This window comes from Syzygium oleosum, unplaced genomic scaffold, assembly GCF_021117445.2.
Source record: "Syzygium oleosum isolate NSW1041296 unplaced genomic scaffold, Sole_v2.1 Sole_v2.01, whole genome shotgun sequence".
NCBI classification, from domain to species: domain Eukaryota; kingdom Viridiplantae; phylum Streptophyta; class Magnoliopsida; order Myrtales; family Myrtaceae; genus Syzygium; species Syzygium oleosum.
The window spans coordinates 3,438,530-3,510,618 of NW_026607485.1; the positions used below are offsets into that span (position 1 = coordinate 3,438,530).

The following is a 72,089-nucleotide window of genomic DNA, read 5'->3' on the forward strand; positions in this document are numbered from 1 at the left end:
TGCCCACAATTCATTTTTTTACGAAATTCGTGGCTAAATCCATGGCAAATTTGCCACGGATTTTGTCACGAATTTTAAAAAAATGCCCACAATTCATTTTTATGAAATCCGTGGCAAATTTGCCATGGATTTTGCCACGAATTTCCTAAAATGCCCACAATTCATTTTTTATGAAATTCGTGGCAAAGTCCGTGGCAAATTTGCCACGAATTTCATAAAAAATGAATTGTGGGCATTCTAGGAAATTCGTGACAAAATCCGTGGCAAATTTGCCACGAATTTCATAAAAATGCACACAATTCATATTTTTATGAAATTTGTGGCAAAATCCGTGGCAAATTTGCCACGAATTTCATAAAAAATGAATTGTGGGCATTTTTTAAAATTTGTGGCAAATTTGCCACGAATTTCATAAAAAAATTACGTAGGCATGTGTATAGGCATTTTTTTAAAATTCGTAGCAAAATCCGTGGCAAATTTGCACGGCTTTTGCCACGAATTTCATAAGAAAATGTGTGTGGGCATTTTTTATGAATTCGTGGCTAAATCCATTGCAAATTTGCCATGGATTTAGCAACGAATTTCATTTCTACTAGCCTACACACGCCTAATTCATTTTTTTTCCCGACAATAACGTTTCATTAACAATAATAGCAATAATAATAATCAACAACAACAATAATAATAATAATAATAACAACAACAACAACAACAACAACAACAACAATACTAATAATTACGACAACAACAACAATAATAAATATGACAACAACAATAAACTCTTGTCATAAGAATAATAATAATAATTACGACATAATTAGTAAAAAGTCTCAAAAATCTAAATCTTCATATTCACCTTCGTCTTCATCTTGATCTTGATCTTCTTCTTGAGCATCATCGTCGTCGTCGTCATCATCATCATCATCATCATCATCATCATCATCCTCATCATCCTCTGTCTCAAAATCAGATTCCGCAACACCTTCTAAATTTGATTCGCGAATTTCAGTTAGATCTACATCTATCATTGCTCCACATGGATCTCGTAGAGTAAGAATGTTATATTCCTCAGTTTGAACCGCGTTACAAACTTCCTCTTGTTAATATGCTGTATCCTTCCAGTGTTCCTCGATTTTTCTTCGTGCTTTGATTTTACATACAGCCCACCAATCAGCTTTGTCACGTTTCAAATTAGGATATGATGCATAATATACTTGAATTGCTTATTGTGCCAACACAAATGGCTCATATTTCATATACCTTTTCTTGTGATTTATTTCAACCAAATTAAACTTCGTATGCACCTTCATTCCTTTGACGGGGTTGAACCACATGCACTTAAATAACACAACCCGCATTAATGGTCCGGGGTACTCTATCTCGATGATTTCATCCAACAAGCCATAAAAATCATCTTTTGAACTACCACAATTGGATGACCGAACACACATACCACTATTCATTGTGGCTTTTCCCATTCCATATTCTTGAGTGTGAAAATTATACCCGTTTATGAAATATGCTGGCCAAGTTCGTATGCTTGACTATGGACCCCATGATAGATAATATAACAATCTTTGCTCTTCAACTTGATCATGATTACTGTGAACCTAAGATCACACATGCAAAGTCAATAATATATATTTAAATGATGTATAAAATATTGATAACTTGGTTTTGGTCTATAGGCAACTTACATATGTTTTGAACCATGCTGCAAATTGTTCATCGCACAAACGGTCAAACTCATTTGGTAGTAGTCCATACATTGAATTTTGAAAAATCCTATTAACAATTTACATTTATATATTAGTAAATATTTGACACGCAATACATATATTTGCAAATATACACTTACTCGAAGTATGGCTCCACTTCTGGACAGTTTAGTAAAATATATGTATAGGCTGTCTGCCGTTCTTCGCCTGTTAAGCAACGAAACTTACATGCGCCGCTTGGTCGACCGAGATAATTGAAAATAGAGAATGATTTGCAATTGGGATCGATGTGACCCTCATCATTTCTTCCTGCTCTCCGCCTCTTGCACTGCACGTGCGGCTCAAAATAGTATGATGCAAATGTTGTCACTTTTTCCACAATATATGCATTACAAATTGAAGCTTCAACACATGCCTTGTTCTTCACTTTTTTCTTCAAATAATATAAGAACCTTGTTGCAATAGAAAGAAGTTTATCAGAACATAATATATAATAAAGTATTTTGAAATTTATTTTGAAAAAATTTTCACCTCTCAAATGGATACATCCATCGAAATTGGACGGGACCTGCAACTTTGGCCTCATAAGGCAAGTGAACTAAGAGATGCTCCATTAAATCAAAAAACGATGGAGGAAATATCATTTCTAAGTTGCAAAGAATAATTGGAATGTCTCTCTCCAGTTTCTCCATGTGTGATGCTTTTAACACTGTTGAGCAAATATCATGAAGGAAATTACTTAACTCTGTAATGGCGCCCCATACAAAGTTTGGTAGAAGTTCCTTGAAAGCTATTGGAATTAGTCTTTCCATAAATATGTGACAATCATGACTCTTTAATCCTGTCAACTTGCATTCGTTCAAATCAACACATCTCCCGATGTTCGAAGCATATCCATCAGGAAACCGTACAGATTTCAACCATTGACAAACGACTCGTCTCTGCTCCTTATCCAATGTATAAACTGCTTTTGGTTTTGATCCCCTGCTTGCTTGCATCCACATCTAATGTTGGCCGATCACAAATATCTCTCATATCTTTTCTTGCATTCAAGTTGTCTTTTGTTTTTCCTGTGACATCCATCACAGTATTTATGACATTGTCGAAAACATTCTTTTCAATGTGCATGACGTCAAGATTATGATGAATAAGATGGGCTTTCCAATATAGTAGATCCCAAAATATACTGCGTTTAGTCCACTTATGTGTACTTCCGTACGCACTAGTTATGCCATAAGGGTTTTCAACAACAGTTGGAAAGTCCTGCACTCGCTCCCATATTTGATCACCGGTCAACTTCAATGGTGGAGGAGTTCTTTCAATCCTATTCCTGATGAACTCTTTTTTATTCCTTCTGAATGTATGATTCATCGGTAAAAATTGTTTGTGACCGTCAAAATAGCTGAGCTTCTTACCATGTCTTAATATGAATGACTTCGATCTCTCCAAACATATCTGACATTCTAAGATCCCAGCTGTACTCCATCTAGATAACATTCCATATGCTGGAAAGTCATTTATCGTCCACAGAAAAGCAGCATTCATTACAAATGTTTGATTAGTAGAAACATCATACCTAACGACACCTTTATTCCATAGCCGTTGTAACTCTTCAATCAATGGTTGCATATAAACATCTATCAACTTTTTCGAATTTTGCGGGCCAGTCACGATCAATGTCAAAAACATATAAGGTGTCTTCATGCACATATCGGGTAGAAGATTGTACGGAGTTAAGATAACTGGCCAACATGAATAACTTTTTCCTGATTTTCCAAATGGGGCAAATCCATCAGCACAGAAATCTAACCTGATGTTTCGAGGCTCTATCGCAAACTCAGGGTATGTTCTATCAAAATGTTTCAATGCCTCTGCATCTGAAGGATGACACATTAGACCCTCTTCTGTTTCATGATTTGCATGCCAAGTCATGTGTTCAGCAGTGGCTTGAGACGCATAAAGCCTTTGCAATATGGGGATTAAGGGCAGATAAAACATTTGCTTGCATGGTCTACGCTTCTGATTGTGACCCTGCCTTCTGTTAATCTTGTACCTAGGTTGGCTATAGAATTTGCAAGATTCTGCATTTTCATCATCTCTCCAATATAACATACAACCTCTACTACATACATCAATCCTTTCAACTGGAAGACCTAAGTTATCCACTAACTTCTTTATATCGTAAAAACCACTTGGCATGATGTTATCACGAGGCATTGTTTCTCGCATTACTTCAACGAAAGAGTTAAAGCAATTCTCAGACACATTATGCTCTGCCTTGATATTTAACAATCTTGTTGTCACTGATAACTGAGTATGGTTATCACAACATGCCCATAAAGGTTCATCTGCTGCTTTCAATACTTCCCAGAACTGATTAGATATAAACGTTTCATTACACACATTCTCATCAAAACCTGTTACTCCTATCTCTTCTAATTGTTCTAGTGTAGGAGTCAAACTAGTACTTGTATGATTCGAATCTGAAATCACATTCTGACCAGCTGCATCAATCATCATCCTCTGGTATGGGTTCAATTGGTCATAATAGCTACATTCTTCCCTAACTGAAAATTGGTCATTTATTCGATATCCTTCATCAGATATAAATGGTTCACCATGACAAGTCCAATTATAGTAGTTCGGAGTAAACCCAAATCTACAAAGATGTTCTCTAACTTTATCACACACATGAAATTTACTATTACTGCACTTGTTACACGGATACCGTAATTTATTTCCATCCATCAACTCATATTTACTACTAGCAAAGTCCAAAAATAGTTCCAACCCAGTACGAAACTCATCGGTCAATCCTCGACGTCCAGGTAAGTTCTTATTATACATCCAAGCCTTGTCTCTTTGCATTGTGTCTATATAAAAATAACAAAATCTCGTAAAATATTAAAACCATAAAATTTTCTTAATTAAAACCATAAAATTCTAAAAATTAAAATTTTATTTTTGACGAAACAATTACTTTGAAATTGAAAAAAATAAAACAATTATCATGTCAAGAAGACTTACCCAAGTATTTGACTGAAATCTTTGTAGTAGAAAGTACTCAATTTGATGAGAATTGCAACGTTCACTTCATCTGCGAGACTTTCAAATGGACACGTACCTACAAAAAAAAAATGACTTCAGATTTTTTTTTAAAAATAATTTTTTTTTCGAATTTTTTTTTCCTACATATTTTCTCTAACGTTCACTTTATTTATTTTTTTAAAAAATAATTCTCGCCGGTCCGGCGACCGGCTGACGCCGACGAGTTGGACCTCGCCGGCTATGGGCGAGGTCACCTCGCCGGCCATGGCCGAGGTCAAGCGGCGGCCTCGCCATGGCCGCTGTTGGACCTCGCGGCGAGGTCCAGCGATGGCCATGGCCGCTTGACCTCGCTGCCCAGATCTAGGCGCCGTTGGACTCGCCCAGATCTGGGCGAGGCCGAGCGGCCATGGCCGCCGCTTGACCTCGCTGCGACGGCGAGGTCCAACGGCGGCCATGGCGAGGCCGCCACTCGACCTCGCCTCCCAGATCTGGGAGCTGTTGGACCTCGCCGCGAGGTCCAACGGCGGCCATGGCGAGGCCACCGCTCGACCTCGCTGCCCAGATCTGGCCACCGTTGGACCTCTGCGTCGAGGTCTAGCGGTGGCGGCCATAGCCAGGTCGCTCGGCCTCGCCCAGATCTGGGCGAGGTCCAGCGGCCTCGCCCATGGCCGGCGAGGTCTCGCTGGTCGCCGGACCGGCGACCGGAGAAGAAGTTAGGAAAAAAAAATCAATAAATTAAAAAAAATTCGAAGCTAGCAATGAATAATTTTGCAACGAACCGTCTTCGTCTCAAATTAGCCACGCCACTTACCGGTAGAAAAGCTTTACCGAGACTGATTTGCGCGCGTGCAGAGAGTTTTATCGAGAGAAATGAAAGAGGGAGAGGAAGGGAGAACAGCGAAGAGGGATATGAGGAATTAGCAGGGAGAGAGAGAAATTGGGTCTACAAGTAGCGAGGGGGACAATTAGCGACGGATCTATTTTTCGTCGCAAATTAGCGACGAATTTCTTTTTCGTTGCAAATTACGTCGCAAAATTAGCGACGAAAAAAAATAAGTCACTAACTCCGTCGCAAATTAGCAACGAATAATTTTTCGTCGCAAATTCCGTTGCAAATTAGCGACGGATTTTTTTCGTGGCAAATTCCGTCGCAAATTAGCGACGACAAATTTTTTCGTCGCTACATCCGTCGCAAATTAGCCACGAATTTTTTTTCGTGGCAAATTCCGTCGCAAATTAGCCACGAATTTTTTTTCGCGGCAAATTCTGTCATAAATTAGCGGCGACCTTTTTTTTCGTCGCAAATTAGTAACGGAAAAATATTCGTCGCTAATTCCGTCGCAAATTAGCCACGAATTTTTTTTCGTGGCAAATTCCGTCGCAAATTAGCCATGGATTTTTTTCCGTCGCAAAATTCGTCGCAAATTAGCGACGAAAAATTATTCGTCGCTAATTTCCGTGGCTAAATCCTTGTTTTTTTGTAGTGTTGGGATTAAGTTAGATTGACCTACTTAATACTTTTGAATTGGTTAGTTGATGTTTATTAACTTAGTTTGAATGTTCAACCTGATTGTGATCAAGTTTTGATGATGGCATGTTGAGATATTGTGTTTGCTTGACTTAAATCAATAAGTACTTTCATTTGTAAATAGTGTTTGATCGACTTCCCAAAAGGTTTGATCATATATTAGATGAGAAAAGTGTATAAATGTGGAATTTAGACTTGGAAATGATATTCACGTGATTCTGATGAAGTGTTGGCTGACTAATAGTTTTACCGTTTTTATCATTTAACTGATTTCTGACCAAATTTCAAGTTTTTGTTAGTCATCGATTTCTATAAAGTTAGCAATTTTTTATCAAACTGTCGATCTTCTTACTAGTTTTGCCAATTCTGACCTTTTTGCTGATTTTAATCATCTAACAAATTTTCTAACTAAATCGATTCCTGACCATCTTACCATTTATTAACCAATTGGCTGATATTCCAAAGTTATCGCTTTCTAAGTACCAATTCCAAGTTATCGATCTTTCTTTAGGTGCCTGTTACGACTAGTGCTATCACCTAGAGGGGGGTGAATAGGTGATTTTACCAAATTGGATGATTTAAACGTGCAAAATGAATATAGTCGAGGTCAACAACTCGTATAATCAATATCAGATGGATGCGTATGACAAACTTATATATAAGTTGTCGCCAGATGATTGCGTCTGATGACTAAGACGATGTTTTGACAAACTCATTTGATAGATATATATGCAGTATAATCTCAGCAATAATAAATGAAAGTTTAGGGATAGAGAATACTGCACACAGATCTTTATAATGGTTCGGCTTTGTTAAGCCTATGTCCACTCTCCATGCTGGTAGCCTGTTGACTGTGTTTCACTATTGAATCACCAAAATATTACGAGAGCAGTGCTTCTCAGATGATAGACTACACTATCACGTACACTCTTCACTCAAGTAATTTTCTTTCTGAAATCACAATGTGGAATACAGTAATCACAAGTGTGTAAGATCGAAGCTTTATGAAGACTTTGGAATTCTCGATTCTAGTTCTTATTCTTGTACGACATTTGCACTCCTTTTATACTCCTCTACTTCCAATCTATCTGTTGGACAGTTTTCAGAGAATTGATCTCCAAATCAACCCGTTGGAGAAACTTCCCAAAAGAAAATACATAACCGTTAGAAGAAGAACCATTATCTCCAAGTGATTTGATCGTCCATATAATCAAATCAAGGTTTCCATAAATGTAGTTCTTCGTGTTTAAGGAACAATCTTGTGATTACCAATTAGGATATCTTGATATATCAATTTGATTGTCCTATATAAACTTGTCAAAAATAACACTTATTGAATCTGACAAGTAATTATGAGTCTGATAACAAAGTCCTTTCATCGACTAAGTCTTATGACTCAGTATTTACCTGCATCAAATAACTTAAGTGTAATTGTGGTCAATAAATGGATTGTTTTGTCTTTCTTCAAAACTAATTGGGGATTTTCCTCAACATTCTCCCCCTTTTGATGATGACAAAACTATCCATATGCTTTAAAAAATATTTTTGTGAACAAAAATAGTCTATTTAGAGGATATGACATTTAAAGCATATAAAACAATGTTAATTTCTGAAACAAGCATAATATTCCAATATATCAGTTCATTCTGCCGCTCACGCCACAATCGTATTCATAATCTTTATAATACTTCTCCCCTTTTTTGACATCAGAAAGGATTAATACCATATAAAAGCATAATCAATAAGAGTTCAATATAAGGGTTCAACAACCAGTTTCGAATCATAGTTCAACATCTAAATGTCAAAGTGCACACCAAGTCACAACACATCAAAAACAAGTATCAAACGCGGAAACTTTTCTCAGATTACCTCAGAGAGATTATCTCCTCTTTTTTAATGGTGACAAAACTTTCCATGCAGATATATAGATTTTGAGATAATTTTGAGAAATATAATTAAATATATAATGTAGCAACTATTCAAGATATTCTATATGAGCAGACATGAGATTTTTAAACTCTGTTCATGAATAAGATAAGGCACAGAATATGATTTGCATTTAAGCGAAGCGCGAAATCTGAACCATAAAAATCTGAATCACTGTCTGTCTCTTTTCCTTTGCATCCAATAGTCTGCATATCAAAACATATCATATCTGCATATTTGAGCATATCAAAGCATATCATATCTGCATATTTCTCCCCCTTTTTATCAACATCACAAAAAGATATAATCACAGCTCAATATTATGCATCAAGTAAATATAATTAACCAATAAGCACGTATGCATATTTACATTCTCTCTTCAAAATATATTTGGCATATATTCATCATCTTTCACATATATTCAATATAGCTCATGTTCTGTAGAATCAAATATCATATATATCAACGAACACGGATCCACATAATAAATTTTACAATCTTTTTGTCATAATAAAACGATAATGTAAATAAGAGATTTGTATATGACAAAAAATAAGGTAAATATAAGAAATACTAACCTTGATTATACAGAACTTAGCAAGTTCTAACATACATTACCTTTTCTTGCATAGTAATCATGAGCGATAGAAATTAAATCAACTTTATCTAGGGTTTTTCCATACTTGATCTATGCTCCCCCTCAATTTGGTGCCATTTTGAGATGATTCCCATTTCTTTTGCATTTTTCACTTTTTGCTCTTCATACCTTTTTGTTTTTCTCCCCCTGTCGTCAAGATAGCTTTTGCGAATAGCTTTCATTGCGGCTTGTGCACGTTGAAGAGAATATTTCCTTTATTTTCTTTGTAGCAGCAACATCTGTCACGCCCCGCACCCTACGAGCGCGCGGTCATCCCTTGGTGGTCGATCATTGAACGCGACGTCCCAGGACGCGTCGCCGACCCAAATGAAACACCCAACAATAAAAGCAAGCGGAAGCGAAACTAATTAACCCAGACAATAAACAACGACAAAGGGATAGTGCGAAACAATAATTGCATACCATCATAAAATAGTCACTATACAAAACGATAACTCAGACTACCAATTTAGAACCACAGTTTTCAAAAGGGGGCGGTGGTTGACAAACTTATCTCCTCTACAAAAGGTACTCAAAAGACAGGGTAAATGATCTATTCTTCAATCCCTGTGGTGCTCTGGCGGCGTCTCCGAATCAATTACGGTCGCGGATCTGAAATGGTTATATAATAACCGTGAGAACGAGTCTCAATAAGCAACCCCCTAAACCCCACGTAGGCCAATGCGTACCCAGACAAGTCATACATGCAATCTACCCCATAACATATAAAATTAGCATAATTGTACTTACCTCGTCATCAAGTCCATGCCAACTCTACACGTTGGTCGTCACGTGATAAGGCAATAATATTAATTAAATAACACATCACAAATCGCTCAAACACCAACCACGCTTTCACTCAATCACTCCAACTAATTCAACCAGTCAATTCAATCACACTCAATTCGCATGCGTGGCCGAGCAACTTTCTCACGACCTCCCGGGTCCTTTCACACGGCCGCGTCAGCACGCCTCGAGGCCGGCCCTCGAGATCAAGCCGGGCTCGAGTCCGCGTAACCACGCCTCGGGACATTTCTCTCGACCCGCGTAACCACGCCTCGAGGTCCTTACTTGCCTTTCTAGCCACACCGCGTAACCACGCCTCGGGTTAGCGGCCACCGAATCAAGCCGGGCTCGGTCCGCGTAACCACGCCTCGGGACATTTCTCTCGACCCGCGTAACCACGCCTCGGGTCCTTACTTGCCTTTCTAGCCACACCGCGTAACCACGCCTCGGGTTGGCAGCCCTCGAATCAAGCCGGGCTTCGTCCCTCACTGGACATTTCACACTTTCCCACGACCCGCGCTACTGCGCCTCAGGTCAGCCCTCAGATCAAGCCGGGCTTTTCTCATGCACATGCACCACAATACAAAATTCACCATGCTCTTAGTCATATAAATCAATTTCAATCACCACCCATTCACCAATGTTAATCTAGCACGCCACATCAGTCAACTCAATTCATGCTCCCGACATCGGTCCACCGACCCGACATTCAAGTCAACACATTCAATAAATTCCAATTCACCCACAAGCGCCACGTCAATTCAGTCATGCTATTTACCTCAGTCAATCACTAAATTAGCCACACAATTATCACCACAATAATTCATCAATTAGGCACACTCAATCTAATTAGCCCATGCCTAAATTAATTCCTAACCCGGTACTAATCACATCCTAAACAAGTCTAAAAATACCCAAAGTACTAGGTAGGATTTAGGAAGTCACTTACTTGGTTTTGGCCCGGAGAAAATCGGCTCGGGCCTAAAATGGCCCGGGTGAACAGTGCCGGACTGGGCGCGGGCACGGGCCAACGGGCGCGGTGGCCGGCCAAGGCGGGCACAATGGCCGATTCGGCGTGCTGGCCAGCGGGCGCGATGGCCGTGCGGCGTGCCAAGGGGGCGCACGGGCGAACGGACGGGCGACGCGCCTAGTCGGACGGGCGGCAGCGCCACAGTCGGGACGGGCGCGGCCCGGGCGAGCTCGGCCACGGCGGCTCGGCCATGGGCACGGCCCTCGGCCACGGGCACGAGGCTCGGCCACGGGCTCGGGAACGGGCACGGCGACGGGCGCGCGGCTTGGTCGCGTGGGCGACGAGCCGGCGCTACGGCACTGGGGCGGGCGGGTTTAGGGGGCGGCGGCCGGGGCGGCGGCCTGACAGCGGCGGCGGCAGGTGAGGTGAAGGGAGAAGAGAGTGGCCGGGGGTGAGGGTGAGGGTGAGGGAGAGAGAGAGGAGGCTGAGGTGAGGGTGTGGGACCGGGCGGCGACCTGTGTGGCGACGGCGACTGCAGCGGAAGGCATTCTGCAAAGGGCGGCGGCGACGTCTGGCCGGACAAGGCGGCGACGGGCGGCAGCGGCGACGACGGGGGCGGCTAAGCGGCAGCGGCGGCTCGCGGCGGCTGAGCGGCACGGCGAGCCGAGCTCACGCGCTCGGGAGGAGGAGAAGGCGAGTCGGTTGGGGCTGCCGGGCGACACGGCGGCTCAACGACGGCGCGGGGAGGACAGCGGCATCGGCGGGCTGGTGGGGCGGCGTTAGGCGGAGGCGGAGCGGCGGTCGAGCGGCGGTCGGCGAGCGGGGCACGGCGGAGCGGAACGGTCCGGGGAAAAGAAGCCAACGAGGAAGAAGAAGCGGAGAAGAGAGAAAGAAAGGAAAAGAAAAGAAAAAGAAAGAGGAGAGAGAGAGTTGCATGGGGAAGGGGGGGGAAACGTGCGCATGGCAGGGGGTGGGACGTGCGCGGAGGGGACGTGCTCGCGGCGGCGAGGGAGGGAGGAGAGAGAGAGAGAGAGAGAGAGAGAGAGAGAGAGAGTGAGACTCAAAGTCAAAGCTCTCACTCGAGTGCGATCCAACGGACACGGTTCAAACCCGAAAACGATCTAACGGTCCCCTATAATCCTAATTAATAATATAGGAAAATGGCCAAAATAAAATATGCCAAAACACACCACGAGGAGGTCTACGGTCGAATTCGCACCCGGTCCAAAAATCCACTTTCTCACTATTCCTAATCGCCTCGACGCTGGCCACAATAATATCGACACCGTCCAATTTATTTCGTCCCGATACTCTCGAAAATCGACTGCCAAGGTCAGGGTCTAAATAACGGCCAAATTCGATCGAATGCGATTCTAGCGAAATCTCAAGGTTTAAAAATAATAACAGGGAGTGATCAGTTCCCGGGCGAGATTTTTACTATAAGCGCACTGACGAAATACCCGTTTTATAAATCCCAAAAATGGGCCAAAATTCGGAATGTCACAACTCTTCCCCCCTTACAAAAATTTCGTCCTCGAAATTTACAATTCAACCCAACTATTCAAACAAATGAGGGTACTGGTGTCGCATCAACTCTTCACTTTCCCACGTCGCACCTTCAGTTCCATGGTGCTCCCAAATCACCTTGACCATCGGAATTTTCTTGTTCCGCAGCACTCTTTCTATTCTGTCTTCGATCCGAACTGGCTTTTCCACATACGACACTTTGTCGTCCATGTCTATCTCTTCGTAGTTCAGCACGTGGGTCGGGTCCGGTTCATACTTTCTTAACATTGACACGTGGAATACGTTGTGCACTTGAGACAAATTTGGTGGTAGCGCGAGACGGTAGGCCAGGATACCAATTCTCTCTAAGACCTCGAATGGGCCCACGTACCTCGGGCTCAACTTCCCTTTCTTACCAAACCGAGATAATCCTCTCATAGGCGATACCTTGAGGAAAACGTGGTCCCCACTCGAAATTCCAAAGGCCTACGTCTCGGTCCGCATAATTCTTTTGGCGGCTACGAGCGGTCTTAAGCCTATCCCGAATTATCTTGATTGTTTCGGCGATTCTTTGGACCAACTCGGGACTGTGATGCTCCTCTCACCAACTTCATCCCAACAAACCGGTGTTACGCAAGCCCCGCCATAAAGTGCCTCGAATGGTGCCATTCGATACTTTCTTTGGTAGCTATTGTTGTAGGCGAATTCCACCAAATGTAGTTTGTTCCTCCCAACCACCCTTAAAATCCAAAACACATGCTCTGACATGTCTTCCAAGTCTGAATCGTCCTTTCGGAGCGGCCATCCGTCCGGGGATGATAGGCCGTGCTAAGCGTAACCGTTCCTAATGCCGCATGAAGACTTTTCCAAAGGCGGCGGTAAACTTAGGATCCCGTGCGAAGTGATTGTCACGCGGCACTCCGTGCGGCACGAACTATTTGTCGCACGTAAATCTCGGCATACCTTTCCAAGGCGAAGTCCTTTCGTACGGGTAGAAAATGTGCGACTTTGTCAATCGGTCGACTACCACCCAAATCGAATCATGACCCCTTTGACTTCTCGGTAATCCCATTACAAAGTCCATCGTGATGTGTTCCCATTTCCACTCGGGAATTTCCAATGGCTGCAACATACCACCCGGCTTACAATGTTGTGCCTTCACTTGCTGACATGTTAAACACTTGGCCACGTGCTTGGCTACGTCCACTTTCATGCCGTTCCACCAATAATTGTGTCGCAAGTTCTGATACATTTTCGTACTACCCGGGTGAATACGTAATTGCTACGGTGTGCTTGGACAAAATCTCTTCCTTGATTACGTATCACTTTGGGTACACATAACCGTCCACGGAACTTTAGAATTCCATCCTCGGATACACGAAAATCCGATTTCCTTTTTGTGGCATCCATACTCAAAATCTTACGAGTCTCGAGGTTAGTCGATTGTAAGGTCTTAATCTTAGTACTGTATTTACGGTTCAATCCTCATTGCGCAAGTAGACTCGAGACATGACTCACTTCAAACTTAAATTTGAATCCCGAACTCCCTCCAACGAGTCCACTCCTTGACCATCATATGCGCGATGCTCGATTTCCGACTCGGTGCATCCGCTACCTTATTAGCTTTTCCAGGGTGATACATAATCTCGCAGTCGTAATCCTTAAGGAGTTCCATCCAATGACGCTGTCTCAGGCTAAGTTCTTTTTGAGAAAACCGATACCTTTAAACTCTGATAATCTGTATAAATCTAAAATTTCTCCCTACACGAGTAATGCCTCCGAATCTTAAGAGCGAAGATAATCGCGGCCAATTCTAAGTCATGCGTCGGATAATTCTGCTCATGAGGTCTCAAATGTCGCGATGCGTATGCCACTACTCTTCCGTGTTGCATTAGCACGCATCCCAATCCTCCTAACGACGCGTCACTGTAATTCTCAAATCCTCCCGGACTTGACGAGATCGCTAACACTGGCGCAGTGGTCAACCTCTGTTTCAATTCTTAGAAGCACCTTTCGCACTCATCCGTCCATTCAAACCTCATCTCCTTCTTTAGTAACCGCGTCAACGGCGTCGCTAATGCCGAAAACTTCTCCACGAAGCGTCTATAATAACACCTGCTAGTCAGGAAGCTCAGAACCTCGGTTCTTGTTGTCGGTCTCGGCCAATTCGTGACGGCTTCAATCTTTGTCGGGTCCACGCAATTCCTTCTCGGATATCACATGTCCTAAGAACGCCACTTGGTGAAGCCGAGTCGCACTTCTTGAACTTAGCGTAGAGTGCGTGTTCCCTTAAGGTCCAGTAGAACCTTTTCCAAATGTACCTCGTGCTCGGCGGAACTCTTTGAATACACGAGAATATCATCTATGAACACGATCACAAAGCGATCTAAAAATTCCTTGAATACCCGATTCATTAAATCCATAAAGGTTGCGGGGCGTTCGTCGGTCAAAGCGGCATTACAGTAAACTCATAGTGTCCATACCTCGTCCTAAATGCCGACTTCGGCACGTCCTCCTTCTTGATCCTCAATTGGTGATAGCCGGTCCTCGGATCGATTTTGAAAACACCGACGCCCCTTGCAGGCGATCAAATAGGTCATCAATCCTTGGCGGCGGATACTTATTCTTAATGGTCACCTGGTTCAATTGTACGTAGTCAATGCACAACCTCAAGGATCCATCCTTTTTCCTCCACGAATAACACTGGCGCTCCCCATGGAGACGCACTAGGGCGAATGAAGCCTTTGTCCAACAACTCTTGCATTTGGACTTTTAATTCCTTCAATTCTGACAGTGACATCCTATAGGGTGCTTTCGAGATCGGTTCCGTCCACAGGGCTAACTCAATCGCGAACTCCACTTCTCGATCGGGTGGCGATCCGGCAATTCTGAGGAAAGACATCGGGAAAGTTGCACACCACGGCTATGTCTTCTAGTCTCGGCTCTCCCGGCCGTCGAATCGATTACATTTGCCGGAAATCCTTGGCACCCTTCATCCAACGGCTTTGTTACCTCGAGCGATGAAATCCGGGGATCGAGGTTCCTCTCGGTTTCCCACAAACTCAAATCTAGGATGTCCGGTCGGATTAAAGCTGGATCACCACTGCTACTACTGATCCATAATGACTCTGCTTGACTAGCGGTCCATACCAATAATCACATCGAAGTCATGCATACATAATACCGCCAAATCTATCCTTCCTTCTCTATCACCAATCACTATTTTACAATCGGGACACCCAAACGTAATCAGCACTTTATCATTCAGCGGAGTAGTCACACACAGCATAACATCAAGCAATTTTGGCTCAATCCCCGAGATAATTCAGCGAGCGCTCGGATATAAATGAATGCGACGCCCCGGATCAAACAAGGCATAAGCAGCATGATCACAGAGAGAGACCGTACCTGTGACCACGCCAGGCGCGTCCTGAGCCTCCCTCCTTGCCATTGCATATACCCGTCCTTGGGCGGCCCGATTCCGAGTGGCGGTGGATAGCTCTAATTTGATTTCCATTCGGCGGCGGCGGCGGAAGTGCGGGTGACCCGGCACGCTTGTTGTTTGGACATTCTCTCATCTTATGGCCCCTTCCACCACATGTAAAACATCTTCCCTATGTTGGGCAAGGTCCATTCCGTGTTTTCCACCACACAACCTACACGGGCGTTAAGTAGCGGTTTGGCTTCAGATATTCCTCGGCGGGTGGAGCAGAGCGACTATTTCCCGTCATGGGTCCTTTCCCCGGTTGACGGTTGTCCTAGCCGGGGCATACCGCGATCCGAAGCGGCGGCTCGATCCGTCGATCTCGCTCAATTGCCTGAGCCCTTTCATATATCTCATTGTAGCCTCTCAAGTTCAACGAGATCATCTGGCTGCGAAGGTCCGGCTTCAGCCCATCCCGGAACCTCCTAGCTTTGTCCATCGGGTCCTCCACCATCCTAGGGGCAAATTTGGATAGTCTTGCGAACTCGGCCTCATACTGATCTACCGATCTCTGACCTTGGCGGAGCCCCGTAAATTCAGCCAATTTACGTTTCTCGAGCACTTTCAGAAATACTTGCCATTGAAGGTCTCGGTAAAAACAATCCAATTCGGGCGGTACGGTGGGGAACACTTGACCCACGGTGGCCCTCCACCAATCACTTGCATTATTACGAGGCGATAAGCGCTAGCGTCACTTTCTCTTCCTCGGTACACCGAGCACCTCAAAGCTTTCTCAGCTCTTCTACCCATCTTGGTGCGGCCTCGGGGTCGCCTCTCCCATCAAACTTCGGGGTTTCAACCTCGGAAATTGCTCAACTAGCTTGGACATCGGCTGTTCGCATTTACTCGCACTATGCCGGATTTCCACTAATCACATTATTCCCCGATTTCCATTATTCCCTATGATCTCCTTTGGGGTGCGCAGCATGATGTGTTCAGCTCCTTTCTCCCGTCTGTCTACCAGATAATAATCCTGCTTCCTCAGTACCCTCCACACTTCATCCAATCGGGATCCCCATGACTCCGGCTTGCGGGGCTATCGACCTCGACCTCGACCTCTACCTCGACCTCTACCTCGACCTCGACCCGCTCATCTTACCGGTCCTCACAAGGCTCACCTGCTTTAAATTCCACGCGGGAATTAGAAACCTAGGCCAACTACACCGGTCTAAGCCCTAGGCGGTGCATCACTAACACATTCCATTAAGCAGGCAGCCAACCACAACAACACCCAATCACAACCAACAGAGTTCATGCACTTACCTCAAGTCCTGACGCACCTGCACCTCACATAATATTGCATAAAAAACCACTCGGCAATCACAATCATACGGTCACAGGGTACGCATGGCACACAAATCTCCTTAGCTGTCTACCCCAAAGTCATCGCTCCTTATCACTCCAGGCTTCGACCACTTGGATCGAGCTAACCTTGCTCTGATACCAAATCAACGGGGATGTCACGCCCCGCACCCTACGAGCGCGCGGTCATCCCTTGGTGGTCGATCATTGAACGCGACGTCCCAGGACGCGTCGCCGACCCAAATGAAACACCCAACAATAAAAGCAAGCGGAAGCGAAACTAATTAACCCAGACAATAAACAACGACAAAGGGATAGTGCGAAACAATAATTGCATACCATCATAAAATAGTCACTATACAAAACGATAGCTCGGACTACCAATTTAGAACCACGGTTTTCAAAAGGGGCGGTGGTTGACAAACTTATCTCCTCTACAAAAGGTACTCAAAAGACGGGGTAAATGATCTATTCTTCAATCCTGTGGTGCTGCAGCGGCGTCTCCGAATCAATTACGGTCGCGGATCGAAATGGTTATATAATAACCGTGAGAACGAGTCTCAATAAGCAACCCCTAAACCCCACGTAGCCAATGCGTACCCGGACAAGTCATACATGCAATCTACCCCATAACATATAAAATTAGCATAATTGTACTTACCTCGTCATCAAGTCCATGCCAACTCTACACGTTGGTCGTCACGTGATAAGGCAATAATATTAATTAAATAACACATCACAAATCGCTCAAACACCAACCACGCTTTCACTCAATCACTCCAACTAATTCAACCAGTCAATTCAATCACACTCAATTCGCATGCGTGGCCGAGCAACTTTCTCACGACCTCCCGGGTCCTTTCACACGGCCCGCGTCAACACGCCTCGAGGCCGGCCCTCGAGATCAAGCGGGCTCGGTCCGCGTAACCACGCCTCGAGGACATTTCTCTCGACCCGCGTAACCACGCCTCGGGTCTTACTTGCCTTTCTAGCCACACCGCGTAACCACGCCTCGGGTTAGCGGCCACCGGATCAAGCCGGGCTCGGTCCGTGTAACCACGCCTCGGGACATTTCTCTCGGCCGCGTAACCACGCCTCGGGTCCTTACTTGCCTTTCTAGCCACACCGCGTAACCACGCCTCGGGTTGGACCACCTCGAATCAGCCGGGCTTCGTCCCTCCTTTGGACATTTCACACTTTCCCACGACCGCTCTGCGCCTCGGGTCGACCCTCGAGATCAATAGGGCTTTTCTCATGCACATGCACCACAATACAAAATTCACCATGCTCTTAGTCATATAAATCAATTTCAATCACCACCCATTCACCAATGTTAATCTAGCACGCCACATCGGTCAACTCAATTCATGCTCCCGACATCGGTCCACCGACCCGACATTCAAGTCAACACATTCAATAAATTCCAATTCACCCACAAGCGCCACGTCAATTCGGTCATGCTATTTACCTCGGTCAATCACTAAATTAGCCACACAATTATCACCACAATAATTCATCAATTAGGCACACTCAATCTAATTAGCCCATGCCTAAATTAATTCCTAACGGTACTAATCACATCCTAAACAAGTCTAAAAATACCCAAAGTACTAGGTAGGATTTAGGAAGTCACTTACTTGGTTTTGGCCGAGAAAAATCGGCTCGGGCCTAAAATGGCCCGGGTGAACGAGTCTCGGGGCCGGGCGCGGGCACGGGCCAGCGGGCGCGGTGGCCGGCCAAGGCGGGCACAATGGCCGATCGGCGTGCACTGGCGCGCGGCGCGATGGCCGTGCGGCGTGCCAAGGGCGCACGGGCGAACGGACGGGCGCCGCGCCTAGTCGGACGGGCGACGCACAGTCGGACGGGGCACGGCACGGCCCGAGCTCGGCCACGGCCCGGCTCGGCCATGGGCACGACCCTCGGCCACGGGCACTGAGGCTCGGCCACGGGCTCGGGAACGGGCACGGCGACGGGCGCGCGGCTTGGTCGCGTGGGCGACGAGCCGGCTACGGCACTGGGCCCATGGCCTGGTCAAATTTGTTTTTGGTGCGGTGAGGCGGCGGCCATGGACGGCAGCGGCGACGGCGGCGGCAGGCTGGAACGAGGGAGAAAGAGAGTGAGCCGGGGGTGAGGGTGAGGGTGAGGGAGAGAGAGGAGGTGGGGAGAGGGGGGGGCGGACCGAGTGTGGAGCCGTACGCTGACAGCAGCGGCCTGGCGGCGGCCATGGCGAGGCTGCGGCAGTAACTGCGGCGGCGTCTGGCCGGACAAGGCTGGCGACGGGCGGCGGCGACGACGCAGGCGGCTAAGCGAGCAGCGGCGGCTGCTCGCGGCAGTGGAACGACAACGAGCCGAGCTCGCGCGCTCGGGAGGAGAGAGAAGCGAGAGTCGGTTGGGGCTCTGCGGGCGACACGGCGGCTCAACGACAGCGCGGGGAGGACGGCGGCATCGGCGGGCAGTGGGGCGGCGTTAGGCGGAGCGGAGGCAGCGGTCGAGCGGCGGTCGGCGAGCGGGGCACGGCGGAGCGGGAGCCCGGTCGGGGGGAAAAGAAGCCAACGAGGAAGAAGAAGCGGAGAAGAGAGAGAAAGAAAGGAAAAGAAAAGAAAAGAAAGAGGAGAGAGAGAGTTGCATGGGGAAGGGGGAAACGTGCGCATGGCGGGGGGTGGGACGTGCGCGGAGGGGCGTGCTCGGCGCGGCGGAGGGAGAGAGAGAGAGAGAGAGAGAGAGAGAGAGAGTGAGAGAGAGAGTGAGACTCAAAGTCAAAGCTCTCACTCGAGTGCGATCCAACGGACACGGTTCAAACCCGAAAACGATCTAACGGTCCCCTATAATCCTAATTAATAATATAGGAAAATGGCCAAAATAAAATATGCCAAAACACACCACGAGGGAGGTCTACCAGTCCGAATTCGCACCCGGTCCAAAAATCCACTTTCTCACTATTCCTAATCGCCTCGACGCTGGCCACAATAATATCGACACCGTCCAATTTATTTCGTCCCGATACTCTCGAAAATCGACTGCCAAGGTCAGGGTCTAAATAACGGCCAAATTCGATCGAATGCGATTCTAGCGAAATCTCAAGGTTTAAAAATAATAACCGGGAGTGATCAGTTCCCGGGCGAGATTTTTACTATAAGCGCACTGACGAAATACCCGTTTTATAAATCCCAAAAATGGGCCAAAATTCGGAATGTCACAACATCCGCAACATAGCTTTTTGAATTTCAAGAAATAAATTTATTTTCTTCAATCAAGCTCGTCTCGAATTCATTCTGCATAAACTCAATAAACGTTTTGCACAATTTTGCCATTAAAGATATAATATCTCACGTAATATATAATGCCCTTTCTTTTGAATAAATAAATTGAATAGCATATATAAGAGTGCCAAATATTTCATTCCGAAGCAACTTATCCTTTCGTACGACGCATGAAGCGTTTGCTCAGAATATTTTGATATGTCTCCAATAATTTGTGAGAATTATGCACAAAGAGGAAATTTTCGATCCTTCGAAAATATTGCAAAATCTCCACGATTTTGGGATCAAGATTTCTGAACTTCACAAGGAAAGATTCCTTTATAATCTGCAAATACTTGTCAGTGAGATAATAATCTTTGTAAAATATAGAAAATGTCACGTACATACCTTCCTCCGATTTGCAGATCAAACTTGCCAATTGTAATAAATCTTCTAAGAATATAGCAAGTGTATCCAAGTACATAAAAGTATGCAATAATATCTTTCAAGATTGTAGGAATTTTCCTTAATCATGAATCTCATATGCATAAAGATAATATGACATTAACGAATTTCGCAAAAGAATAGTATGTATTTCTACCACGTGCCAAGTCATGTAATAAATATGTGCCATGCCTTATGACAAGAGACGTTTGCAATATGTAAGTCATAAGCAATCATCATGATTCGTGTAGAAATTTGCAAGGCAAGATGATGACTATGAATTTTTTATTTTCTTACCCAAGGTATATGTTTGAAATATACCGTTGATTTAAAGATGATCCTTCTCAATTTTCGCTTGAGATAATCCTCTGATTGCACCATGATTTGTGTAGATTTGCAATCATTCTTCCTTTGTAGAATTTTCTGCAATAAACTCACTTCCTTTCTAGTAGCCATGTATTTGGATCCTTTCCTTTTGTTAGGCGTAAAATAGGAAACTTTCATAGAAGCTCAAGGATACTTTCCCAACAATCTCAGTAGAATATTTAAGGGAAATATATCATGCATAGTAAAACAATATCTCGTAAAAAAATTCTTTCTTTGTAAGGCATGAAAAGATCGGAGAGCACGCAACTATTCCATAAATCTGAATTATTTCTTTCCCAAAACGAAATAAGATATTAATCAATCTCTTTTATAAAATTTCATCTCAAGATCCTTCAAAATAAAATTGACTTTTATTTCAAAAAGACATTTCCAACGCAATTATAGAACATGCCAAAGAATATCGAATACAATGGGAATTTGTAGATATGTAAAGTATGTTCCCAAAACAAATTTAGAATTTGAAAAATATACCTTTACTTACCAAATTCTCTTTCCTTTATTCCCTACAAGAAAAGTAATCTCATCTTTTCTTTGATACTCATATTTTCTTGGGTCCATTTTGGTTAGGATCAATCATTCTCAGAATGTCTTTCTGAACAGGTTTCCAAACCTTAGGACATTCATTCTTAAAGTGATTTGTATCACTGCAATTTGAGCACTTAAAGGAAGTTTGACCATTGAATTTCACAAACTGCTTTTGAAAGTGATTTTGATATACAAATCTAGGGGGTCTTTTCTTTAGTCTTTCTTTGACATTGGGAAAAGCATTTTTCAATTCAGTAATTTTCTCAAAACCCAAACCCGATTTATTATAATAGGGAACTTGAATTGACAAAATATGTTGAAAATTTTTGGAACCCATTGAGAATTTCTTAGTTATATTTGAAATTTTATTTTTCAAAAGTTCTTTTTCTTTAGAGATACGATCAGAAATTTCCTTTTTCAATAAATCAATTTTCTTTTCAAGGAATTATTTATTCTCCTTGATAAGATTAAATTCTTTTTGCAAGAAATCAATCTTATCCTTTTGCGAAATATCTTGCTGTTTTAAAAGATTGTTTTCCCTTTTTAAACATTCATTTTCATATACAATTGACTCATCAATTTTCTTGTTTTGAGTCGCACTTTTTAAAGTCAAAATCTCCTTCTTCAATACAGAAATCTTTTTGAAAGCAATTTTATTAACAGTGACTAACTCATCAATATAATTTGCAACTGCTTCAGGAATTTTGGAATTACTTACTTCGTCTTCTTCATCAGAACTTGATTCTGAGTCTGAATTTGCCATCAAGCAGATATTGGCATACTCTTGTTCGCTCTCATCATCATCTGAGTCACTCCAAGTTTCAGCTTTGAAAACCTTCTTATATTGTTCATACTTTGCTTTGTTCTTTTTGAGAAGAGGACATTTGGACTTTTTGTGTCCGTTCTTTTTGCAATGAAAACATATCACGTCCTTGTTTTCTTCATCTTCGACACTTGATTTCTTCTGAAGGTTTAGCTTCTTGGCTTTTGATGGCTCAGAATTCTTGAATTGCTTCTTTGACTTATTCATCTTCACCTTCTTTGCCATCTTTCTCAGTTTCTTGACCATTTGAGCCAACTCTTCATCTTCATCCTCATCTTCATCTGAATCTGTGTCATCAGAATTAATGTTAGTTTTTAAAGCTATGGATTTTTTACCTTTCGGTTCTTCAATTTCTAAGAACTTTTCAGTTTCATAGGATTGAAGAGTTCCGATAAGTTCGTCTACTGTGAGTGGTCTGATTCCCTGAGTTTCTCAAATAGAAACTTTGATGTTGTTCCACTCTTTTGAAAGAGCTCTCAGCAACTTGTTCACCTTCATAGGTTCTGAGGTGGGATTGTTTTGGAATTCAATCCCATTTACGATCTCAGTAAATCTGCTCTGCATATCGGAAATTGTTTCATTTGATTTCTGAGTGAAGGACTCGTACTGCCTAAGGAGAATGTTGAGATTTGTCTCCTTGACTTTCTCTGTTCCTTCATGAACAAGCTTGAGACAATCCCAAATTTCTTTTGCAGTTTTGAGATTTGCAATTCGTTTATATTCAACACTTGCTAGACCATTGTATATTGCCATTCTGATCTTTGCATCCAGATAGATCCTTTTGGAAATTTCCTTGGCCGAGAGAGGCAGAGCTTGAGGTTTGATTTGCTCTCTAATTCCTTCGGCAAAAGGTGTCTCATTTTGCCTTTTTGAAATTTCTGGGGATTTTGTTTCGGTTGAAACATTTGGAATGATTCCATGTTCAACAATGTCCCATATATCCTGATCTATTCCCATGATAAATGTCTTCATCTTATTTTTCCAGACACTGTACTCAGTTCCATTGAAATAAGGCGGTCTGTTGTTGTGACCTGACTCAGCATTACTAGCCATCAAGAATCGTTAGCTCAAAAGTAAAATAACGATTAAAAAAAATGAGCACTAGGCTCTGATACCAATTATTACAGCTAGTGCTATCACCTAGAGGAGGTAAATAGGTGATTTTACCAAATTGGATGATTTAAATGTGCGGAATGAATATAGTCGAGGTCAACAACTCGTATGATCAATATCAGATGGATGCGTATGACAAACCTATATGTAAGTTGTCGTCAGATGATTGTATCTGATGACTAAGATGATGTTTTAACGAACTCGTTTGATAGATATGTCTGCAGTATAATCTCAGCAATAATAAATGAAAGTTTAGGGATAGATAATACTGCACACAGATCTTTATAGTGGTTCGGCTTTATTAAGCCTACGTCCACTCTCCACGCTGGCAGCCTGTTAGCTGTGTTTCACTATTGAATCGCCAAAAGATTACAATAGCAGTGCTTCTCAGATGATAGACTACACTATCACGTACACTCTTCACTCAAGTAATTTTCTTTCTGAAGTCACAACGCGGAATACAATAATCACAAGTGTGTAAGATCGAAGCTCTATTAAGACTTTGGAATTCTCGATTCTAGTTCTTATTCTTGTACGACGTTTGCACTCCTTTTATACTCCTCTACTTCCAATCTATCCGTTGGACAGTCTTCAGAGGATTGATCTCCAAATTAACCCGTTGGAGAAACTTTCCAAAAGAAAATGCATAGCCGTTAGAAGAAGAACCATTATCTTTAGGTGATTTGATCACCCATACAATCAAATCAAGGTTTCCATAAGTGTAGTTCTTCGTGTTTAAAGAACGATCTTGTCATTGCTAATTAGGATATCTTGAGATATCAATTTGATTGTCCTGCATAAACTTGCCAAAAATAACACTTATTGAATCTGACGAGTAATTATGAGTCTGATAACAAAGTCCTTTCATCGACTAAGTATTATGATTCAGTAGTTACCTGCATCAAATAACTTAAGTGTAATTGTGGTCAGTAAATGGATTGTTTTGTCTTTCTTCAAAACTAATTAGGGATTTTCCTCAACAGTGCCAAACTTCAATTGATATCAAAGATGTCAATTTCTAACTAAAGTTGCCCACTCCAAAGTTGTCAATTCTTAAGTGTCCATTTTAAGTTGTCGATTTATATGCATCAACTCCTAAGTTGCCGATTTTCTGAAAGTTGCTGACTATATGAATTAAATGGTAATGTCTTGTTCCGAGCTTTCTTCATGAGGAATTAACGGCGTTACAGAGAAGGTATGTCCTCTTTACTACCGCCCTCTCAATAGTCCCCTGTCCTTTCTCAACAAGAGATAGATCAACTTGGTAGGGTAAGAAAAAAGCAAAACTGATTTTTCGAATGCACTGCCAATTTTCCTCTCCATATTTGTCTTTTGCATTGCAATATACTTTGTATATTACTTAAATGAATTGTCAAATATCATTGAAGAAATCTAATTAAAAGACATTATATTGCTTTATGTTAGAATGCGACTTTCTCACGAATATGAATTTATTTGGTAACTGAAACATCTCCAACCTATGATGATCCAATTATCTTTGACTTTGACAGGAATACGAAGTCATACAAATATTCATTTTTAAATTTCTTGTAGATTGAACTTAAATCAATTGCATAATCTCGTTTGTTTTAAACTTTATGAAAAGTAATGGACGAAATAATGAACAACATTGAATGCCCGAGAAAATTGTTCAGAAACCCGGCTAAAATAGAAAAAAAAGAAGAATCTACTTTCTTGTTTTCGGCAACATATCTTACCGCGTACATAACATACTCGTCTTGATTTTCATGGCCATTAGTGTGTAAATCATGATCAAGATACTCATATCCACAAAGATAAATAGCCTTACTATTATTTAATCCATCTTATAGATTGTCTCCGCGTCAACCAATATCACAACTTTACTCATTTGCGACTGTCTTAGATCACTCTCTTCGACTATGGCAGGAAGACAAACAAGGGGGAGTCGAAGAACTGAGATGAAACAAATCGCAAATGAGACTAGCAGGTTTATCACATTTTCAAAACGTAAAGCTAGCATCTACAAACTGTCGAGCGAGCTTGTGACCCTCTGCGGGGCGGAGGTGGGATTTGTAGCGGTCTCTCCGGCTGGTAAGCCCTTCTCTTTTGCTCATCTGTCCATTGACACAGTCGCCAATCGGTTCCTCAACCGAAACCCTCCGCCCAACGATAGGTCTCGTGCTTTGATCGAGTCCTATCATCAGGTCCAATCTACCAATGAGCTCAACCAGCAGCACGATGAGCTCTATAATCAGATCAAAGCTCAGAAGACGCAAGGCAAAGTGTTGAAGCAACTGACCGAAGGAAAAGGCGATGGGGAATGGTGGGCAGCTCCCATGGAAGAGCTCAACCAGGAAGAACTCTACCGGATGAAGGGGCGAATGGAGGACCTTCGGCGGAGCTTGTTGAGGTCAATCGATCAACAGACTCGAGGAGAGGCATCTGCATCTTCTCAAGGACGAATTTTTTTTATTATAATACTGCTTCAAATGCTGCTGCCCCTCCCACCCCCATGAGATTAAGGATGGACTAGTTTGAGAGATGATGATGTGTGCTTATTTATGATGTTGATTGGTGTCTTTCGTAGACAAGAGATTATGGATGGTGTTTCATGTCTTAAACCCATTTACATGCGCTATTGCTTAACTATTAATTAGACTAACAAAGCATGTGTCAAATTTAACGTATAAGTGAGAGCAATTTGATAAATTTATTATAAGATGATTTGGAACGGTCATATCTTGGAACACTTGAGGAGACTAATTTGACTTTTGTCGATTAAAAGTGATCTCAACGTGAAACCCCTTAGATTGTTTACACTTTTATGGGGTATTTTATCGCGTTCCTCATGTGAGTTTGTTTTTGAACGTGACAAAAAAAAACAAAAAGCCGGAAGTTCCGTTTTTGTTTGGTTTTATTACTGGTGTCTTTATCTCCAATACTCTTGTTTATAGTTGTTGCCTTCTTCTATATGGAGAGCATAGGCCTTCTATGAATTCTTGATGGACCATTGTTGACACCTCCTATTAAGCATAATTCGTCCATCAACCTGAACTTCAACCCGAAATCGTGCTCATGGCTCGCTTGTTAGCCGTGATTCCGATCACTGGACATAAGCCAAGCTCCCATCATCGATCTAGTCACCGATTGTAGCTCCGTTTCTACTCATCGACCAGGTAACGCTAATGTCCTGTCCTACTCTATTTCGATGGAGGAGGAAACCGAGCTTTCATCGTCTCCGTTAAAAATGGAATTGGTTTTACTCGAGTATACATCTTATCATGTTTGTAAGCGTCTAATCTAGAAGCCAAACTCATTTGTGGACTCAGTTGTGAAAAAAGCTTTTGATATTGTTCAAATCTGAAGATGTATTGACATAGTTTACATGTTATTACTTGTTTTTAGACATGATTTTTCTAGCACATTCTGTAGTTGTCCCCCAATATCGCTGAATCTGTGTATTTCTCTGTTCTGTGTTCCTTGTTTCCTTTTGACGATGGGATGAAGACAATGGAAGTCAAAGGATTACAAAATGGAATATAATTAATAGAAGTTAAAAAACCAAAAGAAGTGTGGGCTTGACTTAGCTTAGATGGGTTTGGGTTTAATAAAGTTTCAATATGAATAGGGGGCTTCGTTGGTTTTGGGCTTCAATTAGTTTTGTTTTGAAAAGGGCTTGAGATAAGAGCCCAATCGTGTTCTGTGCCAAGACCATTAGCAGAACATTGGAATAATTAATAATGACAATACCTCTCTGATTGTCTGATTGTTTTGGTTTGTGTTTCGGGTCGTCCGTGATCCGAAATCGAACCGAACCATCACAAAGTCCTCCTTTTTTTACTAATGAAAACCCGATTTGAAAAGATCCAAATTTTTTTTGGGTTAGGATTGATTTGATTCGGGCGGTTTTTTTTTCTTTTACATCCCCAGTCACTGTACAATATATTTTTCCGAACAATTTGTCACGACGAGATGCGACGAGGGATGGCATGTTTCGAGATCTACGATTTCATACACTTCCTCTCTGATTTGGAGCTATTCCGGTTGATTTCGGGTTTGGGCATCATCATCGGTGTTTATGGAGCTTTCAGACTCGACCTGTCGGGTCTGAGTGTTTTGCTGGGTATTGGAAGGTCAGAATAGAATCAGGTTTGGCTAAGACATCATGGGGGTATTTCAGGAACTTTTGCGTCAGAATTCTTACCCTTCATCAAGCACGCAATTTATGAATATTATTAAGTGATGCAACCAATTTTAGGATTGCTTCCGTAATATTAAACACTCGCGATCTTTCATTCGGGTACAAATGTATTTCAACAAGTCATGTTTTAGACAAATGAAAATTTTCTGAAATTTGACGGAATTTTGAAAAATGAGTTGGAAATTAATTTTCATGATTTGGAAAAAAGAAACTCACATTTACTTTCTTAAATAGACATGCACTATTATCACCAAAAAAAAAAAAATAGACATGTATTATTCGTGACATAAGGTCCACACGCGCCGTACCATCAAATTTTATATAAATATTTTATCGAATTCAAATGCCATGGCATAAATATCCGACTGTCGATAATTTATCTTTTCACTCGTGATATTTTATCAGCATTTATATTTTCTTCCTATTTTTTTTTTGTTAGGTTAACATTTTCTTCCTAGTTGACGAAAGCTACCCAGCCAACACTTTCTCCATATTTTCCTTCGCTCGTCTCTCTTTTCCTCATCCGCCTCCATGCCCAACCGCTGCACCTCGGCTCGCCGTCACCACCACCGACGCCGCGCTCAGTGCCCGGCCACCGCCGCCGTGTCTTAGGACGCGCGGCCACCAACCGCCGTCGCTGCTCCGACTTCTTCCCCGTGTCGCCCTCTCTCCTCTGTTATCGCCCTCCTATATTTTTTGTTTTCTGTTTCTTGCGCTCAGCGACGTCCCCCCGGGCCTCGCTGTGGAATCCCACAGCCACGGTCAAGTCGCCGCCGCCGCCGCCTGATCTGGAGGTGATGCTCGGCGTCTATGGTCGAGGCGTAGCTCGACGCCAAGCTTAAACAGAAAAATACGTGGGCGGCGTAGCTCAACACCGGCGTTCATGGCCGAGGCTTAGGCTCAGCATCCATGGCTCAGCATCGCTGGCCGAGGCTAGCTCTGTCGAGGAGGCTGAGCTTCAGCAGCAACATGTCCATTTACCAGCGAGGACGAGGAGGAGATGTCGAGATCGGCTCTGTCCGCTTTCAGGGTCAAGAGAGTCGCCGTGATTCGGAAGATGGTGAAAGAGAAGAGAGAAGATAGGACGTGGTTTTTCTTATTTCCCAATATGGACTTTTCGGTTCCAAGAAGAGATATCTTCCATGATCAACGACTTTTCCGGTCCCACATGCCGGAAAATGATAAAGATTTTTTTGCTTAAAATTCACATGAACAATAATTATCTTGTCTTCTTTATCCTGTTGATAAAAACAAGGTTTGATTCTCACGATGACATGTTTTGATGTTCTTTTTTCAGATTTCGTAAACTCTGGCTTCTACAAATTTGGGCATCGGTTGGGCATCGGTTGGAGTTGTCTTTCGAAAATATGTATTTCTCTGGATATTTCTCTCGTGCTGTGCCCTCCTGGTGATGTCCAAGCATAATCCACTCTTGAGACTCTTGTTCAGCACTTTAAGCCTATCCGGCTTCTTCAATGAAGATGAAGTTTCAGAAATGGAATCACGGAACCACATATAAAAGTCCGAAGCCAGCGAACTAACTGCAGTATATACTAATACTGGTATGTGCCATTGCATAGCAATGATGATTTTTGAAGTTTTCTTACCAACGATACGAGCCCTAATAACTGACCCCTATCATGTTGACGCTACATGCCAATGACTGTTGAGCGTCAGAGACGCGGCAACAATATTGATTTGATGGAAGAAATTTTTGAAGGTGAAACGATCGCAATTCGCGCCTTTCTATTGCATGTCTCAATTACAAGAGAAATAGACTATATATAAGCCATAGTTTGATTCGAAATAAGAAACCTCTTTCTAAGAAACCTATTCTAATTAGGAAACCTACTCCGATTAGGAAACCATTCAATTAGGAAACCTATTCAAAATAGGAAATCTAATTGACTTAGGAAACTTTCCTCTTTCGGGCTCAAACTATAATTAGCACCTAAAAACACAAAAAATCAAAATATGAAAATACGAATAGACTCAAAAAAGGAAACAAGTATCAACAAATTTGGTTTAATTTCTAACACTCCTCCCTAAACCAAATTCTCTTCCATCAATCATTCCAAGCAGGCTCTTGAACTTTCGAAAAGCATCGATCTTGAGAGGTTTAGTAAAAATATCTGCTACTTGATCTCCGGTCTTCACATGCAATACTTCAACTTCATTCTCTTTAACCTGTTCTCGGATGAAGTGATATCGAACATCGATATGTTTATTTCATTCATGAAAAACTAGATTTTTCCCCAAAGCAATAGCAGAAACATTATTAACAAAAATCTCCGTTGCTTTCTTCTGCTCCATAAGAATATCTTTGAGTAGTCTTCTCAACCATATTGCATGACAAACGCATGAAGATGCAGCTACATATTTAGCTTCACATGTCGATAGAGTAACACTTGATTGCTTCTTTGATGACCACGTGAAAGCAGTGTCGCACAAAAAAAATACAAATCCGGTGGTGCTTTTTCGATCGTCGATATCTCCACCATAATCACTATCCAAATAAGCTCTAAGTTTGAAAGATTCAGAGCAATAATAGTGTAAGCCATGACAAATAGTACCTTTGATATACCGAAGTATTCTCTTTGCAGCTTTAAGATGAGATGATTTCGGCTTCTCCATGTATTGACTCATAATTCCAACACTATACATAATATCCGGTCTCGTGCATGTCAAGTATCTTAAACTCCCAATCAAGCTTCTATAATATGTCGAATCAACATCGGCACCATCATTAAACTTCGAAAGCTTGGTTCCGCACTCCATTAGTGTATTGACCGGCATACAATTCTTCATGTTGAATTTTTCAAGGATATTTTCTGCGTATCCTTTTTGGGAAATAAAAATCCCATCGGCACTTTGCTTCACTTCGATACCAAGGAAATAATTCATGAGACCATTATCGGTCATCTCAAATTCTTTCACCATCGATGCCTTAAAAACATCAATCATCGCCGAATTATTTCTCGTAAAAACAAGATCATCAACATATAAACAGGTGAGCAGAATATCACCTTTTTCTTGCTTCAAATAGAGTGCATGCTCATATGGACATTGAGAGAATTCATTCGCCTTGAAATATGCATCAATTCTGGAATTCCATGCTCTCGGTGCTTGTTTAAGCCCATATAGAGCTTTCTTCAACCTTAGCACTTTGCCTTCATAACCTTTCACAACAAACCCCTCGGGTTGTTCAATATAAATTTCTTCTTCAAGGATGCCATTCAAGAATACTGATTTGACATCCATTTGATAAATCCGCCAATTATTTTGAGCAGCAATGGAAATAATCAATCTAATCGTTTCCATGCGGATGACATGGGCAAAAACTTCATCATAGTCGATTCTGACTTTTTGCTTGTACCCCTTCGCGACTAATCTAACTTTGTACCTTGTTACTTCACCTTTCTCATTCTTCTTGGCCTTGTACACCCATTTAACACCAATTGATTTCTTGTCCTTCGGAAGATTAGCAAGCTCCCATGTTTGATTTTTCTTAATAGCTTCAATTTCTTCGTTCATGGCTTTTTTCCACTTTTCTTCTTTGGCCGCATCATCATAAGTAAGTGGTTCATAATCTGCAAGAAGACATATAAGATGAAGCTCTTCGGTAGCTTCGTAAATTTCAGACAATCTTCTCGCTTTTGGCAATAGCGGTTCATCGACACTATTTGAAGAGGATTGTGTTGATGATCTTGAAGAAGATGTTGGAGAAGAAGGTGAAGGTTGATGCTTCAACTCCGTTTGATCGGAATCACCACGAACATTCACTTCTTCTTTTAGATTTTCTTCCCATATTCCATCTTCATCGAACTTGACATCTCTACTTACATACACTTTCAAAGTGTTAGGGTCAAATAATCGATAGGCTTTGGATGATGAGTCATACCCGATAAAGATGAGCTTTTTGCTCTTGTCTTCAAGTTTCAATCTTTTTTGGTCCGGGACATGAGCATAGGCAATGCTCCCGAAAATTCTCAAGTGCGAAACACTTGGTGTTCTCCCAGTCCATGCCTCTTGTGGAGTTACGCCTTCAAGTCCATATGTGGGACATCTATTTTGAAGATAGACGGCACACGAAACAGCTTCGCCCAAAGTTCCTTTGACAAATTTTTGCTCTTCAACATGCTTGAACCATATCAAGAATGGTTCTATTTTTCCGTTCAGCCACACCGTTTTGTTGAGAAGAATACGGGGCCGTCAAGAAACGCCGAATACCATGATTTTCACAGAATTTGTTGAATATGGCTGAGGTGAATTCTCCACCACGATCAGTCCTCAAAGCATTGATAAAATAACCGCTTTCCTTTTCAGCCAGGTTCTTGAATTGTTTGAAAGTATCAAACACTTCTGTCTTTTCTTTCAAAAAATACACCCAAGTTTTTCGAGTAAAATCATCAATAAAAGTAACAAAATATCGATGATTACCATATGAGTGAGGATTGATCGGGCCACACAAATCAGAATGAATCAACTCAAGCGGCTTCTTCGCTCGATAAGTCGCCTCCTTTGGAAAGCTAGTTCTAGAATGCTTGCCGATAACACACCCTTCACATAATTGATCGGGATGATCAATATGTGGTAAGCCATAAACCATCTTCTTGCGAGAAAGCAAATTGAGTACGCCAAAATTGAGATGGCCGAACCTCAAATGCCACAACCATGAAGGATCATCTACGCACGCCTTTAGACATCAAGACATCTCACTCTTTATATTAAGAATAAACATCATGTTCTTCGACATCTTCACATTTGCAATCAGTTTATTATTCTGATCTCTCAACATAAGATTAAAATCTCTCATATGAACAGTATAACCTTTCTCCAGAAGTTGTCCCAAACTCAATATATTGCTTAACATTTTTGGAACATAATAAACATTAGTAATAAACTGACGTGCACCATTCTTTAAGCGAATCAAAATTGTACATTTCCCTTCGACAAGAATTTTAGAGTTATCACCGAATGAGACAGTCCCTTTAATTGTCTCATCTAACTCGGCAAACATCTCCTTTCTCCCGCACATGTGATTGCTTGCGCCGGTATCCAAATACCACGTATCGCTTTGACCTTCTTCGTATTCTTTGAATGCCAATAAGAGAATTTGATCAGCATCATTCACCAAGTTCGCCTTTTCGTCTGCTCTGCTACTTTCTTTGTTCCAGCGAGTTAGAAGCATAATGGCCAAGTTTATTGCAATGATAACATCGAATTTTAGATTTATCATACCATTGGCTTGTCGAGTTCTTTCCTCTTCCACGAACACCTCTTTGAGTCTTTGGTATCCTCCATCACTTGAGCGGGATCTCCTCTGCGCTTCGTCCACGACCTCTTCCTCGAAAGTGACCTCGGCCACGACCTCGATCACGATCTTGATTTGTCCCGCGATTTTGTACGGGATCTCTTCTTTGCTCCTTCTCATCTCGAATGGTCAATTGCGTTTAGAGAACTTCCTCCACCGGTTCAATCTTTTTCTTTCTAAACCTTTCTTCATGGGCTTGTAATGAACCCATAAGTTCATCGACCGTCATGGCATCCAAATCTTTGGATTCTTCGATTGCAACCGCAATATGATCATACTTCTTGTCTAAGGACCGAAGTATTTTCTCCACAACACGAACATCGGAAACGTCTTCTCCATTTCTTTTCATCTGATTAACAATTGCCAAAATTCTCGTGAAATAATCAGCAATCGATTCAGATTCTTTCGTATGAATTACCTCGAATTCGCCTCTCAAGGTTTGAAGGCGAATCTTCTGAACTTTTTGAACTCCTTGATGTGTGTTTTGAAGAATCTCCCATGCCTCTTTAGCGGTAGTGGCGTTCGAAACTTTTTCGAACATGGAATCATCTAACGCTTGATAGATGATCGATAGGGCATATTGATCTTTCGTTCGAACCTTCTCCAAGGCATTCCTCTGGTTTTGGTTCAACGTGGCTTCATCCTCTGGCTCATCATAGCCAGTGTTAACAAGTTCTCATACACCGTAGGCGCTGAGTAGAGCTTTCATTCTAACAGCCCAGCTACCATAATTTTCTTTGGTAAGACGAGGGTATTGAAGAGGAAGCTGATTGTTCGTTGAGGCCATGATCACGAACCGTAAGCTTTGATACCAATTTGTTGAGTATCAGAGGCGCAACAACAATATTGATTTGATGGAAGAAATTTTTTGAAGGTGAAACAAACGCAATTCGCGCCTTTCTATTGCATGTCTCAATTACAAGAGAAATAGATTATATATAAGCCATAGTTTGATTCGAAATAGGAAACCTCTTTCTAGGAAACCTATTCTAATTAGGAAACCTACTCCGATTAGGAAACCATTCAATTAGGAAACCTATTCAAAATAGGAAATCTAATTGACTTAGGAAACTTTCCTCTTTCGGGCTCAAACTATAATTAGCACCTAAAAACATAAAAAATCAAAATATGAAAATACGAATAGACTCAAAAAAGGAAACAAGTATCAACAAATTTGGTTTAATTTCTAACAATGACACTGTAGAGAACATTCGCTCCATCTTCTAAATGCAATCCCCTACTCACTGATGTCCCATGCCAAGACTTCCCATTTGAGGTCACTTCCAAATGGTCATCAACCATGAAGTGTTTCAACTCGTTTCTCTTTCGACCAAAAAAAAAAACTCGTTTCTCTCAGTGCTGCACCCTCCCGATGATTTCCAAGCATAATCCGCTCTTGAGACTCTTGTTCGGCACTTCAGCCTTATCCGTCTTCTTCGTCAGGCATGGATCCATAAAAATTGGTTGAATTCTAAGGGTCGGGTTCGGTTTTATTACGTTCACTTCCCCTTCGTCCGAAGGCTTTAATATGCTGCTACTCGATTCCATTTCTGAAACTTCATCTTCATTGAAGAGGACCTGCACACATTCCACATCATGCTAGCTTATTAAAAAGACCTGAAACTGCGCATGAGAAAAGAATTGAACATCCTAAATGATACCATCAGCAGTTAAAAGAACATTTAGGAAGCTCTCACTCTGATCATGGCAAACTAATGATGATTTGTTTTGCTTTATGTAAGTTGCAGCTAATTTTGAGTGGGACTGGAGACACGTTACTAACCTTGCCATCAGCACTCGTCATTCCCCAATTCCGGGTGTTCGCGGTCGAGACGGAAAGCCACAAAAATGTGACAGTGTCGCTCTAAATCTCAACAAACAGAGAGTACTGCAATCTGGAGGGCTCTCACAATATGTTTGTGCTGCTATGTAACCGGAAAAGAATAGCGTATGCATAGCAAAATCAGACATGCTCACTCGTTTTTCTTTTGTTTTTCTTTTCCTAGATGAGGAAGTCGGTGAGATTAAAGTCATGGGTAATTAGACAGATTCATCCAACTTCCTAAAAAGAACGTACTCGCCTTGCGACCAACCAAGTCAAAGATCATGACCACTTTGCTTCGCTCGATCTCCCATTTCTTCTTTTTTCAAGAGTTCCTTGTCCTGTGAGGATGAGAACATTTCAGACTAGATGATGCACCTAAGGGACCGGCGAACCCGTTATGCGACTAGACGAGCCGACGAGCTCGAAGTCAATGATCTCGGATTGAGCTCAAATTTGATCGGCTGAAGCGAAACAGCATGCTGATCATTACTCACCGCCGTTGGCTATGACTAACGATGGATTTTCGCGATTTGGGGTCGTTTAGATGGGTTTTTCTATTATTTTAGTATTTTTTATGGGTTAATTTAGTAAAGGGCAGTTTCGTAATTTTGCGTTTTGATGTTTATTAATCCTAGTAGGGTTAGATTTGGGGATATATAATCTTGTTTTAAGGTTTCGTTTTAGCATACTTTGGATAATTTGATTGTTAATCAATTGAGAGAACAGTTTATTCTTCGTTATCGTTTCGATTCTTCTATTTAGCCTAATTTCTTTCACGCTTCGGCATCACTAGGCCTCAAGTAACGAAGTTAATTTCTCGACTCATCAAGATCCCTTAAGACGAAAATACCTCCTTTGATAACAGGCTGTGGCCTGCCGTTTCGAAGAACAAATCATTCATGAACCAATTGTCCAATTCCGTAGATATCCAATCTCTTCCCACAAATAAAACAAGTGCATATGCGTAGGTGCTCTATATGATATTCGGATCAAGAAATCAAAAAGCGATAATCCCAATTCACAAAAGCATCGCACCATTGCGAATAACCGAAAAAAGACGCAGAAAACACAAGAAAGATGAGAGATTTACGTCTAGGTACTTGTCCAAGTTCAGACCTGATCACTCTGCTCGCTTGCAGGGATTCAAAAAGGCCTTCTCCAACCACTGCCCAGGCGAGTCCATCGCTCTGCAATTTCAAAGACAATCGAAGTTGGACTTTGTAAAAGGTCAAAGGAGCTTCCTTTTCACTTGGTTCTTTCTTGGAAGGGGGAGGGCCGTCAAGACGACGTCGCAGTTCCGCAGTGAATATTGGAGAAAAGTACTCATTGGCCCCATGTATTTTTTATGACTCTGCCAATTTATCCATATAAATGTATAATCTACCTTGTCCATGTCAATCCTCTATATCGTGGTTTGTGGGGAAAAGTGCCAAAAAAGTCTTAAACCTTTTGCATTTGTGCCAATTTAGTCCTAAACCTTTTTTTGGTGCCAATTTAGTCCTAAACCTTTTGTATTTGTGCCAATTTAGTCATAAACCGTTTTTTGGTGCCAATTAAGTCCTAAACCTTTTAAATTGGTGCCAATTCAGTCCTAAACCTTTTGTTTTTGTGCCAATTTAGTCCTTCCGGTCAATTTTGACCGGAATTTGCTGACGTGGACGCCTGCCGGCCGGTCACCGGTGCCGACGTGGCGCTGACGCGGACAACTTTAATAATATTTTAATATTTTTTTGAATTTTTATTTTTTTCCATTTTTTTCTTTTTTTTTCCACTTTTTTTTTATCCCCCCCTCCTTCCTTTGGCCGGTCGCCGGTCCGGCGAGCTCGACCTCGCCGGCCACTGGCGACGGTGGCGGCCTCGCCCGACCATGGCAAGGCTCGAGCGCTCGCCAGAGGCCTGCGGCGAGGTCGCTTGGTGAGGCTCGCCCTCGCCGCGACCTCCGGTGAGGGCTCGAGCCTCGCCTTGGTCGGGCAAGGTTCGACCTCGCCAGATCCGGCGAGGTCGGGCCTCGCCCGACCATGGCGAGGTTCGCCCTCGCCGCGGCTCGCCCTCGCCGCGGCCTCCGGTGAGGGCTCGAGCCTCGCCATGGTCGGGCGAGATCGAGCTCGCCGGCCTCTGGCCTCTGGCCGGTGGCCGGACCAGCGACCGGCCAGAGGAAGGAGGGGGGGCCAAAAAAAAGTTGAAAAAAAAAGAAAAAAGGAAAAAAATTCAAAAAATATTAAAATATTATTAAAAAGTTGTCCACGTCACGCGCCGCGTTGGTGCCGGTGACCCGGCCGTCGGCCAGCAGTGCGTCCACGTCGGCAAATTCGGTCAAAATTGACCTAAGGACTAAATTGGCACAAAACAAAATGTTTAGGACTCGAATTGACACCAATTAAAAAGGTTTAGGACTTAATTGGCACCAAAAAAAGGTTTAGGACTAAATTGGCACCAATGCAAAAGGTTTAGGACTGACTTGGCACCAAAAAAAGGTTTATGACTAAATTGGCACTAATGCAAAAGGTTTAGGACTTTTTTGGCACTTTTTGTGACATTCCGGATTTGGACCCATTTTTGGGATTTATAGAACGTGTAATTCGTCAGTGCGCTTATAATAGAATCTCGCCCGGGAACTGATCACTCTCGGGTTCTTGTTTTAAAAATAGAGATTTTGCTAGAATCGCACTCGATCGAATTTGGCCGTTATTTAGACCCCGAACTTGGCAGTAGATTTTCGGGAGTTTCGGGACGAAATAAATTGGACGGTGTCGATATTATTGTGGCCAGCCTCGAGATTGCCAGGAATAGTGGAAAAGTGAAATTTCGACTGGGTGCGGATTTGGACTAGCAGACCTCCCTCGTAGTGTTTTTTGAGTTATTTTATTTTAGCCAATTGCCCTATAATATTAATTAGGCTTTTTGTGGGCCGTTAGATTGTTTTTGGATTCGAACCGTGTCCGTTGGATCGCATTCGAGTGCGTGGACTTTCTTTTTCTCTCTTTCTCTCTCCTCCACTTTTTCCCACTCGCATTCCCCCTGTCCCGTCTACTCTCTCTCTCTCTTTTCTCTCTCTCCCCTCTGTCGCGCCGAGCCCCAGACCTGCACGTTTCCTTTTCCCGTGCGTCTGCCCCTCTCTCCTTCCTTCTCTCTCTCTCTCTTTTTTTCCCCTTGCATGCACACGTCCATCACGCATGCACGCACGCCCATTTCCCCCCTCTGACACCCCACCCTCTCTCTCTCTCTCTCTCTCCTCTTCCTTCTTCTACTTTCTTCTTCCTCATCTTCTCTTCTGCTCTTCTTCTTCAGTCTTCTTTCTTCCTCCCCCGACGAGCACACGTGTGGCCTACCTTTCTCCGCCTAGTGGCCCTGACCCGGCTCGCTAATCGCCCGCTCGCCCGGACCGACTTCCGCCGCTCGTCACCACCGCCACCATCCGGCCGCCACCTCAGCCTAGCCGCCCGAGCTGCCTTCCTCCCCCTCCGCGCGCGAAACTCGGCTTTCGCCGCCCGTGCTCGAACGAGTCCCGGCTGTCCGGCTAGCTCCCGGCATCGCCCCGATGCACTGGCGTCTACGTCGCCGCCGCCGCCGGCGCCTCCGGTAGCGCCACCCGCCTCGGCCACCTTCCTCTTCTTCTTCCTTCGTTCCCATCGTCGTCGGGAGCGGCTCACGCCGCCGCACTGCCGTCCAATCGCTACCTCATCCACCACCACCCGGCGTCATACGCCACGCCACCGACCACCGCCATGCCGCCCGAGCATCGCCGAGCTCCAGAGCCCTCACCGCCCAGACTCTCTCTCTCTCCCTCGCCACCCCACTCCGGCCGACTCTCTTCTCTCCCTCCGAGCTGGTCGACGGAGAGCCGCCCTGCTCGCCGCCGCGTCGCCGCCACCGCCAGCTTCCGGAGCAAGCCCAGCCGACCAGCCACTGCCCGCGCCCGTGCCCACGCCCGCGCCCGTGCATGTGCCCGTGGCCAAGCCCGTGACCGAGCCTTGTGCCCGTGGCCGAGCTCGCCTGGCGCCGTGCCCGTTCGACAGGGCGCGTAGCCCATCCGACCAGGCGCGTCGCCCGTTCGTTCGCCCGTGCGCCCCCGGCACGCCGCCCGCGGCCATCGCGCCTGCGCAGACGAGGCACGCCGATCGGCCATTGTGCCGCGTTGGCCGGCCACCGCGCCTATTGGCCCGCGCCCAGTCCGGTACTGTTCACCCGGGCCATTTTGGGCCCGAGCCGACTTTTCCCGGGCCAAAACCTAGTAAGTGACTTCCTAAACCCTACCTAGTATTTTGGGTACTTTATTGACTTGTCTCGGGTTAGAATGGCTAGGGCGTGTTTTAATTTAATTATATTATGTTATAATTGCGCTATTTAAATTAGATTAAATGATATGCTTGACTCGGGTAATGGTGTGTGGCCGACTTGAACATCGGGTTTGTAGATTGAGGTGGCGAATTGCGAATTGGACTGAGTGGTGATTATGGGTTGTTTGATGCAATTGGCGTGAAATTGCTTTAATTGAGTGGCGTGTGCTTGCCTGTCGATTCTAAGCCCGGATTGATCGGAGGGCTACGGACTTGGGACGTGTTGACGGCGGTCCGTGTGAAGGCATGAATGGCCGATGTGCCAAATGGATGCGGGCTTGAGACGTGTTGACGGTGGCCCGTTGAAGGCGTGTTTGACCGAGACGTATTTACGTCGGTCATTGGAATTTGAGCCCGGATTGATCGGAGGGCTACGGACTTGGGACGTGTTGACGGCGGTCCGTGAAAGGAAAGTGTGGCTTGGGACGTGTTGACGGCGGCCACTGGAATTGATTGAACGGTATGGCTTGGGACGTGTTGACGGCGGCCATTGAAATTGATCGAATTGTGTGGCTTGTGTGCCTATGAGACCGGACTTGAGACGTGTTGACGGTGGTCCGTGAGAGGAAAGTTGGTTGGACATGTGTGTGCGATGTGATTGATTAGATTGGTTAAATGTACGTGTGGTTGCTTGGTTGGATTGGTTGAATGCGAGTGGGAATGTGTGTGCCGAGTGATTGTGATATGGTGGTGAACTATTCTTGCATTGTCATGTTTGGACTAATATGCAGGGTTGGCTCGTGATTCGAGGGCAAGGTAAGTACAATGATGCGAATTCTATATGTTATGGGGTAGATTGCATGTATGACTTGTCTGGGTACGCATTGGCCTACGTGGGGTATAGGGGGTTGCTTATTGAGACTCGTTCTCACGGTTATTATATAACCATTTCAGATCCGCGACCATGAGTGATTGGAGACGCTGCAAGAGTATCTCAGAGATCGAGGACGGGTCAAGTACTCGGTATTTTGAGTCCCCCTTTGTAGAGGAGTTAAGTTTGCAAACCTTTGTCCCTTTTGAGGAATGTGGTTCTGTTGTTGTGGCCTAGCTTAGGAATTGTCTTTTTATAGACGTCATATGTATTTGCCAAGTGTAGGAATTACAGTTATTGTTTTGTGCTATTGTTACCCCTTGTCATTATTAATTGTCCGGGTTGTTTCTATTTGCTTCCGCGCGTGCCTAATCTCTGATGTTTGGGTTGGGTCGGCGACGCGTCCTGGGACGTCGCGTTCAATGATCGACCATCGCGGGATGATCGCGTGCTCGTAGGGTGCGGGGCGTGACATCCCCGTTGATTTGGTATCAGAGCATGGTCAGTTCGAACCAAGATGGTCGAAGTCTGGAGTGATAAGGAGCGATGACTTTGGGGTAGCCAGTTAGGGAGACTTGTGTGCCATGCGTACCCCAGACTGTTTGATTGTGATTGCCGAGTGATTTTATGCAATAATGTGTGAAGTGCAGATGCGTCTGGACTTGAGGTAAGTGCGCAATACCTGTTGTGATCGAGTGATGTTGGTGACTTGCTGCCTGCTTTGTGAATTGTGGTTGTGATTTGGTGTCATGGATGATTGACTGCCTGCTTAGTGAATTGTGGTGATTCGCTACCTAGGGCTTTAGACTGGTATAGTTGGCCTAGGTCTTTAATTCCCGAGGGGAATTATAGCAGGTAAGTGGGTGGTGCGAACCCTGTGAGTATGAGTAGTCGAGGTCGAGGTCGAGGTCGAGGTCGAGGTCGAGGTCGTATCGGTTCGCAAGCTGGAGTTGCAGACGATCCCAGATGGGATGAAATTTTAAGGGCACTCGAGGAAGTTGGAATTTTAATGGGAAGGCAAACTGAGGAGCGAAATGCTACTGTTGCCACTGATGCTGAGGCCATTATTGTCGCCGTTAATGGAAATGTTGGGAATCAAGGTCAGGGGCAAGTTAATGCAGTCAGATAGATGCGTCAGCTGGTTGGAAAATATTTGAAATTGAAACTTTTGAAATTCGATGGTAAAAGTGACCCTGAGGCTACATTGCTTTGGAGGTATTTGGGTGCACTAGTGAGGAGAAAGTGACCCTGGCTATATATCAACTTTAAGGAAATGTAAATGATTGGTAAGAGGGCCCCCAAAGTGGGATATTTCAGAGGGCATATTTCTAAGCTGGGGTGTCGTTATCGAGGCTTTCAATGGGAAGTACTTTTCGGAGAGTGTGCGAGAACAGAAAAAGACAGAGTTTCTTCAGTTTCGCTAAAATTGAATGTCAGTTGATCAGTACGAGGTCGAGTTTGTAAGGTTGTCTAAGTACGCACCAAGGATAGTCAATGATCGTGTGGATAGGACAGAGAGGTTCCAGGATGGACTGAAACCGAATCTCCGCAGCCAGTTGATGCTAATGAACTTAAGGGATTGTAATGAGCTATATGACGAGGCTTAAACGGTTGAAAGGGATATGAATGAGAAGGTTACCGTGTATGGATCGCGGTACACGCCAGCTAGGGACAATGGAAACTTTGGGAAGAAGCTTATGACCGAGAACAAGAGACTTGTCCCTTCGTTAAGAAAGAACTTTGGAAAGCCGAACTACTACTCCAACGCCGCATGTCGGTCTTATGGAAAGAGGCATAGAAATGGCCATTGCCAAGGTAGAAGTGGAGCATGTTGTGGATGTGGACAGTAAGGTCACCAAGTGAGAAATTGTTGAACCGACAAGTTAGGTCACTAATGCAATCGCAGCGACCGCATGTAGGATATTAAGCGAGAGCTGCCCCGCAGATTAATCAGAATCGGCTAAGGACGTAAGGAAAATTGTATGTTGTGGCTGGAAAAGAAGCGTGGAATGTGCCTTGAAAGTCTAGATGCATTATGTGATGATATTTGGTGCAATAGAAGATGATTTTGAAGTTATCGCTTGAGTGATCATGAAAGACTTATAATCAATTTTAAGGTGAATAGGCGCAATCGACTTAAGGATTTCTAAATTACTGACGATATTCTTGGATGAGTTGGGATGGATGAGTGTTGCTTAGGGATTACAGATTTTGTAAAGAACCGATGTGAGTTGTTTTTGAGAGACTGTTGGATTGAAATTTGGATGGATTGAGCCTTGTCTTTGAGGTGCAAAAAGATAATTAATTTGTGGCTGATTAGTTGATTGAGGAATCAAGGCTAAAGGACATAGCTGAGGTGTGTAATCTTCCCGAGATTTTTCCTCAGGAATTGTCGGGATTGCCACCTGATAGGAGAGTTGAGGTTGTGGTTGAGTTGGCCCCAAGGACAAAACCGACCTTGGGAGCGCTCTACAAGAGGTCACTGTCGGAATTGAAGGAATTGAAAGTCCAAATGCAAGAGTTATTGGATAAAGGCTTTGCTCGCCCAAGTGCGTCCCCATGGAGAGCGCTAGTATTATTCGTGAGGAAAAAGGATAGATCGTTGAGGTTGTGCATTGACTACAGATAACTGAACCAGGTGACCGTTAAGAATAAGCACCCATTGCCAAGGATTGATGACCTTTTTAATCAGTTACAAGGGGCGTCAGTGTTTTCTAAGATCGACTTGAGGACTGGTTATCACCAATTGAGGATCAAGAAGGAGGATGTGTCGAAGTCGGCATTTGGGACGAGATACGGACACTATGAGTTTACGGTGATGCCGTTTGGACTGACGAATTCCCCTGCAGCCTTTATGGATTTAATGAATCGGGTATTCAAGGAATTTTTGGATCAGTTTGTGATCGTGTTTATAGATGATATTCTGGTGTATTCGAAGAGTTCCGTTGAACATGAGGTACATTTGGAAAAGGGTTCTACGGACTTTAAGGGGACACGCACTCTACGCTAAGTTTAATAAGTGTGAATTCTGGCTTCATCGAGTGGCGTTCGTAGGACATGGGATACCCGGGGAAGGAATTGTAATGGACCCGATGAAGATTGAGGCCATCGTGAACTGGCCAAGGCCGACAACAGTAACCGAGGTTCGGAGTTTTTTTTGGGTTTAGCAGGGTATTACAGATGCTTTGTGGAGAAGTTTTCGGCATTAGCGACGCCGTTGACGCGGTTATTAAAGAAGGAGACGAGGTTTGAATGGACGGATAAGTGCGAAAGGAGTTTCCAAGAATTAAAACAGAAGATGACAACCGCGCCAGTGTTAACGATCCCGTCAAGTCCGGGAGGATATGAGAATTACAGTGACGCGTCGCTAAGAGGACCCGGATGTGTGTTGACACAACGTGGAAGAGTAGTGGCATACGCATCGCGACAAATGAGACCACATAAGCTGAATTATCCAACGCATGATTTGGAATTAGCCGCGATTATCTTCGCTCTTAAGATTTGGAGGCATAACCTGTGTGGGGAGAAATTTCAGATTTTTACAGATCATCAGAGTTTAAAGGTATATGTTTTCCCAAAAAGAACTTAGCATGAGACAACGTCATTGAATGAAACTCCTTAAGAACTACGACTGCAATATTTTTATATATCACCCCAGAAAGGCTAATAAGGTAGCGGATGCACTGGGTTGGAAATCGAGCATCGCGCATATGATGGTCAAGGAATGGACTCTATTGAAGGGAGTTCAGGATTCGGAATTTAAGTTTGAGGTGAGTCGGGTCTCAAGTCTACTTGCCACATTAATAATTGAGCCGAAAATTTAGACTAAGATTAAGGCCTTACAGTCGACGAACCCAGAGATTCAAAAGATCCTGAGTAAGGATGCCACAAAGACGAAACCGGACTTTTAGGTATTCGAGGATGGGATTCTGAAGTTCCGTGGAAGGTTATATGTGCTTGATGATGTAGAGCTTAAGGAGGAAATTTTATCATAAGCCCACCGTAGTAATTACAGTATTTACCCCGGTAGCGCGAAGGTGTATCAGAACCTATGGCAGCATTATTGATGGAAGGCATGAAAGTAGATGTAGCCAAGCAAGTGACCGAGTATCTAACATGCCAACAAGTGAAGGCGCAACATTGTAAGCCGGGTGGATTGTTGCAGCCATTGGAAATCCCCGAATAGAAATGGGAGCATAACACGATGGACTTTGTTATAGGACTACCAAGAAGCCAAAGGGGCCATGATTCAATTTGGGTTATAGTAGATCGGTTGACAAAATCAACACATTTTCTGGCAATGCGAAAAGACTTCGCGTTAGAAAGGTACGCAAGATTGTACGCGCAACAGATAGTTCATCTACATGGAGTGCCAGTGACGATTACCTTGGACCGTGATCCCAAGTTTATTGTCGCTTTTTGGAAAAGTCTTCATACGGCATTAGGAACGAGGTTACAGTTTAGCACGGCTTATCATCCCCAGACGGATGGCCAGTCTAAAAGAACGATTCAGACTTTGGAGAACATGCTGCGAGCATGTGTTTTGGATTTTAAGGGTGATTGGGAGGAACAGCTACATTTGGTTGAATTCGCCTACGATAATAGCTATCAGCAGAGTATCAGAATGACACTATTCGAAGCACTATATGACAGAGTTTACAGAACACCGGTTTGATGGGATGAAGTGGGTGAGAGGAGCATCACGGGTCCCGAGTTGGTTCAGCAGTCAATCGGAACAGTTAAGGTGATTTGGGAATATCATGGGACTGAAGGTGCGACATAGAAAAGCGAAGAGTTGATGCGACATCAATACCCCCCATTTGTTTGAATAGTTGGGTTGGATTGTAAATTTCGAGGACGAAATTTTTGTAAGGGGGGAAGAGTTGTGACATTCCGGATTTGGACCCATTTTGGGATTTATAGAACGTGTAAATCGTCAGTGCGCTTATAATAGAATCTCGCCCGGGAACTGATCACTCTCGGGTTCTTGTTTTAAAAATAGAGATTTTGCTAGAATCGCACTCGATCGAATTTGGCCGTTATTTAGACCCCGAACTTGGCGATAGATTTTCGGGAGTTTCGGGACGAAATAAATTGGACGGTGTCGATATTATTGTGGCCGACCTCGAGATTGCCGGGAATAGTGGAAAAGTGAAATTTATTGGGTGCGGATTTGGACTAGCAGACCTCCCTCGTAGTGTTTTTTGAGTTATTTTATTTTAGCCAATTGCCCTATAATATTAATTAGGCTTTTTGTGGGCCGTTAGATTGTTTTTGGATTCGAACCGTGTCCGTTGGATCGCATTCGAGTGCATGGACTTTCTTTTTCTCTCTTTCTCTCTCCTCCCCTTTTTCCCGCTCGCGTTCCCCCTGTCCCGTCTACTCTCTCTCTCTCTCTTTTCTCTCTCCTGCGTCGCGCAGGAGCCCCGGACCCGCACGTTTCCTTTTCCCGTAAAGGCCTGCCCCTCTCTCCTTCCTTCTCTCTCTCCTCTCTTTTTTTCCCCTTGCATGCACACGTCCATCACGCATGCACGCACGCCCATTTCCCCCCTCTGACACCCCACCCTCTCTCTCTCTCTCTCTCTCTCCTCTTCCTTCTTCTTCTTTCTTCTTCCTCATCTTTTCTTCTGCTCTTCTTCTTCAGTCTTCTTTCTTCCTCCCCGACGAGCTGCGTGTGGCCCTGCTCCGCCTGGGCCGACCCGGACTCGCCAATCGCGCTCGCCGGACCGACCTCCGCCGCTCGTCACCACCGCACACCATCCGACCGCCACCTCACGCCTAGCCGCCCCGGACGCTGCCTTCCTCCTCCTCCGCGCGCGCGAAGCTCGGCTCAGCCGCCGTGCTCGACGAGTCCCGGCCGCTGTCCAGCTAGCTCCCCAGCATCGCCCCGACGCCTGAGCGTCTACGTCGCCGCCGCCGCCGAACGCCTCCAGCCGCGCCACCCGCCTCGGCCACCTTCCTCTTCTTCTTCCTTCGTTCCCATCGTCGTCGGGGAGCAGCTCGCCGCTGCCTGCCGCCGTCGCTACCTCATCCACCACCACCCGGCGTCCCTTCTGCCACCGACCACCGCCATGCCGCCCGAGCATCGTCGCCTCGAGCCCTCACCGCCCCGCCTCTCTCTCTCCTCGCCACCCCACTCGGCCGACTCTCTTCTCTCCTCCGAGTTGGTCGACGGAGAGCCGCCCCTCGTCGCGCCGCGCTCGCTCGCCACCGCGCCGGCTTCCGGAGCAAGCCCCGGCCGGCCGGCCCGACCCATTGCTTGCCCGCGCCCGTGCCACGCCCGCGCCCGTGCATGTGCCCGTGGCCAAGCCCGTGACCAAGCCTTGTGCCCGTGGCGAAACCGCCGGCGCCGTGCCCGTCCGACCCGGGCGCGCGTAGCCCATCCGACCAGAGCGCGTCGCCCGTTCGTTCCGCCGTGCGCCCCCGGCACGCCGCACGGCCATCGCGCCGCGCAACGAGGCACGCCCGATCGGCCAGCTGTGCCGCGTTGGCCGGCCACCGCGCTGTTGGCTCCGCGCCCGCGCCCGAAGATCGTGCCATTCCCGGGCCATTTTGGGCCCGAGCCGACTTTTCCCGGGCCAAAACCTAGTAAGTGACTTCCTAAACCCTACCTAGTATTTTGGGTACTTTATTGACTTGTCTCGGGTTAGAATGGCTAGGGCGTGTTTTAATTTAATTATATTATGTTATAATTGCGCTATTTAAATTAGATTAAATGATATGCTTGACTCGGGTAATGGTGTGTGGCCGACTTGAACATCGGGTTTGTAGATTGAGGTGGCGAATTGCGAATTGGACTGAGTGGTGATTATGGGTTGTTTGATGCAATTGGCGTGAAATTGCTTTAATTGAGTGGCGTGTGCTTGCCTGTCGATTCTAAGCCCGGATTGATCGGAGGGCTACGGACTTGGGACGTGTTGACGGCGGTCCGTGTGAAGGCATGAATGGCCGATGTGCCAAATGGATGCGGGCTTGAGACGTGTTGACGGTGGCCCGTTGAAGGCGTGTTTGACCGAGACGTATTTACGTCGGTCATTGGAATTTGAGCTCGGATTGATCGGAGGGCTACGGACTTGGGACGTGTTGACGGCGGTCCGTGAAAGGAAAGTGTGGCTTGGGACGTGTTGACGGCGGCCACTGGAATTGATTGAACGGTATGGCTTGGGACGTGTTGACGGCGGCCATTGAAATTGATCGAATTGTGTGGCTTGTGTACCTATGAGACCGGACTTGAGACGTGTTGACGGTGGTCCGTGAGAGGAAAGTTGGTTGGACATGTGTGTGCGATGTGATTGATTGGATTGGTTAAATGTACGTGTGGTTGCTTGGTTGGATTGGTTGAATGCGAGTGGGAATGTGTGTGCCGAGTGATTGTGATATGGTGGTGAACTATTCTTGCATTGTCATGTTTGGACTAATATGCAGGGTTGGCTCGTGATTCGAGGGCAAGGTAAGTACAATGATGCGAATTCTATATGTTATGGGGTAGATTGCATGTATGACTTGTCTGGGTACGCATTGGCCTACGTGGGGTATAGGGGGTTGCTTATTGAGACTCGTTCTCACGGTTATTATATAACCATTTCAGATCCGCGACCATGAGTGATTGGAGACGCTGCAAGAGTATCTCAGAGATCGAGGACGGGTCAAGTACTCGGTATTTTGAGTCCCCCTTTGTAGAGGAGTTAAGTTTGCAAACCTTTGTCCCTTTTGAGGAATGTGGTTCTGTTGTTGTGGCCTAGCTTAGGAATTGTCTTTTTATAGACGTCATATGTATTTGCCAAGTGTAGGAATTACAGTTATTGTTTTGTGCTATTGTTACCCCTTGTCATTATTAATTGTCCGGGTTGTTTCTATTTGCTTCCGCGCGTGCCTAATCTCTGATGTTTGGGTTGGGTCGGCGACGCGTCCTGGGACGTCGCGTTCAATGATCGACCATCGCGGGATGATCGCGCGCTCGTAGGGTGCGGGGCGTGACACTTTTCCTGTGGTTTGTGTTAGGGAGGAATCTAGAAAAATTTTCTCGTTAGATAAATTTCGATCCAAATGATTACGAATAAATTGAGTGTAATTGCGGAAGTAATTGAGGTATTGTTTTCGCTGTCGACAAAAAAAAAAAGTAATGTTCTTGGGCTTACAAAAACTAATGTCTGTGTACGCAAGATATTGGAATTGTCTACTAAGCTTTATCAATTTTTGGGGACATAATTGAAATGAAAGTTTTGAATAATGCCTTAGCTATGCATCTTTTGGAAACTTAATGGGGCAGATAGCTTGTCTTTTTATTTAAAATAATGGGAGCCTCTAAAAAACCTTCAACTATGTCAGAATATTACAAAGGTGAATGATGGCAAGAAGAGCTCACATTATATATGCAAGTCCATCCTAATTTGTCCAAAACCTTGATGCAAAATTTGATATGAAGCTGGATTAAATGACGTGGCATTACATGAATAATTTTGAGCCGTCATTGATGGCTGCTTTTATTGGAAAAAAAGGCACATTTTGACGGCTCTTCATTGAGATTGGGATTTGATAATATTGATAGAGTCGGATCGAGTTTGGATCATTAAATTATCATTGCATGGAAATTGATCAATATGGGCCGGACCATTTTCGATCCAATCTAAATCCGAACTAACCAACCTATTCGACAGCCCTAGTGTCATTTTCTTTTTTTCTATACGATATTGCCAGAGAAGGGAGATGTTAAAATGAAGATTTTAAGAGGAGGTTTGCCGGAGGAAGAGAGATGTCAGAAAATGATAGCCTGCTGAGTGCTGTTCCGAGTTTATGAGGAGGCCGAGAACCGTGGGTAAGGCATATGAGATGCAGCGGAGGATGATCAGCTTGTACCGTTCGGACCGCGGTGGAATGGCGTGGAGGTCTGTCATTTGGAACTTTGGTGTTAAAGTGGCTCTCTCTGTCCCTCCCCTACTAGTTTTTTTTGTGTGAAGCTTGTCAGGCTCAGGTCACAGAATTTTATTTGTAGTGGGAATAGCAACAGCTCTTCCCAGCTGCTGCTAATAAACTGTACATCCGATTCGACAAAAAAAAAACAAAGGACTTGTACATCCGATGCACCAAACACTGTACATGTACACTCCATATTTGTAGATACTGCAGTTCGTTCGCTGTCTTTTTCCCATCGAATCCATATGTTGTCGCTACCTATGTGAGGCCGGAATGGCAAAATGGGTGTTTTCCATTTAGGTGGATTTGTGTAGGTATGGACTAGCTGCTCCTTTGGAAGCGAGGTATGCTTAAAAGTTGGCTATTCTTCATCAGAAATCTTATGCTTGTCATTCCCAAATATGGGAAATGATACCGACTTTGTCTTTCTGGTTACATTTTACATAAAGATGGAGAGGGTATGGTGAGACTCGAGACTAAAGTAGTGCTCCAAGTAGAGTAGCTCCGACCAATTGGATCGGCCATCAGCCTCATTCGACAAAGCCACCGAACTCCATGCTCGGTCCGGGTCTAGCTTGAAAGGAGCAGACAATCTTCTTAATCTAAGCATCATCATTTTATTGAACCTTCTTTTGCTTAATTCACAAACGCACATAAAAAGTCATATATCGGCCTGAGTATATCTGGCAAGGGTTCATCACACGGTAATGCACTATTACTTTGAATGCAAAATGCCGTAATCTAAATAGGATTTGCAAGTATTCACATTTCGCAAGCATTCACATCAAGGTGATTAATTACTCGGTCAATTCTTTGAGGTCGACTCTTTTGCCTCCTTTGCACCAAAAACAGGCATACCGGCTTCTAGATCGTGTGCCAATGCATGATTTGAAATTAAGTTAAAGGGGACAAAACTTGCAAAACCTTGAATATCAAGAACTTGTATGGCGTAAACTATTTCTTCAGCAGTAAATGGAAGATTCAAATATCTAGATCGTGTGCCAATGCATGATTTGAAATTCAGAAAGAAGTATAACGTAAACCAATTAACATCATTTGCGACTGAGAGGCCTCGAAATTTCAAGTATTTGCAAGTAAAAAGTGGCTAGGAAAGACAAAACTCCAACCAAGCCCAACCGATGCCCAAATTTGCAGAAGCCAGAGTCTCTAGAAATCTGTAGAAAAAAACAAAGAGAACATCAAAACACATGATGGTGAGAATCAAACCTTGTTTATATATATCAACAGAATAAAGAAGACAAGATTATTACTGTTCATGTGAATTTTAAGTAAAAACTTTTTCATCGTTGTCCGGTGTTTGGGACCGGAAAACTCGTTGATCATGGAAGATATCTCTTCTTGGAACCGAAAAGTCAACATTGGAAAACAACAAGAACGACGTCCTAGCTTCTCTGTTTCGCTATCTCCCGAATCACGGCGAGTCTCTTGACCCTGAAGGCGGACAGAGCCGATCTCGACATCTCCTCCTCGTCCTCGCTGGTAAATGGGCGCGTTGCTGCCGATGGTCAGCCTCCCCGGCAAGAAATAGAAAACGAAAAATGCAGGAGGGCGATAACAGAGGAGAGAGCGACACGGGGAAGAAGGCGGAGCAGTGACGGCGGTTGGCAGCTGCGCGTCTTAAGATGCGGCGGCGGCAGCTGGGCCCTGAGCGTAGCGTCGGCGGCTTCGACAGTGGTGATGGCACATTTGCCAGTCGTTGTTGTACGAGTTCTCTGTGAAATACTAGGGCGTTCTCGGTAAATATGGGGGGCCTGCTTGGTCTCTCCACAATATTGGTTTAAGAACCCAATATTCACTTCTTCTTTTTTGTGACTTCCCCTAATTTGGGAGTTCATCTATTTATTTGTTTGCTCCCATAGATGAGGGTAGTTCTCGTCAATATTGTGAAAATAACGTCTTACAAATTAGGTGCCTATTTCAATTAGAAAGAAAATAGAAATACCGATAAATATAATTTCTAGTTCATTTTTCAAATTCCAGGCAAATGCTGAAAAGTATTTCAATTTCCCTAAAGAAATGTCTTTCTGAAAAATATTTTTTTAGAATGTCAAATTGTGCGCAGATCAAACGGAGTCTAAGCGTTTAATCTTATGGAAGCACTCCCTATAATAATAATCCTAAATTTTTTCGGACAACTCAATAATAATTATATATATGCACTTGATTAAGGATAAGAATTCCGAAGCAAAAGTTCCTGAAATACCCCTAAAACCTGATTTCATTATTCTAACCTTCCAAAACCCAGCAAAACACTCGGATCCGATTTGATGACCCACAAAGCCCAAATTGACCAAATTATCTCCAAATTGGATGGGAAGTGTTATGAACTGGCGATGCGGGGCAATCAAATTGATGTGTGCATATACAAATTCTCGACACCCTCCTCTCCCCGGAACCACGCCATTACTCATCGCATCTTATTTTGACAAATTATTCGGGAAAATATTTCATACAATCACACTTGGAATGTAAAAAAAAAAAAAGAATCTCGACCTGAATCAATCCGAATAAAAGAAATTTCGGATCTTTTTAATTCGGGATTCAGTAAGTGAAAAAAGGGGCTTGTGACGGTTCAGTTCAATTTCGGGTCACGGACTACCCGCAACACAAACCAAAAAACAATCAGACAATCACAGTATTGTCGTTTTTAATTATTCTTTAATTTAGACCGCTAACAGTTTCGAGCTTGGACAAAAGTAACATAACCGGAAAGAGAGAAGGGAGAGAGAGCGGGGTGGTGAGAATCTACGGCTCGTGGTTTCGTGTTCAAGAAGAGCGTGGACGAGCGGTTTGCCGCCCTACACCTCAAACAGCGACAGCGTCCTCTCCATCCCCGACGGCCTCTAGTTGTGCCCGATCTCGATGGTCCTCGAGGAGGACGAACCCAGCTTCCTCAAGCGCCCCGCGGATCTTGAACCCGTTAGTCCAGGAGGGTTTGATCCGGTTCCCGGTCCACACCCGTAGATTAAGCATCAACAGCTTCTCATTTTGCGCATCAACTTCATCGGTGCACAAACAACTACCACGTGATAGTAATACAAGATTAAGCAGGAACTTGTAATTATTCTTACCAGAGTAGAGTGAAGATGTCGGGCGTGCAGCCAAGGGCGCCTCCTCCGAGGATCATCCAATCGCCACTGCCCTTGCTGTCGGTCGGAGCCGTGAAGGTCACCCCCATGCACGAGACGTACACGTCAAACACGGGCACCCACCACAGACCCAAGTGCAGCCTCCGCTTAGCTTTCGCCACCACGTCAAACACAGGCACCCACCATAAACTATTGCTCATATTTTCAGTAATAAAATTTTCCCAACTATCTTAAGGTATTATTTTCATGAAGATAGAGAGAGTGGCCGTATCAATTGCTCGCAATCTTGACAAATAAGTATTATTGAAACTTTTGTTTCTGATTATATACTTGAGTCTTCATCCTTGCGGCATAATAGATTATCTCATCTTAGCTATAGTAGTTTTGAATTGTATGAATAAAAGTGGTATGATCGCATGTGATAATCTAAATAGAAGGATTATTAAATATGTTTACTAGTAAAGATGAGTAAGAAATCGTTCTCAAAGGTAGAAAGATCTACTAAAGTACTTGAACTAGTGCAAGATATTAATTGTGAATTAAAAGGTATAGTAACTAGAGGTAGGAATTATTATTTTATTACATTTATTGGTAATTACTAGTATATTTGTATTATATACTCATATTTACCACACTATTAGATATAACTCATATTTTCCTTATGTTACATGTAATGATATTAACCTTATCATTTTTATAACATTTATTTATAATTCTCAAAGGTAGAAAGATCTATTAAAGTACTTGAATGGGTGCATTATGATATTATTGAATTAAATAGAAATGTAACTGTTGGGAAAACTCAATTCCCGATCGTCACATTCGAAACATATTCGGAACGAATTCGATCAATGCGGAAAACGTGCCCAAGGATCATCAACTTGTATCACCGATCGTACAGGCATATCACACAACGAACATACCCGGTATTGTCACAGATTAAGTGCCACTTTGCGCTTGAGAGTTCTTCGATCGTCTTTCGTACTCACGTGTGTTCCGAAGCAAAAGCAGAGAATACGTTGTATCGAAGGAGTGTGTTTGCACATATGAAAATCACATCTGTTTTCCAAGGGGTGCCTTCTATTATAGATAGGCAAATAACTACCTCGTGGGCCCTTGTGGCTCACGGGCCGGGTTTGGCCCATCTTGGGCGGTCCACCCAATATGTCTTACATCTCCCACTCGCCCACGATGGGCTAAACACAACTCTCTTCCTTGCAAAGTTCATATTGGCAAATAATCCGTGCGACCAAAGCACTACTACGAGCTCGTTGTTATACATACGTTAGGAATATATAACAGCTCAAATTTGGACATTATCCAGAGTAGAATTTGTATGCAGTTCCCTAGATCAATCAGTCACAATTTTCATCTCTCTTGATCTCTTTTAGTATCTCGTATATTGTAGTCACAACTATGATTTACTCAAAATCATAATTGGTCGACCTGTGAATACAAATATAGAATGTGACATCATAAATTAAATTGATCTTCCTCTTTCCTTAAACCTCTCCATTTCAGTCCAACTCGCTTTTCTAGAAATGCCCCGTTAGACCGAATTATCATGATCATCGGCAACATCCTAAGATAGCAAACACTGAATAGAAATTTTGAGAATAAGTAAGAGTCGTGAGGGCACTTTAATTGAGAAGAACTATTTTCTTCAAGAGTCTCACACGACTTAAAAATTGAGATCACAAATTTTTGCCAACTCTTATCGGTCGTCCCATGCATACGTAATATGAAATACGTATTACAGTATTCTCTCCTTTTCCCATAGAGCGTATGTCTTTACTCTCAATACCGTACAGATGATAGTTTAGACATACTCAATGTCTAACTTGAGTTCACCAATCTACTATATTCATAAGCATCTATCAGAACTCACATCTGGCATTAAAGACAGGTAAAGTGAAATATGTGGGTCATTTCACTTTCGGACATAATAATCCATATGTCCTCATCTTAACATTCTGTTAAGGCGACGTCCATGCTTCAAGCTCGAGCTCTCAATTATCACCTAGATAACAAGCTTAAAACTGTCTCATCTCTATTCATCACACAGTGAGTAGAGGCGATTACCCGTGTGAGTGGGCTAATCTCTCATCTGTCCGACATAACTTTTCAATATAATGCACTCAGCATCGACATTCACAAACGTCATACAAACTTATAGGCATTGATAATAACAAACTTCATTAATAGTGAACATTCTGGGAAAATTACAATATTCAGTACATCATATTCTACACAGTCCTAGAGATCTCACATGACCATGGAAAACTTATCTAGGAATCGGCTTCGTCATAGGATCTGCTATCATCCTTTGTGTAGATATGTACTTCACGTTCACTTCCTTTTGTGCAACCATGTCCTTGACATAGTTATACTTGATATCTATATGTTTGGTCTTTCCATGGTACTTGGGATCCTTAGTGTACGCTATTGCTGCTTGGCTATCACAATAGACCAATACTGGGTTTGCAGCATTCTCAGTAACACCTAAGTGATCCAAAAATCTTCTAAGCCAAACAGCTTCTTGTGCCGCTGCTGATAGAGCCACGAACTCGGCTTCCATTGTAGATAAGGCTACACACTGTTGTTTCTTACTGCTCCAAGATATGGCGCCATTATTCAGTAAGAATACGTATCCAGAAGTAGATTTCCTTTCTTTTAAATCTCCTCCCCAGTCAGCATCAGTATAGCCTTCAAGGTGTAGATCACTTCCTTGATAAGTCAGCGCATAGTCGGCACTTCCCTTTAGATATCTCAGGATTCTTTTGACGGCGATCCAATGTGCTTGACCTGGATTGGATTGGTATCTACTTACCATTCCAACTGCATAACAAATATCAGGTCTTGTACACATCATAGCATACATCAAGCTTCCGACAGCACTAGCATATGGAACTTGTTCCATTTGCTCCTTTTCTTGTGAAGTCTTAGGACACATTCTGTCGCTTAATGCTTCGCCCTTTGCAATAGGAGTATCTATTGGTTTACAGTCTTGCATACGAAATCGCTCAAGGATTTTATTCACATACGTCTCTTGTGAAAGGGATAAGGATTTCTTTGAGCGATCTCTCGAAATCTTAACTCCAAGAATGTATGCAAGCTTCACCCATATCTTTCATCTCAAAATTGGAAGATAACCAATTCTTATTGTATTAACCAACTCCATCTCGCTTAGGCAATTAGTATATCATCAACATATAATGACAAGATCACAAATTGATCTTTGAATCTTTTGATATATACACAATTGTCTTCACTAATCATTACAAAATCATATGCCATTATGGCATTGTGAAAACGTATATACCATTGTCTCGAAGACTGCTAAGGCCATATATCGACCTCAATAGTCGACACACTTTGTGCTCCTGGCCTTTTGTAATGAAACCAACAGGTTGTTCCATATAAATTTCTTCCTCTAATTCTCCATTGAGGAATGCAGTCTTTACATCCATTTGATGTAATTCAAGATCCATACTAGCTACTATTGCCAGAATAAGGCGAATAGAGGTAAATCTAACCACAGGGGAAAAAGTTTCTTCAAAGTCAACTCCTTCCTGTTGATTATATCCTTTCGCCACAAGGCGAGCCTTATACCTCTCTATTGAGCCATCAGCCTTACGCTTTATTTTGAGAACCCACTTGTTCCCAATGGCTTTGCGTCCTTTTGGAAGGTCAACCAATTCCCAAACTTGGTTTGATCTTAATGACTCCATTTCCTCTTCCATTGCATGTATCCATTCTTCCTTATTAGGGCACTTTAGAGCATCGTTCACATTCTTCGGCTCATCTTCATCTTGTGGGGCGATCATGAAAGCTTCTCCTTCAATGTCAAAACGTCGACGGGGAATCCTATTACGACTTGACTGTCGTATGGAATGATGTACTCCTGATGATTCATCCCGTTCCATTGCGCTCCCACTCGAATGAGATAATGGTGGTGTCGTCTCTTTAAGTGGTTGCAATTGAGACTGGGTTGCATTCAACTCTCCATTTGTCACAATGCTCCCACTAACTTCACTATCACGATCCACAGATTCGTATAGTGAGTAATCACCACCTACTTCGCCCTTTTAGGAAATTCATTATCTAAGAATGTGACATCCCGTGATTCAAATTCGAGTTATACTTCCGCTTTCTTGCTCACCTATGAATACATATCCTTTTGAGTGCTTTCGAGTATCTTATAAAAATACTCTTTTTGCCTCTTGGGCCTAATTTTCCATACTTGTGAGAAGACTCACGAGTATAGGCAAGACAACCCCAAGGTTTTAGAAAGCTTAAATCGGGCTTTACTTTGTCCCATAACTCATATGGAGTAGAAGCAAGCGATTTAGAAGGCACACGGTTAAGTATGTAGGCGGCGGTCAACAAAGCATCACCCCAAAAGGTGATTGGCAAGTTAGCATGTGCCATCATTGATCTAACCATTTCCATTAAGGTTCTGTTTCTCCTTTCCGCAACACCATTTTGTTGAGGAGTATATGGAATAGTCAGTTGTCTTTCTATTCCCTTTTCATCACATAAATTTCTACGGGCGATCGAGACGGATATTCTCGACCTCGATCGGATCTTAATGCTTTTATTTTCTTGTCTAATTGATTTTCCACTAAGGTCATAAATCTTTTAAAGCAATTTAAAGCTTCGGACTTATGAGAAATCAAATCGACATGTCCGAATCGAGTATAATCATCAATGAATGTGATGAAATAAACAGACCTGTGCCTTGCTTTTACATTCATTGGACCACAGATGTCAGTATGGATTAATTGCAAAGGAAATTCAGCTCTTGTTCCTTTTCCAAATGGTTTCCGTGTTGTTTTTCCTTCTAGGCAATGCTCACATATGGGCAAATCAACCTTTTTAATATTGCCCAATAAGCCATCTTTAGCCAATCTATTCATTCTTTGTTGGCCAATATGACCAAGTCTAGCATGCCACACGTTCACATCATTCTCATAAGAATCAGATGATGTAAATAAGGAATAACTAACATTAACTTCACAATAGTCAACATCTAATACAATGAAACCATCTAAGAAATATCCGGAACCATAATAACTTGTACCTAAACACAAGTCTACACCATTGTTATGGAAGTTTACATTAAAACCAAGTCTAACTAAAACCAACACCGAAACTAAGTTCCGACGAATCTCTGGAGCAAATAGCACATCATGTAGGAACAATGTGCGTCCACCGCGCATAAGTAGTTGACGGGTGCCAATGCCTCGACCTCCGCTCTTGAATTGTTCCCACGTATATCCACTTCGTTCCTTGTGGAACTCGTCGGAACTCCACGAAAGCTTCTCGTCCTTCGCTACATGGTACATGGCTCCCAGGAGTCTGATCCGCAAAGGATTAGATTCGGTTAGAAACACTGAACTAGACACATAAGTAGCATTTTCATGAATGCTAAGGGTTTCTACCTTCTTTGGTTCGCCACAGTCGCGAGCAAAGTGACCACTTCTTGCCCACGATTGAAACATTTCACTCTTGAAATGTTCTTCTTGAAAAGGACGCTTTCCTTTCTCCCGTTGGTTGAGCCTCGGCTTCTTCCACTGAAGGACTTGGCCCCTTGCCTTTCCACTTCTTTGACCCGGTGAGTGCTTCCTCTTGGAGCCCGAAACTCCATGCGAGCTAAAACCGCCAAAGTAAATATCGGTTTGGTTTAGCCGCCATGAGGCGATCTCTTCCGGCTCAAGATGCCGCATAGCATCCTCGAAGGTCTTGATACCCTCATTGTGGGTCAAATGGATCTTCATGTGCTCCCGGCTTTGAGGCAAAGAGCGGATTCTTCACACTTGCTTGTTCATCAGTGAGTATGTGCTGGCATCCTTTAGCTCACTAATCATATTCGACATCTTGCCTCAAATGTTGTTTCATGGTCTTTCCATGAGACATCTTATATGAGTCGAAACGGATAGTGAGTTGTCTTAGTTTGGTCCAGAAGTTCGACCAAATCTTGATGCCAGTGCAACCCACATGTCTTTGGCGCTCTGGAAACGTCCGAACTCTCGCATGATGTCATTGTCCATGCTTTGCTTAGCAACGTAATGCGAGCAAGAGAGTTCTTTCTTTTCCAAACAGCAAAGGCATCTTTGTCCCTCTTGTGTTGGGCGGTTGTCCCATCCTCGGGTTCTTCCATAATGCGGTTAAGAGCTTGAGTGCTCTCTTGCTCTTCCACATATTGAATCTTGAGACTCCAAATCTCATAATTGTCACCATTCAATTTTTCTCCCTTATTCAGTTCGGCCACTATGTTCTTGATTCTTTGAAGCCATCGTATCTGAACATTTCAGACACATACGCACGAGTTATTAAAGCCTATCTAAATGCTTCATCAGCATCATGATTACATAAACTAATCATATTAATGAATAGTTTCACAAAAGGTCTTAGAGTCGAAAGTTCACTATGTTCCCAATCATTGTCTAAAAAACCCAATTTGAAATTACCATTAACATAATCATTTATGTAAAGAAATTGATTCTTCAAAAGTTATACAAACTTTGAAGAACTTCCCACATATAACATAACATGTGATATGGCAATATAAAATGAGAAATCACAAAAATTCATAGCCATATATGTATTTCATAACACATTCACAAATATTTAAGAACATGTAATAACAACTTGAAACATATACAGAATTGATTCCAAATCCCAAAAGAACAACATCAAGTGTACCAATCTAACACATAGACAGGAAATGACTCATAAAATTCTTTAGAAAGTTTTATTTTCTTCGGAACATAAACAGAGGCTCCCGGAAAACCTTTAGATCCGGGCCATGATTTGCGCCTCGACCCATTCAATGCAAGGGTTGATGTTCTTCTTGCCCCAACCCTTATGTATTCTTGCACAAAATTCTCCACAAGCATCTTATAGCTTGGACCATTTAAGGTTTCTTTAACCTTATCAAGCATTCTTCCCAACTCATCAGGCATAGTGCATTTTAAGGCTCCGACCATTACATATTCCGGCATTACAAAACCGTTCCAAATGATATCCTGTATCATTTTGTTGACCTTGATGATGTGTGTCATCATATCATCTTTAGCGTCCCATCGATAAAGAGCTAGCTTGACTCTTAGGTTTTCAAGCTTCTCCTATTGAGCTGCCGTTCTGGGGATTATCGGAGTGCGTCTCAAATGTACCATTGTTCCTGCAACGAATGCAGAACGAAGGATTACTTATAATCCATGATACATTAAGATAAGGAATGCTTATTCATATACATATGATCTAGCACTTGTATTTCAAAAAACTATAGAGAAATACTAGAGAAAATGCCAAAAAATACACCCCTAAGTATGTGTACATAGGGTTTATCGTGCATTTTCACATTCATAAGTGCAGCAAAAATGTAATATGAATACACCATAACGTAGAGCATTCCGATACGAGCACGTCGATACCAAGAACGCCCAAATCGGAGTTCAAATGAGCTCGAACGGGCCGAAAGAAATAACTGGGTCATTCTGCCGGTTTGAACCGGTCCGGTCCGACCGGCTTGACCGGTCCGGTTCGACCGGTTTGACCGTTCTGAACGTTGACCGGTCAACGGTCAACCGGTTCGGTCAACGGTCACCGGGTCGGGTCAACGAGTCGGGTCAAACGGTCAACCGGGTCGGGTTAAACGGGTCGGGTCAACGGTCGGGGGTCAACGGTCAACCGGGTCAGGATCTCGGGTCGGGTCAATGGTCCGCTTCCGGTGACGTCACGATGACGTCATCATCGGCGGTTAGCGGCGCAGCAAGCCAGCGCCCTTTCGCACGGCCGCGCGTGAGTACGCCTGCGCGCCGTCGCGCGCACGGGCCTTGCCGGCGCGTGAGGCGCGTGCGGCGTCCCGGCTGACGTGCCGCCCATCATTTTGCTCGTCTCGGCAGAGCCCTTTCTGTTTATACAATAAAATTTAAGTTTTCACGAAAAACAAAAATCGAAACATGTATGAACAGGTTTGGCGGCATGACTTTGAAAACGAACCAAAAACAAGGCCGAAAGCGAAAAAACAAAGCGAGTATACACTTCAATGGAAGAGGCGGTACACATGCATGATCGGGAAAACAAGTAAACGGGCTCTGATACCAATGTTGGGAAAACTCAATTCCCGATCGTCACATTCGAAACATATTCGGAACGAATTCGATCAATGCGGAAAACGTGCCCAAGGATCATCAACTTGTATCACCGATCGTACAAGGCATATCACACAACGAACATACCCGGTATTGTCGCTGTATTACGTGCCACTTTGCGCTTGAGAGTTCTTCGATCGTCTTTCGTACTCACGTGTGTTCGGCAAAAGCAGAGAATACGTTGTATCGAAGGAGTGTGTTTGCACATATGAAAATGTAACTAGAGGTGGAAATTGTTATTTTATTACATTTATTGATGATTTCTATAGATATACTCACATTTACCTTATGAAATCAAAAGATCAAGATTTTGATGTGTTCAAGGTATATAAGCTTGTAGTTGAAAATCAAAATCCTACAAAAATCAAAGTTTTGAGAAGTGATCCGGGGAGGAGAATACTTCTCATTAGATTTTTCTGCATTTTGTGAAGAAAATGACATCGTGCATCAAGCAAGTGCACCTCATACACCAAGAAAATAGATTTGTAGAAAGAAAGAATCAAATTTTGGTATATATGGTTAATTCCATGATCTTATTACAAAAATTGCCAATCAAGTTGTGGGGAGAAGCACTTATTCCTGCATGTCATGTTCATAAGAAATTTACTTCAAAGAAATTTAAGATATCTCCATATAAATTGTGGAAAGGAGGGGTACCGAACATGTAATAAGTTTAAGTACGGATGCCTTGCACAATATAAAATTCCTTATCCTAGGCAAACCAAATGAGGACCAAGGGCAACAAAAGTGTTTTTGTTGGATACGCTGAAAATTCTAAAACTTATTGATTATTAGATGTTGAACCTAATGTTATTGTGGAATCAAGAAATGTTGAATTTCTTGAACACGAGTATTTTAAAGATTTAATTTTTCAGTTTTCACCATCTACCACCTCTCACAAAGAGAATAGTGGGTTGGTGAGTACGGTATTAAGCCCATTGCCTCTCTCCAGGTGTTGTGGTCATCAACGGCTTGCAGAAATCTGAAGTACGCCACATTCCTTCAAACAAACGGATCCTTAATCATACACATTTCTACATATTAGAAATAATTTAATTCTCATTTTTTTTTAAATAAAGGCCAAAAAATCTTTTTTTTCGAGCAATCTCCATGTACGGTTTCCGGAGAACTAAAATTTTCATAAGGTCAAAGATCATGAACTAAGTCATAGGTCTCTGATTCTGTGAAACTTTCATAAGTACACAACCATGACAAATAGTTTCATTTTTCAGTGTTTCTCATAATCTCCAGAAATTAGTGAATATTGACCTATTTTTAAAAATTATGAGAAATTTGGGAAACGTAGAGCTCATTGTGCTAAGTTCAATGGTGAAAATGGCATCTCAATTGGTCATCGGAGTGAGCACATCAGCGAGAGCCACATGTGCCCCTAAAAGTGGCTTCACCTGGGACTTGCGCACCGAGCGGGAGAGGCGCTCGGGGAAAAAGACATTTTTCCTATATGCATTTTCTAGGGGAAAATTTTCAAAAAAAAGAGTCTTAAACTTATTGCATTGGTGTCAATCATCGGAGGAAAGAGGAGGAAAAAAAGAGAAAAAAGAAAAGAAAGAAAAAAATAAAAAAGAAATTTTTAAAAAATATTATTTAAAAGCTATCGATAGTTTACGTTGGCCCTAAGTTGGCAATGGTGAATGCAGCTATAGGTCATCGGGTTCAGCGAGACGTCAGTGGTATCGTCGAAATATCTGGCAAAAATTAGGCTAGAGAAGAATTGAATTGAAAGGAAAAATACTAACAGGTCAAAATGATTAAGATGTCAAATTAACACAACATTAATTGGCTCTAGGTCAAAATGATTAAGATGTCATTACCACAAATGTAATAGGTTTAAGACTTTTCTGATACTTTTTTACCGTAATATGCATAGTTGCTTTTTTATCTAGGAAATTTGGTGTTCTGTATAGCTCTGCTAGTTATGTCATTGACTTTCCACTCAGAAAGTTTAACCACGGATTGTACTACGGAGAAAGGAACGAATCAGTAACGAAGTTTGATTTGCTATTGCATAAATGTTTGATCTTTATTTTTGCAAATACTAATTATATTTTTGCTATTGTTGTGTTAATGTAGGAAATTGGATGTTTGTTCTGTTTTCTTTTCTTCTTGTTTTTTGGTTTTTTTTTTTTGGCTGGTTGGAAGGCTGGAACAATGATCAAGCAAGTTGGTACAAACATATAACGTGGCCTCTTCAGAATTTTCTGGCGGCTCTTAATTCCAAACTCGTGCCTTCTCGATCTCAGTTTCGCCGAAAGTCTAAGTTACTTTCTCTAGATGAAGACCAAAATAAATGAATGAAACAACACCGTAGGGAAGAAAAGAACGATGGGGCCTCCCAAATTGTCGTAATTAGGCGGATGGACTTAGCTAACGGTTCTTTGACGAGAGGTGGTGATAATTTGGGCGGGACCAGTAGTGATGGAGACGACGTGGTCAGCCAACCTCGCTCATACACGCCACCCTCAAACCACAAAACTCATGCTCGGGAGCGTTTCGGAGTGGACCCACGACGTCGGAAGTGAGGCCATCCGTCGTGCGTCTTTCCCGGGGGACGTAACCTTCCTGGTTATTTCACCGAGAAAAGGACGAACTTCATCATGACGTGGGCGGGTACCCCATGCCGACTTTTACTGACTTGGAGGGGAAATGAGAATGACTGGTTATCGGCCGCGTGTAATGCGTGATCACGGTGGAGAGAATCCTGCACTAAGAATGGCCGGGCTTTGATCACGACGTTCAATCAACCCCACAAGTACATTACAACCTTTGGAGTTTATTGATTTGCCAAGAAATTAATCCATAAAGAGACAACCCCACAAGTTTATTGATTTCCCAAAAATTAGAACAAGGAACTGGACCGGTTCTTTTAGGAACCGTCAGTTCCGGCCCAATTCCAGGCGGTCCGAGCGATTCCCGGTTCTTTTGCACACTCCTACAACCTACCCTTCCAAAAATCTAACCATTAAAAAAAGTAAAAAACGCTGTTGCGGGGGGGAACAATTTGCGTGTCCTACCGCGTCCAGGAGCAAACCTCAGAAAACATACCCTTTTTTTCCTTTAGCAACTCACGTACGAACACGACGTTGCATAATAAAACAAAAGCGAAGCCCGATTCCTAGGGAAATTTCGTGGCGAAGACGGCGACCCCGGAAACAAAAAAAGAAAGAATCCCCAGGGCATCGTTCAGTATTTAAAAGTTTCTTGACAAGAGCGGTCCCGTAAATGTCCGCCCTCGTTTCTTGAAATTTGAGTTACGTGCGGGGGGGACACACCTTTATCACCGAACCTGTGAATACTAAATCATTGATTAGAAATTAGAACGAATGTAATTGATACGCGCGAATCGAGATGACCCGAGGATTGACAATAAGGTCATGTGCTCTCCGGCGACTCCTCTCACGTTTCTTAATTTGTATCTTTCAACACACGTACATTTTAATCCTATTACCGCCAAACCAAGAGTTCCTTCATTCAACAGGAAAATAAAAAAAAAGAATACTCGAGTTCTCGTTATTTATTAAACTGATGGCTTATTCTTTTAACAATAAAAGTTAAGGAGTTAATAAAAGGGTGGAGCTATTTTCACCCCCTTTTTGGCTAAGGCACTTATTTTTCGGGTTAATCCACCGAAATACACAAAAATAGTACGCGCAGAAAAACAAGGCATTCTCGAACTGCTTTCACCGGTGTACGTGGCCAAGGCATTCTAGAACTGCTTGTTCTCTTCGAATGTCCGAACGCCAATTCCCTTCCAAGAAAGAACCAAGTGAAATGGAAGCTCCTTTTAACTTTTACAAAGTCCAACCTTGATTGTCTTTGAAATTGCAGAGCGATGGACTCGCCTGGGCAGTGCTTGGAGAAGGCCTTTTTGAATCCCTGCGAGCGAGCAGAGTCAGGTCTGAACTTGGACAAGTACCTCGACGTAAATCTCTCATATTTGTTGTGTTTTCAGCGTCTTTTTTCGGTCATTCGCGATGGTGCGATGCTTTTGTGAATTGGGATTATCGCTTTTTGATTCCTTGATCCGAATATCATATGGAGCACCTACGCATATGCACTTGTTTTATTTGTGGGAAGAGATTGGATATCTACGCTGAATTGGACAATTGGTTCATGAATGATTTGTTCTTCGAAACGGAGGGCCACAGCCGGTTATCAAAGGAGGTATTTTCGTCTTATGGGATCTTGATGAGTCGAGAAATTTACTTCGTTACTTGAGGCCTAGTCTGAAATGTTCTCATCCTCACAGGACAAGGAGCTTTTGAAAAATGAAGAAATGGGAGATCGAACGAAGCAAAGTGGTCATGATCTTTGACTTGGTTGGTCGCAAGGTGAGTACATTCTTTTTAGGAAGTTGGATGAATCTGTCTAATTGTCCATGACTTTAATCTCACCGACTTCCTCGTCTAGGAAAAGAAAAACAAAAGAAAAATGAGTGAGCAAGTCTGATTTTGCTATGCATACGCTATTCTTTTCCGGTTACATAGCAGCACAAACATATTGTGAGAGCCCCCCAGATTGCAGTACTCTCTGTTTGTTGAGATTTAGAACGACACTGTCACATTTTTGTGGCTTTCCGTCTCGACCGCGAACACCCGGAATTGGGGAATGATGAGTGCTGATGGCAAGGTTAGTAATGTGTCTCCAGTCCCACTCAAAATTAGCTGCAACTTACAGAAACCAAAACAAATCATTAGTTTGCCATGATCAGAGTGAGAGCTTCCTACATGTTCTTTTAGCTGCTGATGGTATCATTTACGGATGTTCAATTCTTTTCTCATGCGCAGTTTCAGGTCTTTTTAATAAGCTAGCATGATGTGGAATGTCTGCAGGTCCTCTTCAATGAAGATGAAGTTTCAGAAATGGAATCGAGTAGCAGCATATTAAAGCCTTCGGACGAAGAGGAAGTGAACGTAATAAAACCAAACCCGACCCTTAGAATTCAACCAATTTTTATGGATCCAGGCCCGACGAAGGAGACGTATAAGGCTAAAGTGCCGAACAAGAGTCTCAAGAGTGGATTATGCTTGGAAATCATCGGGAGGGTGCAGCACTGAGAGAAACGAGTTTTTTTTTTTGGTCGCAAGAGAAATGAGTTGAAACACTTCATGGTTGATGACCATTTGGCAGTGACCTCAAATGGGAAGTCTTGGCATGGGACATCAGTGAGTAGGGGATTGCATTTAGAAGATGGAGCGAATGTTCTCTACAATGTCATTAGCATGTAGCGTCAACATGATAGGGATCAGTTAGGGCTCGTATCGTTGGTAAGAAAACTTAAAAAATCATCATTGTTATACAATGGCACATACCAGTATTAGTATATACTGCAGTCAGTTCGTTGGCTTCGACTTTTATATGTGGTTCCGTGATTCCATTTCTGAAACTTCATCTTCATTGAAGAAGCCGGATAAGGCTTAAAGTGCTGAACAAGAGTCTCAAGAGTGGATTATGCTTGGACATCACCAGGAGGGCACAGCACGAGAGAAATATCCAGAGAAATACATATTTTCGAAAGACAACTCCAACCGATGCCCAACCGATGCCCAAATTTGTAGAAGCCAGAGTCTACGAAATCTGAAAAAAGAACATCAAAACATGTCATCGTGAAGAATCAAACCTTGTTTTTATCAACAGGATAAAGAAGACAAGATAATTATTGTTCATGTGAATTTTAAGCAAAAAAGTCTTTATCATTTTCCGGCATGTGGGACCGGAAAAGTCGTTGATCATGGAAGATATCTCTTCTTGGAACCGAAAAGTCCCTATTGAAAAATAAGAAAAACCACGTCCTGTCTTCTCTCTTTCACCATCTTCCGAATCACGGCGAGTCTCTTGACCCTGAAGGCGGACAGAGCCGATCTCGACATCTCCTCCTCGTCCTCGCTGGTAAATGGACATGTTGCTGCTGAAGCTCAGCCTCCTCGACAGAGCTAGCCTCGGCCAGCGATGCCGAGCCATGGATGCTGAGCCTGAGCCTCGGCCATGAACGCCGGCGTTTGAGCTTGAGCTACGCCGCCCACGTATTTTTTCTGTTTAAGCTCGGCGTCGAGCTACGCCTCGGCCATAGACGCCGAGCATTACCTCCAGATCTGGCGGCGACGGCGGCGACTCGACCGTGGCTGTGGGATTCCAAGGTGAGGCCCGGGGGGACGTCGCTGAGCGCAAGAAACGGAAAACCAAAAATATAGGAGGGCGATAACAGAGGAGAGAGGGTGACACGGGGAAGAAGGCGGAGCAGCGACAGCGATTGGCGGCTGTGCGTCCTGAGACGTGGCGGCGGTGGCCAGGCCCTGAGCATGGCGTCGGCGGTGGTGACGGCGAGCCGAGGTGCAGCGGTTGGGCATGGAGGCGGATGAGGAAAAGAGAGACGAGCGAAGGAAAATATGGAGAAAGTGTTGGCTGGGTAGCTTTCGTCAACTAGGAAGAAAATGTTAACCTAACAAAAAAAAAAAAGGAAGAAAATATAAATGCTGATAAAATATCACGAGTGAAAAGATAAATTATCGACAGTCAGATATTTATGCCATGGCATTTGAATTCGATAAAATATTTATATAAAATTTGATGGTACGGCGCGTGTGGACCTTATGTCGCGAATACTACATGTCTTTTTTTTTTTTTTTTCGGGTGATAATAGTGCATGTCTATTTAAGAAAGTAAATGTGAGTTTTTTTTTTTCCAAACCACGAAAATTAATTTCCAACTCATTTTTCAAATTTTCGTCAAATATCGGAAAATTTTCATTTGTCTAAAACATGACTTGTTGAAATACATTTGTATACGAATGAAAGATCGCGAGTGTTTAATATTACAGAAGCAATGCTAAAATTGGTTGCATCACTTAATAATATTCATAAATCGTGCGCTTGATGAAGGGTTAAGCATTCTGAAGCAAAAGTTCCTAAAATACCCCCACGATGTCTTAGCCAAACCTGATTCTATTCTAACCTTCCAATACCCAGCAAAACACTCAGACTCAACAGGTCGAGTCCGAAAGCTCCATCAACACCGGTGATGATGCCCAAACCCGAAATCAACCGGAATAGCTCCAGATCGGAGAGGAAGTGTATGAAATCGTGATCTCGAAACACGCCATCCCTCGTTGCATCTCGCCGTGACAAATTGTTCGGAAAAATATATTGTACAGTGACTGGGGATGTAAAAAAAAAAAAAAAACTGCCCGAATCAAATCAATCCTAACCCAAAAAAAATTCGGATCTTTTCAAATCGGGTTTTCATTAGTAAAAAAAGGGGGACTTTGTGATGGTTCGGTTCGATTTCGGATCACGGACGACCCGAAACACAAACCAAAACAATCAGACAATCAGAGAGGTATTGTCATTATCAATTATTCCAATGTTCTGCTAATGGTCTTGGCACAGAACACGATTGGGCTCTTATCTCAAGCCCTTTTCAAAACAAAACTAATTGAAGCCCAAAACCAATGAAGCCCCCTATTCATATTGAAACTTTGTTAAACCCAAACCCATCTAAGCTAAGTCAAGCCCACACTTCTTTTGGTTTTTTAACTTCTATTAATTATATTCCATGTTGTAATCCTTTGACTTCCATTGTCTTCATCCCATCGTCAAAAGGAAACAAGGAACACAGAACAGAGAAATACACAGATTCAGCGATATTGGGGGACAACTACAGAATGTGCTAGAAAAATCATGTCTAAAAACAAGTAATAACATGTAAACTATGTCAATACATCTTCAGATTTGAACAATATCAAAAGCTTTTTTCACAACTGAGTACGCAAATGAGTTTGGCTTCTACATTAGACGCATACAAACATGATAAGACGTATACTCGAGTAAAACCAATTCCATTTCTAACGGAGACGATGAAAGCTCGGTTTCCTCCTCCATCGAAATAGAGTAGGACAGGACATTACTAATGTCACATTAGAAAGCGGGCTACAATCGGTGACTAGATCGATGATGGGAGCTTGGCTTATGTCCGAGTGATCGGAATCACGGCTAACAAGCGAGCCATGAGCACGATTTCGGGTTGAAGTTCAGGTTGATGGACGAATTATGCTTAATAGGAGGTGTCAACAATGGTCCATCAAAAATTCATAGAAGGCCTATGCTCTCCATATAGAAGAAGGCAACAACTATAAACAAGAGTATTGGAGATAAAGACACCAGTAATAAAACCAAACAAAAACGGAACTTCCGGCTTTTTGTTTTTTTTTGTCACGTTCAAAAACAAACTCACATGAGGAACGCGATAAAATACCCCATAAAAGTGTAAACAATCTAAGGGTTTCACGTTGAGATCACTTTTAATCGACAAAGTCAAATTAGTCTCCTCAAGTGTTCCAAGATATGACCGTTCCAAATCATCTTATAATAAATTTATCAAATTGCTCTCACTTAACTATTTGACACATGCTTGTTTAGTCTAATTAATAGTTAAGCAATAGCGCATGTAAATGGGTTTAAGACATGAAACACCATCCATAATCTCTTGTCTACGAAAGACACCAATCAACATCATAAATAAGCACACATCATCATCTCTCAAACTAGTCCAAATCCTTATTCTCATAGGGGGGCAATTTGAAGCAGTACTATAATTAAAAATTCGTCGCCAAGGGATTATTTCTCTGAATTTCGTCCTTGAAAGGATGCAGATGCCTCTCCACGAGTCTGTTGATTGATCGACCTCAACAAGCTCCGCCGAAGATCCTCCATTCGCCCCTTCATCTGGTAGAGTTCTTCCTGGTTGAGCTCTTCCATGGGAGCTGCCCACCATTCGAAATCGTCTTTTCCTTCGGTCAGTTGCTTCAACACTTTGCCTTGCGCCTTCTCAGCTTTGATCTGATTATAGAGCTCATCGTGCTGCTGGTTGAGCTCATTGGTAGATTGGACCTGATGATAGGACTCAACCAAAGCACGAGACCTATTGTTGGGGGGAGGGTTTCGGTTGAGGAACCGATCGGCGACTGTGTCAATGGACGGATGAGCAAAAGAGAAGGGCTTACCGGCCGGAGAGACTGCTACAAATCCCACCTCCGCCCCACAGAGGGTCACAAGCTCGCTCGACTTTTTGTAGATGCTAGATTTACGTTTTGAAAATGTGATAAACCTGCTAGTCTCATTTGTGATTTGTCTCATCTCAGTTCTTCGACTCTCCCTTGTTTGTCTTCCTGCCATAGTCGAAGAGAGTAATCTAAGACAGTCCCAAATGAGTAAAGTTGTGATATTGGTTGACGCGGAGATAATAGAGAGAAAATACACGTATTTATACCAGGATATGAATGTCAAATCTAGTATGAGTAGTTGAGAGACAATCTATAAGATGGATTAAATAATAGTAAGGTTATTTATCGTCGTGGATGTGAGTATCTTGATCATGATTTACATACTAATTACGATTACAACGGCCATGAAAATCAAGATGAGTATGTTATGTACGCAGTGAGATATGTTGCCGAAAACAAGAAAGTAGATTCTTCTTTTTTTTCTATTTTAGTCGGGTTTCCGAGCAATTTTCTTGGGCATTCAATGTTGTTCATTATTTCGTCCATTACTTTTCATAAAGCTTAAAACAAACGAGATAATGAAATTGATTTAAGTTCAATCTACAAGAAATTTAAAAATGAATATTTGTATGACTTCGTATTCCTGTCAAAGTTAAAGATAATTGGATCATCATAGGTCGGAGATGTTTCGGTTACCAAATGAATTCATATTCGTGACAAAGTCGCATTCTAACATAAAGCAATATAATGTCTTTTAATTAGATTTCTTCAATGATATTTGACAATTGATTTAAGTAATATACTAAGTATATTGCAATGCAAAAGAATAATATGGAGAGGAAAAAGGACAGTGCACTTTTCTATGATGCATCGTCTTTTCAGAATTACATATAAATGCTTATGGATTCCATTTTCCGAGATAACTAAAAGCCGGGATTGAAAAAGACTCGACATCCAAGCCTCATTACACTTCAGTTAATTGTGCTAGTGTCAATAGATTGTTGGCCTCTCCTTTTTCTTCTTTCATTCATTCTTTTGTGTTTTCTCTTTTCATTTTGCTTTCTAATAATTAGATTTTCAATGAAAGCTCAACTGTGTAGGAAATTATCATAAAGACATTATGATAAACATGATCATGATTTTCATTAAATATGGGAAAAGTAGCTCTTAGAAAAATCTGAAGACTATCGATGGCCATGATCATTCTACCTATAGTATTAATTAAGCAACTTTCATCCATGGTCACTTCAACCTTGAAATTATATAAGAAATAGTTCGAAAAATATGTGTACATTAGAAAACTATCGATGAAAGAAATATAATTAAAGTAATTAATAAATAATTTACCTTTCAAGTTTAAATACAAAATAATTGTCAACTATTTCATGAATCTCTCATCTTTCGTTTTAGGACAATTGATATTACATTCAACAAATGTATTAAAATCTTTACAAACCATTTTATTCTTTATCAATCTAATCTTTTAATTATTTATATGCACATGCAAATTGCAAAGCATGTGTTGTTTTTTCTACTTATAATCGAGGAGAAGAGAACTTACACTTACTAAGAACGAGCAATAGAAGCCCAATATCTATACCCAAAAATATTGCTAAGTGAGATCCTAAGTCATAGCCCATCAACATATTCGATTTGACTCAGCTTCACTCAGAAGCTTAATTCAACGGGTTATGGGACAATTATGATATATTAATTACTCCACACACACCAATTCTCCGGTATGGGATTTTTCTAATATAACTCACACATGCATCTCAATAATCTCCTCCTCATGTGTGAGCTTAGTATTAGGTTTGCGCCCTCTTAATTCAAGCATCATTCGGCATCAAAATGTCTCAACTTGAATTTTTACTTTGTTGCGAGGACCACAACAACAACACGCACTTTCATCCTTAGTCACTTTCTCCAAACCGAACCATTAAAGTTGCCATCAAGATCACGTTGTTACACCACAATGCTCTCCTTCATCCCAAGTCTCTTTTGCGAGATTGAATCATGAAGGCTTGCTTGAAAACCATGTAAGTCATAAAATTCATTCCTTGAGATATTCACCACACATCGAAGTAGATTGGGGTCCCACAAATTTGCCATCAACTTTGATACCATATGTAAGAAGCGTGCAACAAAAGCCCATTACCTTCACCAAGGAGATCACTAAAAGGAAGCTCGAGCCCGAACTCGTCTATGTATATATAGTTAGACCCACTTTCACTCAAAAGCCTAAGCCAATAAGTTATGGACCAATTATGATATATTAACTATTCTACATCGCACTAATTCTCCGATGTGGAACTTTTTTAATACAACTCACATATGCATCTCAACAACATGACTTGATGAAAAAGAACCACTTTACATTATCAAAGAAATTCTGGTAATGGTTCTATATGAAAATAGCTAGATTGTGAACTCGTTTATCAAGAATATATAAAATAAAAAAAACTTAGAGATAGAGAAGCCGATTGATGTACTTTTTATATTGATTGACCCAGAAGCGAACATGCTTCATTTGAAAGAGATTCCTAAAATTCATTTCAAGATTAAGTAATGTTGATAAGTTTTCTCTTAATATTGACTGATCTATTGCTAGTTTTTTCACGCGCCCAATTTACTTTTGAGATAGTATTATAACTTCTTTTTACTAAACATTTTCAGGAATTAGATGAGCCGGACCGATTGAAATAGATGAATTTAACCAATAAGGGGGTGAATTGGTTGTTGGATGATTTTTAAAACTCTTTGGTGCAAACCAGTTTGCAGAGGATGAAACAAAATTTGTAGACGAAATATGTGGGAGAAAGACATTAAAAGTACCAAAAGTTATATACGGCGCTCATTTTAATGCCGAAAGTTTTTTTCGGATCATTTAAGTGCGAATTTCGATCTGGGTCGTCGAATATCCGACGTAGCCATATTTTATTAATTTCTCAGTCCTACATGGCCCTCCGGCATGCCCAATCAACA

The 72,089-nt window shown here is 42.8% G+C and overlaps 2 protein-coding genes and 1 long non-coding RNA gene across 3 annotated transcripts; 1 reads left to right on the top strand and 2 right to left on the bottom strand.

Moving 5' to 3' along the window:
- Nucleotides 1–868: 868 nt before the first annotated feature.
- On the bottom strand, nt 869–2,989 carry LOC130140725 (uncharacterized). Its single transcript, XR_008818710.1, has 3 exons — nt 1,859–2,989; nt 1,698–1,785; nt 869–1,610 (listed from the first exon to the last, which is right to left on the bottom strand). It is a non-coding gene; the product is annotated as an uncharacterized LOC130140725 (long non-coding RNA).
- Nucleotides 2,990–25,337: 22,348 nt separating this feature from the next.
- On the top strand, nt 25,338–25,934 carry LOC115669689 (agamous-like MADS-box protein AGL62). The gene has a single exon (XM_030590835.2). It carries the CDS (start codon nt 25,338–25,340, stop codon nt 25,932–25,934), a length of 597 nt encoding a protein of 198 aa, XP_030446695.2.
- Nucleotides 25,935–68,718: 42,784 nt separating this feature from the next.
- Nucleotides 68,719–69,276, bottom strand: LOC115667337 (agamous-like MADS-box protein AGL61). The gene has a single exon (XM_030590887.2). The coding sequence runs from the start codon at nt 69,274–69,276 to the stop codon at nt 68,719–68,721; it is 558 nt and encodes a 185-aa protein (XP_030446747.2).
- Nucleotides 69,277–72,089: the final 2,813 nt, after the last annotated feature.

What these genes read in the sequence shown, in the direction of transcription:
- LOC115669689 (XM_030590835.2), top strand. Translation starts at nt 25,338, where the DNA reads ATGGCAGGAAGACAAACAAGGGGGAGTCGAAGAACTGAGATGAAACAA.
- LOC115667337 (XM_030590887.2), bottom strand. Translation starts at nt 69,276, where the DNA reads ATGGCAGGAAGACAAACAAGGGAGAGTCGAAGAACTGAGATGAGACAA.